This window comes from Pyxicephalus adspersus, chromosome 4 (assembly GCF_032062135.1).
Source record: "Pyxicephalus adspersus chromosome 4, UCB_Pads_2.0, whole genome shotgun sequence".
NCBI classification, from domain to species: domain Eukaryota; kingdom Metazoa; phylum Chordata; class Amphibia; order Anura; family Pyxicephalidae; genus Pyxicephalus; species Pyxicephalus adspersus.
The window spans coordinates 91,045,190-91,106,484 of record NC_092861.1 but is presented as its reverse complement, the minus strand read 5'-3'; the positions used below and the strand labels follow the sequence as shown (position 1 = coordinate 91,106,484).

The 61,295-nt window shown below is 37.5% G+C and overlaps 2 protein-coding genes across 8 annotated transcripts; one reads left to right on the top strand and one right to left on the bottom strand.

Moving 5' to 3' along the window:
- Positions 1 to 6,000: 6,000 nt before the first annotated feature.
- On the bottom strand, positions 6,001 to 17,286 carry ABRACL (ABRA C-terminal like). Its single transcript, XM_072408988.1, has 3 exons — positions 17,141 to 17,286; positions 8,044 to 8,114; positions 6,001 to 6,414 (listed from the first exon to the last, which is right to left on the bottom strand). The coding sequence occupies exons 1-3, from the start codon at positions 17,284 to 17,286 to the stop codon at positions 6,230 to 6,232; spliced, it is 402 nt and encodes a 133-aa protein (XP_072265089.1). The 3' UTR covers positions 6,001 to 6,229.
- Positions 17,287 to 19,921: 2,635 nt separating this feature from the next.
- Positions 19,922 to 56,037, top strand: REPS1 (RALBP1 associated Eps domain containing 1). Of its 7 annotated transcripts, none has more exons than XM_072408983.1 (20): positions 19,922 to 20,840; positions 29,849 to 29,972; positions 30,846 to 31,042; positions 31,802 to 31,955; positions 32,758 to 32,882; positions 40,341 to 40,503; positions 42,087 to 42,150; positions 42,275 to 42,429; positions 43,145 to 43,263; positions 46,032 to 46,109; positions 48,518 to 48,605; positions 49,840 to 49,929; positions 50,044 to 50,116; positions 51,416 to 51,534; positions 52,679 to 52,743; positions 52,841 to 53,017; positions 53,597 to 53,686; positions 54,109 to 54,257; positions 54,424 to 54,529; positions 54,967 to 56,037. In XM_072408983.1, exons 1-20 carry the CDS (start codon positions 20,688 to 20,690, stop codon positions 55,033 to 55,035), a joined length of 2,358 nt encoding a protein of 785 aa, XP_072265084.1. In that variant the 5' UTR covers positions 19,922 to 20,687; the 3' UTR covers positions 55,036 to 56,037. The 7 variants fall into 7 exon arrangements, with proteins under 7 accessions (XP_072265084.1, XP_072265085.1, XP_072265086.1 ...); XM_072408984.1 differs by having other exon boundaries at positions 19,923 to 20,840; positions 43,148 to 43,263; XM_072408985.1 differs by having other exon boundaries at positions 19,924 to 20,840; positions 32,758 to 32,819; positions 46,029 to 46,109.
- Positions 56,038 to 61,295: the final 5,258 nt, after the last annotated feature.

Genomic DNA, 61,295 nt, shown 5'->3' with positions numbered 1-61,295 from the left:
CTACTTCCACCAGTGATAAGGCAATATCTCCTAGTGACACCAGTGATGGGGCAATATCCCTTCTACTTCCACCAGTGATGGGGCAATATCCATCCTACTTCCACCAGTGATGGGGCAATATTTTCTAGTGACACCAGTGATGGGGCAATATCTCCTAGTGACACAAGTGATGGGGCAATATCCATCCTACTTCCACCAGTGATGGGGCAATATCTCCTACTGACACCAGTGATGGGGCAATATCTCCTACTGACACCAGTGATGGGGCAATATCTCCTAGTGAACGGGGCACTATCCCTCCCACCGACAACAAAGATCGGGTACTGTTTCTCCTATTGGCACCAATTATGGGACGCTAGTTCTCTTAATAACACCCCTGGTGTACATACTGACATACTGTTTCACCTATGGACACCAGTTTTGGTGCTACATTTCTTATAGTGACACCAATGTGGACTATTCCTCATATAAATATTTATGATATTTAACTCCTCCTAGTGACACCAATAATGTGGCAGAATACCTCTCACTAACACCAGCACTATTTCTCTAACACCAATGATGGGGCATTATTTGACCCCCCTCTAACCACAGGCAATGGATTATTTTAAATTCATACTGAAGGTCTTAAGCACAGTGATCTTGATCTTCCTGTTTGGAAAGTTTGAAAATCCCTGCACTGTAAGCACTCTAGATTTGCTGGATCACCTAGTTTCTCAAACTTTTTTTTTAATGAAGCCTAGTATATCACTATATAATAATTGTGCCACTCTGCTTGGTACATGTTTCAATCTGTAAAGTAAAGCAGGAATACATGATCTTGATATTGCACAGTCTGGCCACTCCCTTGGTTGAGCTGCAGAACTCCCTGGAAACCTTTACTCATACACTTTCACATTATAATGCCATTGTATTATGACGCCATTTGGCATACAAAGTCCATTGATTTTGCACTTTCAATTTAAAGGATGGCCCCAGCTTTTTGAGTGAATGCCAGTTTGTATACACCTAATAATTCCATTGCTGTTTATTTTTTGAAAAAATATTACATCAGACATTGCTTCAAATCCTATTTATACCCTTCAAGGCTTGGTTTGGGACAAAATCCAGTGCTGTGCCACACTAAGGGTCTTATTTATAATACTGGAAATCTGGGATCCCCTCAAACATTCCCTGGTGGGTATCAATTACTGGCATCAGTTTACCTCCCTGGCGGTAACCCCGAGTGTGGCTCGGGGTGAAATTTGATTACAAAAAGTGGTAACCCTGAGCCACACTCAGGGGTGAATAAAGGGCTTACCTGGTCCTCACAAGCCGACAGCATCCTCCAGCAATGCCGGCGCGGCATCTGTGTCCACTTGGTGATTCCCAGCCTGAATCTGCATCCCATTGCCGATGCCTGGTATCTGCGTCCCCTGACCTGGCATCCCGGCTTGTGAACGTTGGAGACGCGAGACTAGGGGATTCAGATGCCAGGCGGGTATGTGATGTGTGTGCGAGCGGTGTGCATGTATTGGGGGGGGGGGGGCAGGACCAGCGGGAAATTTAAAATTAGAAGTAGTTTTAAATGTCAAATGTACCAATTTGACATTTAAAAATACTAAATTAATCATACCACCAGGGAGGTTAAGAAGCTTTACTCAGAATAGATTGACAGGTGCAGTTGACCTCATTCTTTTCATTCAGGTTTTTTTTTATTTCCATAAAGACAAGCTTTTATGACTAATTTGTTTGGAATAATTAAGGTTTTTGTGCCATGTCTATTGGTAGAACTTAAAGAGGACCTTTCACTGAAAGAATATGTAAACTGGCTGGTGTTCTGATTCTTTTCCTTTTGCCTTTTTTAGTAAACCAGGATAAATTCAGATGTGAGACAGCCAGCCAAGTTTTTGCTGCTTACATATTTCTCTAATTACAGGTTTCCTTCAAGGAAAGGTTGACTGGTAACTATGACTTCCTCTTCAGAAAGTCCACTAATATTAAAAATAATCCCTATACTGAAGGCTACAGGTACTCCCTGAAAATGTTACAGTACTTTTAAATAGTATTCACTATTGTTTTAGGGCAACAAATCTCTGTGGCTACAAATATAAATTAGGTAGGAAAATATGCAATATTTTCACATCTAGAGATTGTTATTGTTAATCCTTTTTTTCAAAATGGATTTTGTGCTGACCTATTGTTCTATCCCAGAGATAATGCCTAGTCTTGTTCGCTCCTGCCAGAAAATTCTTGAGCCCTCACATAATTAAACCGCTGGCTGGAGTCACAATTTAAACACTGCCACACATCATGGACTCCACAAGAAATCAGATTTCATCTCTCACACCTATTGGTGGTCAAACATGAAAAAGAATATTGAAAAGTATAGCACAGCCCTTTCTATCTGCTCCCGTAATAAAGTCCGCTGGTGAGTATCATATACCCCCTTCTGTTACTACTTTGGAGAAACTACGACAATATATTTTCAATGATTTGGTTGCATCATGATCTGGGTTGCTGTGAGACTCTCACAAAATATGGCCTATGATATGAACACTAAAAAGCTTTGATATAGCATTGCCAGTGGTCAAAATTCTTCTCTAAAGAGTCTTTCATAGTATTGTTATTTTGAATTAATATCTATGATTTATATAGCACCATCATTTTCTGTGGGGCTGTATACAAACAGTCCCCGAGATAAGGACATCCTACCTATGGAAGCCTCCTAGATGCGAATGGGCTTTCCTGCTCACCAGTGTGCAGAACAGAGGCTTGAATGAGGGGAGGGGGGCTGTTTGCATAACTTGCAGAAGAAATCTTTTGCTAAACACAGCTGAGGTTGTGGGTGATCTTAAAGCCTACCTAAACTCAGATTTTTCACTTTACATGTAAGGGTAGACAACCAAGGTAAAAATTCTGTTTGTGTTTTTTTCAATTGCAACACCCTTTTTTAAAAAAAAAAAGAAAAAAAAAAGGTGCAGCACTGCCCCCTATATTCTCGATTGAGCGCAGAGCCTCCCGGGATACCTACGCCAAGCATCCCAGGAGGCACTTGGCTGCTCCTTCTGCACATGCCCGAGCATCTCTGGCATGGGCAGAAGGAGCCCTTTCGCTTAAAGAGGAAGAAATTGCTGATCTCACGCATGCGCAGTGAGATTGTCAAGTTTTTTTTCCATTTATGTCACCCAATCTCGCGCCTGCGTCGGGTGACAGAGGAAGAAGAACCTGAAAGTGAGAAGATGTCGGCGCCTAGCGTGCCGGCCCAAAGATGGATGCTGGGACAAAACGGGACCCGATTCGTTTTTTGGTCCTCTTTAAGGACTGAGCACTACTGTAAACGCTTGTAACTCTTTAATGTCCAAGACAAACTCTGCAGTTTCTTTTTGTATATCAAAGCACAGCTTGCTCCAATAGTTAATGAATGTCTAGGCTCCATAAAGTTTTTTTTTTTTTTTGCTTTGTTTGTGATTAACTCACAGTGAGGATTTTATACAGTAACTGACACCACACTGCCTAATATTATGTTGAGACAAACATCTGTCCTAATTGCATTTAATAAAATAATCTGTTCTGATTTACATAAAAGTTCAACTTAAGAACCAACCTACAGTCCCTATCTTGTATGTAACCTGGGGACTACCTGTAATCATTTTTTTCAGTTTACTGTGTCCCAGTTTTTCATCGAAGTAGACTTCTCTTTTTAGATATGGTCAACAGTCTAGCTGGCAGAACAACCATAATGTCATTCTAGACAATCTTCCTATTAGTTCTACTGCTAATATTCTAGCCAGTAATATAGTAAGGAACAATTTGGAACTTGGAAGGATACACAGTGTCTTTCAGATATTTTTACTTGCTAATAGATGTGGGTTTATGAAAAGTGAAGGCATCTATACATTTTACCCTGATATGTTCTGGCTGTTCTTAAATCACATGAAATTTCCTATGTTAAAAAACTGTGGAGCTAATTTGCTGCATTGGTAAAAACTCAAGATGACCGCTTTATCCCACTTTGTAATTGGTATACCATCCAAAAAAAACCCGGTTCTGAACTGATTCACCTTTAAATACCCTTGGATGTGTTCCAGGTAATCTTGATATGAAACATGTAGATGAATAAATTTCAGCTGGAGGGCAGGATATTATGGGTTTCAGGTGGAAGAACAACATGTCTCCAATTGGTAAGAAAATGTATAAATGGGTTCTTAAAGATGGGTGCATAAAAGGTATAATATACTAGAGAAACTTCATGTCCATGGCGCATCCCATCAGCTTCTAGTTTGAAGAGATAGCCGGATGGGGAAATCTGTAAAAATAAAGCTTAACATCTCTTACTGCACACAATATAATTAATTTAACACCAAAACTCAACTTGTACATGTACCGCATTTCCCCCTGAAGAAGCAGCATTACCATTGGCTGTGAAACGTGTTGAGAAACTAAAACACCATCCATTATTTGGAATACATAGTTACATAGTAAGTCAGGTTGAAAAAAGTCTATCAAGTTCAACCACTAGGGAAGTAAACATATCCCAGATATAAAACCCTATAAGACATAGTTGGTCTAGAGGAAGGCAAAAAAAACCCTGGTACAATTTGCTTCAACAGGGGAAAAAAAATCCTTCCTGATTCCATGAGGCAATCAGATGTTCCCTAGATCAATGGTCACTGCTATCTTTAAAGTCTTAATACCCAGTTATATTCTGTGCTTCTAGAAAAGCATCCAGCTTTTTCCTAATCTATAGAGTTGTTAAAACTATTTCCTGAGGGAGCCAATTCCACACTTTCACAGACCTTACAGTGAAGAATCCTTTCCTTATCCAGGGCTTAAACTTCCTCCAGGAGTGCCCTCTTGTTCTCTGTAATGATCTCAAAGTGAATAATTGGGAAGAGAGTTCTCTATATGGATCATTTATATATTTATACAGGGTGATCATATCCCCCCTTTTATGTCTCTTCTCAAGGGAGAATAGATTCAGTTCAGCTAATCTCTCCTCATAGCTGAGCTCCTCCATTCCTTTAGTTGTCCTTCTCTGCACTCTCTCCAATTCCACAATGTCCTTTTTGTGAACTGGTACCCAAAACTCGACTGCATATTCCAGATGTAGTCTGACCATAAGTTTTTTTTTTTTTTTTTAATTGTTCGGGACCAAAATATAGAGATATTGTCTGTGTATATGTCCTTTTTTATGACATTTTTAAATTACTTTGTAAATAAAGTGACAAGGTTTTAAAATATTTCTTGATGCATTAGTACTTTATTTGGATTCCTAAAATGATCCCATAGTTTCTTTCCTTTATTTTTCCCCTGTATGATTTCTTGATTATACTGCCGATGGATATTTAACAAATAAATGTTCATATGTATAGGTGACATACTGTTTGTTAGGAAGGTATAGTGTGACATTCTGATTTTACATTGGTGAACAAAAAACATAGCATGCAATGTACAACTGGTAAACAGTTAAAGGGAAGGACCCTAAGGACGTGATTTAATAAAGCTCTCCAAAGCTGGAGAGAATACACTTTCATCAGTGAGCCTGGGTGGTCCAGTCAATCCAGAATGCATATGGATCAGGATTGAAAACATTTGCTAGCAAATCACTTTCAGCAAATATATTCCATGTTTGCTAATTCACCCAGGCTCACTGATTAAAATGTATCCTCTCCAGCCTTGGAGAGCTTTATTAAATCTGGGTCTAAGATTTAAAATGGTGGTCCAATATTTGCTTAAAAATATATCTGTAGCAAATATCAGTGTTTTAAGATTTTCTCTTCATTTTAGGAGTATTGCAAATATTATTACATGTTGTAATATAATTGAAATAATTAAAAAAGGCTGCTATAAGTTTTGGATCATTATGGGGAATATGTATAATACAGAACACATATCCCTATTTGCTTTCAGTTACTGTGCTGTGCACACCAAAGCCTGCCAGATTAAAGGTTGGGCTACAGTGTGCATCCATGGGAAGCTCCATAGTATCCACTTTCCGGATATGATTTACTACAAACATTTGAGACAGAACTTGTGAGGTGGTTTTATTGCTGGTTTGCACATTCAAGGTTACAAAGAAAATGCTTTTCCAAGGAAAACAACAATGTAACAAAAAGTTATCATGAATGTCCAATATAAAAAATACCACATTTATTGTCTAGATTGTGCACAGGTTTGCTGAAAAAATAGTTTTTCACTAAAAAGGTGATCCTCTTCAGTGCAACCATGATGGCAACTGTACCCAAGGTTACTCCTGAAGCAGCACGATTTCTGTGTTGTCATGTACCCCTTGTAAAAGCAGCTCTCCATCATATGTTAAAATCTTCCTGCGTTTCGCAGCTTTTAGGGTTCCTACCATGGCTTCAAATAAATTGGCACATTGGTCATCGTTAAATAATACACCAAATTTTACTTTAATTTTTCCATCATTGTCTGCAAAAGAAAAGAATTATATCAGTTTGCATCCCTGTAAAAGTTGTAATTCATGTACAGTTATTAGGTTTATCCAGTTCACTCAATGGCAGCTGATGGCAGATGATTAATTATCAGGGACTATTGCACTTTGTACTGCTGCCATACAAAATGTAGCACCAATGGTCAACTTTTGCAAATATATTTAGCATATACTAAAGCTCAGATAACAGTTACAGTCATACACATACTGTCTTGCACAGAGTAATCTTACTATTGCTAAAAACCATGAATGAAACTACAATGCAATTAAGGGCTTGTTCATACTTCTAAGGAAAAGCAATCTGAGCCCTGACACACAGCTTCTTTCAATCAATATTAATCCTTAAGGGCCCATTCACACCATTGCAGCTTCATGTGTTACAAATCACACACATTATGTGCATTACAGGCCCATTCATTTGAGTAAGGCAATCATGCATGCAGGATTTACGATAGTGTACTGCAACACAAAATAGCACACTACAATGCCGTTGTGCTAGGGTGCCCATTAAAATGAAAGCCACAGAAGCACCCAAGTGTGCACGCACATTATCACAGCGCACACTGTGGATGTGTTCTAGCTTTAATATTGACTCATAAGCTGTGGAAAATTTGAGAAGCTTGCTGGTGTTTAACTTTCTTTCCAACTGTCAGAATTCACAGACAATTTTAACCTATTGATACAGAATGATCTAATCACTTGATAGCATTTGCCTTAGACTAGAACTATGTGGGAGTTTTTTCTTAGTAGCAAAACAGATGGAACAAATGGCTCCCAAGGATATAAACTACATAAGCAGGATGCATTATGATCATATAGTGACCAATAGAACATGGTTGGGGTGGGGTTTGTGCAATCATGGGAGATTCGTTGCAACCACATGCTACTTGTGTAGCCTTACTCTATAAGAAGCCATTTATTTTTTCTGCATATTATTTGTTTGCACTTGAGATGCCTAAAATTCTACAGACATTTAATTCCTCATTCGCTCCTAATATATGTCAGAAGTTCTGCTTTTTTCAAACAACAAAAAAGAACTGTATACATGCAGAGTTCCAGTCAGAGTTCAGTCAGTAGCACCACTGGTGTGGGGGGTATTGTTGTGTGTGTTGTGATTTGCAGGGATTTAAACAATACAGCAAGGCCTATTTTCTTGTCTATACTAAGCCTACTAAGAATGAATGGGCTGGGAACTGGATTAAATGGTTAGTAGGTCACTGTGCAGGTTGGAACCTTGGGAAACTATTTTCATGGAATTTGTATTTCCCGGAGTGTTTGCTTGGGTTTCCACTCCAGTTTGCCGACCCCTCCAAAACATGCAACATATGTTAACTGTCTTCTCAAGAACTTGGTACTTTGGAAATACCTTTGGTATGTGTGGAAAAAAGCAGCAAATTCAAAGTGCAGGCTGCCGAGTGCAATTTGAATCCATGATAATAAAAAAAATAAAAATTAAGAATTTCTATAAAAATGAATGGGCTGCCTAGGTCTCTAATTGATACATTTCTATACCTATTGGTCCAGTGTCCATCAAATATTACTCATATATTGTCTCCCATTTCTATATGATAATGTTAACAAACATTTTTATGTCATATAATGTTCACCTCTTGTGCCAAGACGATGAATCTGCTCCACCAAGAGACTAATTTCATGGTCTACGTTCATCTTTATTAACCTGAAAAAAAGGAAGGAGTAACATAACAAAGTTATTCACCATGAATACCTTAGAAATTTAAAGTAAACTCAAATACAAAAATTTTATATATTTCAGCTAAACCGCCAATGCGGTTGCAGCCTTAGATTTTTCAAGATTTTTCTTTACCTAAAGTTCTGTCAGTCAGTCCTGGAGTAACAACTTATATTTATCACATAGAATCTAAGAAGGTACAGAGTTGTAACTCTAGGCTGCTCTCCTAATTTAATTACAAGCACCTCCATAACAGGTGAAATGTTTTGTTTTTCTCTGGGGAGTTGTAACTGAAAGTGCAGCACAAGCAGAAAGCAAAGTAAGGTATAGTTATATATAGAACTTATTAAACAGATAAAACACTTTCAATTACATATTTACCAGACCCAAGGAGAAAAAAATTAGAAATTGGATTTTATCATTTGTATTTTGTAAAAAAAGGATAAGAGAAAATATATATTATACCTACAGTTATGAAAACTGATCCAATAATATCTATTCACAGGGTTGGTGAGCAATGGGCAAAACTGCAATAGTCTGCATCTTTGTGCAGCAAGTTTGCAACACTGTACAGTATATCACAATGCACTGTGGCACATAGAAATAAAGAGAACCTTTAATCCCACCAGTCCCCCCATGCCATTTAAAACTGAGGATTATGTAAACAAATAAACACCTAAATAGGATCCCAAAAGGCAAGGTTAATGCCAGGGCTGCAGCTAGGGTAAATACTGGTCTGATGCTAGGTAGCTAGTGGATTTGCCAATGACAACCACCAGCTAGCAAGCAATGCAGTTCATTGTGGATTGCAGCACTTCTATTGTCACATACAAAAGCATTGTGTTTATACAAACATCCTTATAATAAATAATTTCATAATTTTAGCAAAAATAAAAGCTATTCCTAAAAAAACTGTTTTTTAGTGAAGAATTAACCCTATAAAGATCAATATTTGACCCAACTCGGATTTAGTTCCAATTTTTGTATTTAAAGCAAAGTGTACAACACTACATTACATTTTTTCACAGGTCAGGACTCATTACCCTTCTATCTCCCAGGCTATGTTCTCTGTCTCTGACAGCCATCAGGATTTACAAAATACTGTCAAAATCAAATTTACTTGAACAAAATAACACATACTCAGGTTTTCAGGTCTGGTAAACATTAGATTTACACTTCCTACATTTGCGTTCCCTTCAATGATGCAATAAAAAAAATAGGGCGCTCATATAAAGTGCACCAGGTTACAACATATATCATGACAAAACTATGCAACGGCTTAATCCTTAACCTGTGAAGATTGTAAAATAGGAACAGTTATTTCTGACTTGATTTCATAAGCAGTTATATTGATAGTGGATCCTTCAAGACAGCCATGTAGGCTTTCCAGCCTCCACTGGTTACATGGTTATTCCAGATCTGGAACAAGTCACTGACCTGGTATTAACCCTATTCCTGCTCTTAGATTACATGATCTCAGTCATATGGGAAACATGAAGGATGCTACTGTGGAGTTAACCTGAGTCAGAACCTTATAGACAGATCAAGATCATTGTCCTTTAACTTTCCTAAACTGCTCATGTATGAATAAAAGTTAGGCTACATACACACGTCAGAGGATTCTCGTCTGATTCACACCTCCAGGATATCCGAAGACAAGAATCTGACGTGTGTACAGCGCTCATCTTGGTGTATCCACGAACGACGAACAACCGCAATGCAAGTGAAAGAGCACGGGTGCCACTCGCTCTCCCCCCCCCCCCCTCTCCGCTATAGAGCAGAGTGGCACTGTATGTACAGAGTTTGTTTATGCATCTTTAAGTCTTTTGTTGTTGGAACGTCTTAACGTCTAATGTGTGTACATGGCCTTACACAGAGTGGAATTTTTAGGAGTTCAGCATATTTAAACAGCTATCATTAACACAGCAGTCCTTGCTTTTTTTTCAGCTGTCCTGCATTAGTTTACACATTTGTATATTTTACTTCCATTCTCTCTGCAGCAAAGTGGCCAGTAAAAGAGGGTAACAAAAAGGATAGCTGGAGTTTGTATTGAAAGCCTCTCTGGCTTAGGCTTCATCTCGAACTTTCTTTGCACTACAAAAAAAAATTAAATGCTCTTTTTATTCACTTAAAGCCACAATTACAAGACACTCCAATCACTCCGCAGGTGTCATTGTCACTGCCTAAAGGATGTAGACCCTTCCTATGAGATTTCCAGCAGCAAAAGACCTGACCTTATTCATCTGTGCTCCACCAAATTATTGTCCACCCCTTTGCTAGCATGGACATCTTCTCAACAGCTTTTGGATCTTTGGCATCTTGGTTGGCCAAGCCAGGACAGCTCATTGGAGCTCATTTATCCAAGCACAGGGCAGATGCCAGGATTGTACAGAGAAAAGAATTTGCAAGAAGGAATGTTAGCAGAACCAACAAAAATGTCTTGCTCACATATATTTTGTTTTCATTTGTTCAATTACCAAGGGTGGCTATGCATCATGCTTCAAAAAAGGAAACAGCCTAAGGTAAGTTGCAACCTCTTTTAGTTCTTGGGTATACATATTCTTTAAGCTTGAAAAAGTATTTCTTTGGGTCAATTTTCTACAGGAATTTAGGTTGTGCACATGAGTCATGTGAATTTTGACATCTAAGTAAAGCTCCTGGTAAGCGTCATAAAATCCTCAAGTGTCACCATGCTCCCAATTCATACCACATAAAGCCTTGCAGGACAAAATGTATGGGCTGCAACAATTCATCATCACCTTCTCTATCGGGACAATTCAGAAGAAAACAAAGTTACAGAATGAAAATGTTAAAAGGATTCTCCCAGAAAAAGAACTACTTAACAGTCACTACAGAGAAACTACAAATGGTCCTCATACCTAAAGATGGTATTAGATCCAAACATTGCAGCATGTCATAGACTAAAAGGGAAAATGTGAACTTCTGATCCCCGACTTGGACTCCCCCCACCCCCTATATAGTATCCCTCAACCTAATATTCCAACTCACATCCTAATACTTTTATATCATCCCTTAAAAAAGTCATAGGACTTCCCTGGTCCAACCCAACAAAAAAAAAAAAAAAAACTTGCTTTGGGGAATGCTAAAACATATTTGGTCTTGCCAAAAAAGCTTATTTGAATTGAGAGAACTAAAAGAAAAAGAGGAGGAGAGAAAAGAGAGAACTAAAAGCATTTTATTGTGAGGGATTAGCATCAAATGCACTGTTTGCATAGATGTATTCTCAACTCCCACTTATAACTCCCACTTATATTCACTCCAAACGCGAACAACCAGTATTCCTCCCGCAGAAGATCAATGTCATTACAATCCATAAACCAAATGTGCAGCCTCCTCCCTTATGGCACCACGGACTTTTCCTGCAGTTATTCTGGCCTAAAGACACTGCTGCTTAGCCCCTAAATGGGCCTTTAGAAAATGTGGGACCCGGAATTGAGAATCCGTACCATCCTGCACTACTTTCACAAAAAAAAAAAAATTAAATAACCAGCAGAGAAACCTACAGGTTTCTCCCATGAACTATTCATCCAGCATTCTGAATTGGTTCCCAACCAGGGTCCCTCCAGAGGTTACTGGGGGGTTCAATGAGCAGTTTGTGACCATTGATCATGGGTTTCTAATAAACTGACCTATCTGTATAGGTGGCCGACAATGTAAGAGGCATTTTTCCTACTGACCACCACACTAATGTAGTGCGAGCTGAGGATATAGAAATGATAACGGGTTTCTTAAAGACCTGAAAGTTATTTTAAGGGTTTCCCCCAAAAAAAGTTGAGAAACACTGCTCTACCTTGTAAAACAGGTGACCTCTTTGTTACAGTTACTTTATATACCAGTTATTTGAAAACAGTAACTCAGCCCTCTCTCTGGCTGCTTTTTTCATGGCTTTAAACAAATGAGAAAGGTGGTAAGAAGAGAGAAAGGGTAAAACAAATTGTCAGACTAAAATAAAAAAGGAAAACCATTACAGTTTTGTATCAGTCATTTCCCCGACATCCAGTCACAATAAATAACATATAAAATTTGTTTTGTCATAGACTTAGAAAAAGCCGGAAGCTGCATTTGTGGAAGTTAGAAATGACATTTCCCCTCACCCACTCCTTCCTGTTAACCATTATCAGGGATGTTTTCAAACAGACAATTTATTAGCTAGATGGGGATATAGGTGCAGTTTCAATTACCAGAATACTTTATGGGTCATCGGTGATATTTGTGGGTTGCTATTGTTCTTCTACTGAAAATACCGGATACCTGGCTGTCAAACTAATGTTTAGACTTCAGTACATCCTGCGTCACTGAACTGAAACAAGGAAAGAGAAGCGATTCTGATATGTCCCCTTTCAGTTATTATTATTCTGGAAAGTAGCAGCAAATGGTTTAGAACTGTAATGAATACCGTATTTTTCCAGCGATAAGCCACCCCACATTATAGGCCGCCCCATTCTATAAGCAGGACAAAATGCTCATTTGTTTTATAAAACTCGAAAATAAGCCACCCCATCTTATTAGCCGCAGCGTTACTAAATTTACCAATCTGAAATAAATACCGTAGTAATAAGTAAATAGAAGTAAAAACATCTCTGTAATTTGCCACGCCCCTGGGAGGCCTTTGCAACAGTATAGTGACATCATACCGTAGTTGAGCGAGAACAATCAAATTGATAACATTTTGCACTTACCCATATCATGGCGCAAGGCAAGTTCTACGCTGCAGAATTTAGGCTCCAGGTCATTGCTTTTGCAAAAGAAACTGGCAATCGTGCAGCTAGACGCCACTTTGAAGTAGATGAAAAGCAAGTGAGAAATTGGCGCAAAGATGATAAATGCTTTACGCAAGATTCTGCCGTGTAGGCGTGCAAGGGAAGGAAAATGGCCAAGCTTGGAGAAGTGACTTTGAGAATGGATTCTCACGCTGTGTGAGAACAATCTGGTAGTTTCAATAGTGGCCATTTAAATGAAGGCACGAGGAATGGCTACTGAAATGGCAATTGATGACTTCAAAGAGGGTCAGAATGAGTTCATTTTTTTAGATGAGCCGCTCTATTTGAGAAAGCTGCACCTAATTGCAGGTTTGTAAAATTAATGTAAAAGCCGCGGCCTGTCATTGGGGAAATACCGTACAGATTTATGAGGACAGCCTTTATTATTTAAAATTGATCAAAATTAGGGTCTTGCTCAGTAGCAGAGATCAGGGCATAAAAGTGATACCTACAGTCCCTATCTCATATGTACCCCGGAGACTACCTGTATATGGCGACACAATATTGTGTTCTGTTTGTGTGTCAGTCCCTCACCTTGTATTATCTCTATGGTCACTACTGACCAGACTACTCGGTCTCTGACATCTGCCCACTTCTGAGCTTGGGATCTTAAGTCCTAGACCAACTAAACTTTGACCTTCGATGCCACTCATTGATGCACTTTTGTCCAGGACACTCCTGGGTTCCCAGCCCTGAGGCCTTTACCTAAAACATTCAGTAGTCACTTTGCAGAAGTGTTCCCCCTATTCTAGAAAATGATTGTTCTTATTGAATTCTGCCGGGCGTGCTCATCACACTTGTTCTAATATGCAAACCCTGGCTCATATCAGAGGAATCACGTGCAAGTCCCATCCTTATCCCAAATACATGCCAGTCCATGATCTAAAAGAGAAGAAAAATCATCCAGGACTTAACCCTCAAAATATAGAATGAATGTGAGCAATAACCCAAGATACTGCACTTTTTGTATCTTCTTGGTTATATTATTATGCATTGCTAGCATTGGAAAGGTTTTAAGTTCTGATCACCCACTAAAAACATACAGTCAGTGTTCAGTTAGAAATGTATTAATCCATAAAGGGTATCCAAATCCACCCTGAGCAACTATGAGCCTACAGAAAAGTTCCCTGCTATGTACATTAGCAACCATTGAACAGAGCTGCTAAAACAGGCTGACAGTTGTTAAGGTTGCAGGAATGTCTGCTGTGGGACGTTTACACTACAGACAAAACAGAAGAAGATTCTACCAGTACTCGATATGGTGCTGTGGGAGCAAAGAAAAGGTTAAAAAAAACTTCAGCAGAATTCAAGACTTTTTAATACAGCATGGAAGAGTTCCACTTGAAAATGACTTGTACTGAGATGCACACAATACCTTTGACTGACGACTTCAATGATACCAATGATGGCTCCATCATTGGTATATACCTTGTATATAAATCATATCAATAAACCATAATAATGAACATATCTTCTGCAGTCTGCTAAACATTCAAAGTGTTTTATCTAATTGATAAGTGCCAAAAATAGCTGTTAAAATCAGTCAGAAATCTGGACTCACTCCCATCATTATTAAGATAAGGACAGTACAAAGTATTTTGTAGTTCAGCAAAAGATGATTGTGCAAGGCTGACACCATTCTTTTCATTTCAGTAAAGGATTTGTGTTGTCCGCCCACTAAAGGAAATTAGGTGCTGAACGCATTTAAGCCAGGATCAATAAATATCTTTCTGTAATTGCAGAATCTTTATGTTTAAAACACCTTTGAAAATGTATTGCAATTAACAAAAGTCATCAGAATACTAACAAGGAAACAAATTGATCAGATGCAGATGAGTTTACAGCCTGCTCACAAATGAGCTGAATTTAAAAATTACATTGAACTTGTATTAAAAAATTTGGCTGTTTTGTTACTAAATTTTCTAATTTGCCCAAGAGGCACTGAAGTCATGCAGACACAAAGATCTGTTGGCAGTTCTTTGGAGTTTTGTAGGAGCCTTGTGATCAGAAGAGAAGTAATAATAACCCCTAAAGAATAATGTGTAGTCAGTAGGGTCTTTGTATATCTAGGGCAGCCTTTTTAAGCAGTCATCTTTACAGATAGCCAAAAAGATCATTGACATCTGTTAAATTGACCTGGAAGGCACAAACCACCCATTGCTTGAAGAACCCCTAACAACATCTGGAGGAACCCTGGTTGACAAATACTGATCTAGGATGTAGAGTGATTTCTATGTGGCACTGATCTACTAGGAGATGGTGTTATGCCAAACAAAAGAAAGGAGAACCATTGTTTCCTGCAGTTCCTTTTTTCCATTCAATATTTCTATATGGACCCATCAGTAGGTCTGATATAATAAAGATCTCCAACCCTGTAGATCAGTGGTCCCCAAGCTTTTGGAGCTCATGGACCACTAAATGCACAGACTCCAAACCGCACATGCGCAGGGAGCCGTGTGTCACTCAAAGGGGAAGGTCATGATGCCCCCTCTCCCATCGCAGAGACACAACCCGACCACTGCCCTGAGCCTGCAATCCATACGGGAGACATGGTTTGCGGCTCTGGCCAGTGCGTCCCCTCTACCCCCCCCAAAGCGGTGTCCTTCTCCTGACCCCCTGTCAGACAACTACTGGGCCACGGACTGGGGGTTGGAGACCCCTGCTGTAGATAATACACATTCAATGGTGAAGCTAGGTGATCAAGTCATTGTTTTCAGTCCTGGACCAGATCCATTCCAGGTTTGCTGTGTCACCCAGCTTCACTGATGAAAGTGTATCCTCTCCAGCCTTGAAGAGCTTTAATAAATCAGGCTGTGTCTCCCCAACCTCTGTAGAACTACAATTTCCAGCTTACTATACTAGCTCCAACAATGTGTCCTTTTCCAGTAGAAGTACCCAACACACTATACTTTTTCCCCATTTTCAGAGAACTACAAATTCCAGAACACTAGTTTCATTTTTCCTACCTTTATAGAACTGTTTGTCCCAGTACTTAGAATTGTAATTTCTCTGTTAATTTAAAAGTCCCAGCTGGGTCCACTGATCTGATTTACTTCAGGTTCTGCTCTGCAGTCCTAAGGTTATTAGGCAGCCATCACTCATAAGATAGATATGTATTTTTTTAATGGATAGATTGGATGTGTTGGTAAGAACTGTTCAAAGGACAGAAGCCGTATCATGTGTATGAAATATCAAGCACATTCAAGGATCCCCGACTGCTCCATCCAAGGCAAATGATCTGAAGGGCAGCGTCTCATACAAATGCAGCATTTTGGGACTTTCAACTGATCAATTACTGATCAGATCAGTCAAAAGCAGCATATATGCTGGTGTGTACTTGGCTATAGAGCTGCATATTCTAGGATGCTATATTTTCTCTCTGCAGATCCATCAGTCCCAGGTGTCCCTACTATGTTACCTACCACTATACGGCTACAGATTTAATTACAGGGCTCTTGTAGTTTTCTTTCCCCTGAGACACACTGTGCTTAATACATATGGCTCCAAACATTAAACTAGAGAGGAGAATTTCTTCCAAACAGTGTCTCTGTGGATCTCTATTTGAAAGCAGTATTTAACCATCCAAAAGCTCTGAATATCATTAAAAGGAATGAGAGTGGATTCAGTTTTTTTTTATTTTTGCAAGTAGTGCGGATTTTCAGAAGTGTCTCACAGTGATCTGACACTGAACAGCTTCCATAGACTTACAAGGAAACACATTCCAACCACATTAGCAAGTATTTCCTAAGTGGTAGAAAGTGGTGAAAAGGAGAGCCAATGGCCCATGATTCTTTGCAGCATGAACCAAGAGGACCATAATTGCACCAATACCACTTATCAGAGCAAATGATCATGAATGCATTTCAATACCTGCTACTTACTGCTTCTGAGCATAATAATAATATTCATTTTGAATGGTTTTCATTTTTCTACATTATTCCTGCATTTGAAATAGGTCTCTTTAAATTGACATTTTTTGACAATCCCTCCTTTGATTTTAGCATTAGATTTACCTAACAAGATCCCTATTGCCCCTAAATATATTTTTAATGAAACCTCAGCACTGGACATAGGTATGCAGTTGTGGCTAATTTTGGGGGGAATGATTTTCCCTGATCCCTCCATAGACATATCCCAAGCTATGCTGTACAGATGACATGGACAGCCCAGTAATCCTGAGTACAGGATACATCAGCACATCTATTGATTTTTGATTTGGTCTGCACAACTCACCTAGTAAGTCTGCTGATCTGACCGTATAATGTCTTCAGTAACAGGAAGCAAATCACACTGAACTGGCTGCAGATCGATTGAAAAAAAGGAGGAAGAGCAATGCTTTGTGTAGGATGGAGTTCATCTAGCAGAAAAGGGCCGCCCATATGAGAGAAGCCTATGAGAAGGAAGCCAGGCTGTAGGAGGGAGGAGGAAGTCATGACTGTATTGTGCTAGGAATACATGAAACATCAGACAAATATCTATGCAGCTTCCTATGGTCAGGGGGAAGGATTGTTACATCACTGCACATCTGCAAGATCTCTGCAGAGTCTCAAGTCCAAGTATATTACATTTCTCTTTTCTTGTTTCTGTAGAACAAGTCTCAGCATACCATACCTGAACTTCTGCAGGTTCCTTCTATTAAACCCCACAGTAAAATGATAGGCCCTCTTCTTACATCAGGGCCTCCTTACATGATAAAATCACCAGGGCCAAATATACTTATAGGGAAAATAATTTAGTTAAACACTTAGCTAGCCCTTGTCTTGCATTAATATTAAACAGGATCAAATTGTAAAATGTGTTGTCACTAAATTTCCATATTCACTATATAAGTCCCATGCATGCAGTACAGACACTAGGAGGACACACACAATCAGAACACATACATGCAGTCATAGCATGCACACAGTAAGAACACATGCATGCAGTGTTAGCGTGCACACAGTCAGAACACATACATGTAGTCAGTGCACACAGTAAGAACACATACATGCAGTCATAGCATGCACACAGTAAGAACACATACATGCAGAGCTGCACACAATCAGTAAGAAAACACCTACATCAGAACTTGCAGTCAAAGCAGACACATACAGTCACAGAACACACAAGCAGTGATAGTGGGCATGCACAGTCAGAGCTTTCAGAGTGGGTTATGTTCAGACTGGCAGTGAAGTTGCTGTACAGTTACCACTTCCTCGTGCCAGTGAATCACTGCCCCAAAGATAATGAATGGGAAGGCAGGGAGAGGTACAGTACCACTCACTGCTGCCACCTGTCAAATGTGCAGACTCTGGCTGGCAAGATGCCATCCAGCAGGAGCTAAGCAGGAATGCACATATGTAGTCATATGCAATCACAACACACACATGCTATCAGACACAGTGCAAATGTCTTGCATGTTTTAGCACTTTAAGAACATTTGCTATGTATCTCAGAGTAATAATTTTTATTATTAATAATCAGTAATACAAGGAAGCATTGCATGAAATGTATCACCAATGTAACGGGGCCCGTAAACCCAACAACCAATAAAGGTTACTTTCCTATTGGCTACTAATGTAAGAGGGTAGAACACAAACCATCAACAAAAAAGGGCAAAAATGTAGCAGGAAATGTAAAACAAAATGACTCCTTTGGGTACTCATTGACCTGGAACAAGTATGCAGATCAGAAAATTCAAGATCCCTTGCCTGCATTCTTGTCCTAGGTAAGAGCACCACTGCTCATGTCCATTGTACAGAACTGATGTTAGTACATGACTGAAGTAGAGGCATTGTAGTGTGAGTTAAAGCAAGTATTTATTAAAATAATAAATGGTTTAGGCTTTTGTCATGTTTTCATTTCTATGTGTGCCTCTATTGGGGAGATTCAACCCTTTTTTAACCTTTGTGACTATTGTGACTAAGAGAGAAAGTGAGAAGCAAAACTAACATTTTTAGTTTGTTATTAGAGCAACAGAGCTGAGAGAGAAAATCCTTCTAATGAGGACATCTGTTCCAGTGACTACTTTCTATGATGAAAGTTTTGTTCATTTTGCTGAGGTTTGATCATGTTATTTTTGTCCTGTAGGTGCAGCACATTGCTTTTTTCTGTCTTTCTACAGGTGTTCAGATCAAAATCCACTTCTGTATTATTCTGGTGAGCGCACACAGCAGAGCACATTGGGTAGACATGTACATGTGACATTTTGGTCACAAGTGCTAATTGGCTGAAACTCTGCTTTTATTTAAAGAGCTATAAGTACAAATGACTTCTGGCCATGTTGCATGCCTGTGTGCTGCGGTTCAAATACTGTAGGTATCAGTGTATGGCAGCCATATTGGTTGGTGGGTCAATTATCTTCCTTACCCCTGCAGATCATACTGGTAAATATTATATTTACCTCCTAGGTTCCTGTATAAAGCCTGGCTCCACAGTATGCCATTGTATTGATACTCCTGATATTTCTTTTATTGCAGCTCAGAAGTGGGGGGGCATTTTTCGGTAGGGTGAATCATATAGATGGCAAAAAGTCATCTACTGCCAAAGTTCTTGGAGAGAGCATTGAGGATCTGAGAGTAAGCATTTTTTTTTTATTTTTATTTTAAGCCTGGAGTGGGATCAAAGAGCAACAGCAAGGTATACTACTATGAAGGGAGGGTGGTGATCTCATGCTTGGAACTGATGGATTAGCAAAGGATCCAGTACCTATGGATGGCTTGCTATTTTGACTCCATGGTGAGTGACTGATCCTAGACTGAGCTATTACAGGGATTTTTTTTTTTTTAGATTTTATCAAGTATTAGATTTTTCTATTAAGTGTGTAATTTGTGCCCATCAGATATCCCTATGGTATTAAATGCCACTATATGAAAATCTGATATGCACCACACGGGGGCGCTAAAGCAAACTCATTGTAAGTTTCCCAAACTATGCTGCGTCAGGAGCCTGCGTGCGCGCTCCCGTCAGGTCTGTAGTACGAGCTGCGCTTCTCGCCATATCATCACGCCCTCCTCACCGCAAGGGGTCGCTACTATGACAGCACCGCTCCCTTGGAGCTTTAAACCCGGAGAGTGAAGGGTGTCCGTCTCTACATCCGGCTCCCCAGTTCACGTCTTTTTCGGACTTGTGTTAGTGACGACGTCACCCCGGGGGCGCGACATCAGGAGCCTGTGTGTGCCGACTGGAAGAAGCCTAGGCGGCTGGCCGAAGCGGACATCTCCGCTGGAGTCCCGCGGCTGCAGCCAGCATTGGAGCAGCTCCTTTGGCAGCAGAAGCATCCGGGGCACCGGCAGCGCAGCACAGCAAGCCCTCCCCGCGTTCCCGCCTCAGGCTCGTCACACCTGGGAAAAGTTTCCGGGAGCGCGCACGGAGGAGAGCGGGACATGTAGAGGGGCGGAAGCTGGCAGCAGACCCCCATGTGGTGAAGGAAGTTAATGTATGAGAAGAGAGGGGCGTTTCTGGCTATTCTTAACTTCAGCTCCCCACCTGCTGCTCCCACACCCAGTCAGCTGAGGAGTCTTCCTTGGAATTCCATGTGGATAGAACTGCCATAAGCATCTTCTCCTCTGCCTGTGGGCCTATGGCTGCATCAGCCTGAGCTCTCCTCCTTCATCACCTCAGGACACAAAGTGGAGTGACCCCCCCCTTCCCTGATGTTTTATGCCATCTGGTAACGCACATGTGCGATCACCTACCCCATCCAACACACTGGTGCAGCCCCCTGGGTATTTATATTGGGGGAACTTGTGGTCTGAGGGGTGTTGTGAACTCTTGTAAAAGATAAGGTCTACTGTGAAGCATGGAAGGACTGTCCCTGAGTGATGCCGAGCAAAAATACTACTCTGATCTGTTTGCCTACTGTGACACTGACAGCACCAAGAAAGTGGCTTCCAATGGGCGGGTGTTGGAGCTTTTCAGGGCAGCACAGCTCCCTAGTGAAGTGTCTTTGCAGGTAAACAATCATTTCCTAACGAGGAGTCCGTACAGAGGTTTCTTCATGGGTGGAGAACGGTCAGCATTTCTGTGTGCTTTCAATGGCTGCTTTTAGCCCCATAGAAAAGATGTGACAAGTGGATGGGGAGTAGGAGGGATGGCACCTGTCAGGACAAGAGGGCAATAAAAAGGTTTTATTCTTCATTCACTAAACAAAATGTGTATCCCCATTGGTGAGATTTCTTATCACATTCACCCTCTCTGCCTGGCGTCATCAGACCACTGACACTGAGATATTAGAATGAACATATCTACAGGATATGACAGGACTGACACAAATATCTACACACAGTTCATGTTCATAAACCCATCAGGCTTCCGGGGCAATATGTGACTATAGTCTAAGTAAATATGAGAATCATTTCCCACACGTATATCTGGAAACATTTGAGTAAGATTTTCGTAAACTTCTAAATGTTCCCTAATATGATCATTTGACAGGCCGCTGACATTTGAAATAGTCAAACGTCTGGCAAAACCCTAAGACCCTTTCTTTAAATATCTTTAAAATTCTCCAAAAGTTTCTTTTGTGATTAACAAAAAAAAAAAAATCAGCTTTCACATATGTTCTGACAGAAATTTTTTGACTACAGGAAAAAAACTGCAGTCAAATTTTTCACAACATTGAACAAAATAGCAGTGAAGTTCAAGAACTTAAAGCAGAACTCCAGTTTGTACTTATTGACTTATTCTATAGAAATGCCTTGTGCTACTTAACTGTATGTCCAACTCTATATTAATTTTATTATTATTATTATTAATAAACTGGATATATATAGCGCCAACATATTAGGCAGTGCTGTACAATAAATAAGGATTGCAAATGAGACAGATACAGACAATGACACAGGAGGAGGAGAGGACCCTGGCCCGAAGAGCTAACAATCTAGGAGGTGGAGGAAGTAACTCGGCAGATGTTTCCTTATCTAGTGGTTTTAAAGCCATTTGTGCCATATGATAGAGCTCCAGCACATCTCTTGACTGTCTTTATTTCTACAATTGTCAAGATACACACATTTGTGTTGGCCAACAATTCATTCAGAAAGTATACATGGCAGAGCAGGATGTGTAGACATGTACATGTGACACAGTAAATATTTGTGAACCTGGGGTGCAGAGATTATTGGAGTTACAGGCAAGCAGATGTACTTGCACTCAGTTGAAATGCACAGGTTTAAGGTTTTTGCATGTTGAAGGTTTTATACTTTTATTTGGTATCCATTTGATTTTCATTCTTCTGCTGCAGTGCCAGACAGGTGACTAACCTATTTCCAGGTCAGCAGTAAAGCTTCCTGTGCCAGATATCCTTCAGTCGTCATATTGGAGAACAATATTTTTTCTTGTGTTGCAGTGAATCACAAGAGTGGCAAAGCTGGCAAAAACCAAATTCTCACAGCAATGATGATTCATGTAAATTATTTGTATAATCTTTTGTGCCCTTTCCAATTGAATGTGTAGTGGTCCCTACTGGTAGGTTTGGAGAAGGGGGACCTCTCAAGCCTTATGATTTCCTCATATTATTTGTAGATATTTCAGTTGTTCACTACCTGCTTCTTGTGACTACAAGTTCTGCCTCCTCATGTGGACACATGCTGGCAAACAGGGTTTAGCATTTGTATTCTTTTTACTTTGGGTGTCATAGTCACACATGATTGAATGACTTATTTGAGAGATGAAATGTAGTCCAGCATAAAAGCACATTTGTGTTGGATATTCTGTCAATTACTTTGCTTCTATACACTGTTGATATTTCAGCCTGGTTTTAGTCATTACCTTGCTCAGTTTTGGGTTCAGTTTGTCTAAACAATTTGAGAATTCTTTCTTTGTTAGGTAAGTCTGTAATCGTGCTTAATTTCAACTGTGTATTCAGTTGTTTGCCAGGAATTCCCTTTAGCATCAATACACCATCACCCCTGACCAATGGATAGAGTTCCCTAAATAAAAATGGGTCATTGTTCCTCTAATAGTAATTACAGGGTAGAATTACCAGGACTGCTACTGGATGGTTTAATGTGACACTTGAGATGTTTCCTGGTACTGTTCTAGTCCTTGTATTAATGTGTATCATTATGGTTCATTCATGTGTTTTTACATATATACTATTCATTTGACATTCATTGGGTTCTATTTATAAAACATAGAATAGGACATTACAGGTCCATGTGTTTCAATGGTAGTAATTCATTCCCGCTTGGGAATTAATGAGGGAAAGTCAGATTTTGCCTGTTTTTTAAACAGAGCCCATTGCGTTATTTCATATGTGTAAATTCAGATTTGGAGAAAAGGGATATATAGCAAATGGCCCATTCTTTAGATCTATATATGTTTACGTTTGTACATTTGTGCATTTATTTTTTTGAATCTGCTGACTATTTACTGCAAACTCCTTTTTTTTTGTTTATTATGTAGATAGATTAGTAAAGTCTGAGCTGATGTTCAGGACTCCGAAACTAATCTAGCTATTTGGTCACCATGACAGCCAGAAAACCACCATTTACTGGAGGAAAGATTGGCAATGACAGCCTTTTTTTTTTCTCCCCCCTTGATACTTGCAGTGCTTTATTTACATCTTTCTGCCATAAGGATTGATGTACATGTAGGTAAAAAACACCTAAAACTATGCATTGCGACTTTAACACATGTAAAATGTGAGTGCGGCTTAAAGCCTAATGCCAGTGAAAGATTTTCTTTTTTCTCCTGCACAGAGTAGGAGAGAAACATCTGTCTGGTTTCTTTTGCCATCTGTGCCCCCATTGTGGAGATCCCCCTTAACATAATTTCTTTAAAAAAATCCTTTTCATGGGGACAGAGACATTCTAAAGTCCACCCTGTGCAAAACTAAAAGACCTTTGACTGGATTTATGTTTTTCAGCTTGATATTTGTGTCCTACACATTTTAGAAAGGTAGAGCTTTCATTTATGTCTTTATATCTCTAGAATGGTTTTGATTTGTTTTCAGATGTTTTTCTGTACCTTCTATATTTTAATATAACATACACAGGCTATTTGCATTAAATTGCTGTATGGTAATGGCCTTATATCTGGAATTTGGGCTACCAAACTAGGTTAGTGTTTTTTAGGTTTATTTAATAAAGCACAAATGTCTTTGTTGTATAGCTGTGTTTGCCAAAATGTAATCAGTCCTGACCTACATGACAATTTTTGCATTGTTTTTGTGTCCCCTGTATACACAACTAAGCCGTACAATGACTGTACTAGAATGACTCAAGTGTTATTGTATAGCTGAAATCTAAATGCAAAGGGTTGTGTTTTATGTTAATCCAGTAACAAACATCAGCACACAAAATATAAAACAAAGCACCACCCACTTTATTTACCTTTGTTAAAAAAACTTGGGGAAAATTGGACCAAAATAGAAAAGTAATCGTTGCTAGGCAAGTTTAGTCTTTTATTTTGTAGAAATCTTGATAGGAAATCCCAAACAAATTGCTTCTGTAAAATGGAGCATATAAAAAGGACATCAACAATGATCAGACAGTTCCTTGTCCCTACTTGTGCTAATAATTGTAAATGAACCCTTAATAGACTATTGGTGAAGCTGAAACACATGCTACGGGGTATCACTATCCTAAAGAAGAAAGAAATTGGTTCATAATTCATGATAAATCTTAGTCATGATTAAAGCCCATCTCCAGGCAAAATGTTTTATTCATTTGGTAAGAGTGAAGAAGAATTGGAATCTAACTGAATTCAACCAATACAAGCTTTTTTCTCTTCTACATTCTCCTAAAATAATCTGTGTGTGTTCATATTAAATAAGGAGAAATATCAGTCAGCAGTTGCCAAAATTACTTCAACCCTTCCTCTAACTATGTTTGGAAAACATAGCACTTCCCTTTATTAACTAAACCTCATGTCTTCAGGCATGGCTTTTGGTGACAAGTTAGCTTAAAGAGCATCTAAGGCAAACCCTATTTATGTATTTTTTTTTTTAATTTTTGCTGAATTGAAGAGGTTTAACTTTTGAGAACTTTGTTTTTAAGGGTTGTCAGTGGAACAAGTTTACGCTCACCACCAGTTCTGGTGAAAACCATATAGGTTTCCAGTCATTTACTACTTTAGGGAAAGTGGGAGAATGTAAGGACCCAGACTGAGGTCCTAACCTTTTCCTATGCTATACTTATGTTATCAGATAAGTTGTCTGTGCCTTTGTCAAGGTCTAGGTGTTGTAAATCGGAGAACCTTAAGCTGCATACACACATCAAATTTTTCTCGCCCAATAATCGGCATCGGCCAGATATCGGGCGAGAATCTGGCGTGTGTACAGCCCAGGTTGTTCATCGTCCGTGGATCCATCCGCCTAGACTAAGGGATCTGAGAGTAGTGCTGTGAATGGGGGATATGTTTTATAGGAAGCTATGTATGGTATTATAAATTAAGGTATTAGCATATTGATAGGGAAAAATGTGTGGTTTCAGGCAAATGTAACGTTTTTTTTTTTTTTTTGTGTGTGTGTAAGGGTTCATGTTATAGTTTTCCACCTTTATCAAAGGATTAGTCATGCTTCTTGTGCATTCATGTTATTTGCGTGAAAATATAATCTTTTCAGTAATTATTTTATACCTGCCTCCCCATACTCATGCTTTCAGTAGTATTTTCCTTTTGGAATTTGCTATTTGGTCTTTGTTGGGGTGTGTGCAAGCACGTTCAGACAGTATTAACAGTTTTGAATTGTATTTTAAAAAGATTCTATATTGTGGCGTTTAAAAAGAAGCCACAAACACAACCTATTTCTTTTATTTTAGTTTGATGCTTTGGCCACTTATAGTGATGCTTGAACAAGCCTCTGCTTGGTGTGAGAACATTAGAACATCAGAACACTAAACGTATTAACTGACCAACCCCTTGGTTGCCAAGGTAAACTACATTTCTGAGTCGGTAAATGTACACAGCGGCAGCAGTAAGTGATTGTATGCCTGCTGCCCCCAGCGTATATGCGTATAAGCTTGAACAGTTCTAATGTTGGGTTCAATCAACACCAAACAGAATGTGTTGGATGCCAAATCCATACATCAATCTAGTAAAATCTTTGTCTGCTTTGGGTTTACAAATAATATCCATACCCTGCATTTAAAGGCCAATTTTATACCATTTGGTTAGGAGCCCAGGGTTTATGGGAGTCATTTAACCCAGAAAAGAGGACGTTGGCTCAAAGTGGAGGACTACCACAAAGAGGAGGCAAACATTACCATGTTGCCACGAGAGCTGCTTTTATTTCTGTCCTATTTATTGAATTGTTTTATATTTTTGATGTGAATTTGAAAGTGATTTGGTATTTGAAGATCTATTCCACATGTATCTTCTATGTAAAGATATATTTTTCCTTTTCATGTGCAAAAATGTGTTTAGATTGTGTTACAGTAACTTTGTGAAAATCTACAAGTCAAATCTAAGGCTAAATGTGTTGACCTCTGCCCCCATTCATTGTTTGAGATGCTTCATATAGGATGCAGCTCTGTGAGGTAATAATTGCGCCGCATCCTCGCTGCCAGTCCGAACATAACCATAACCTTTTAGCTCATCCATGGCTTATTACAAAGGCCGAGTATTGCATGAGCATTCTGATTGTGTTTTCTTCATTGATGTCTGAGTAACACTGGCATGTTGACATCACACAGAATGAAAATATTCATGTCTAAAACAAATTGACATTAATAATAGTCAAGCATTATATGAGTTGCCTGAGTCAAGTATTTCTTGGGTGGAGGCTTGAAAGCAAAGGCGTTGTGGGCAAACTGGCCTAGTTGCTTTAAGGAGCATTGTTTATAGCAAGGTAGCTATCATGACTAACAGCATTAATTATTGGTTGTAAATCAGACAGTATATTTCTATGTATATCAATGTAAGAGAACAAACCTTCCTGTTTATTCTCAAAGGATGACACTGATTAGAGTCCTCAAGTTGCTGAAATTGGAGCCCTTTTCCTTAATACCCTATAACTGGGTATTAAGGCTTCAAAGTATAGATAACCGAGACTGTTGATCCAGGGAACATCCGATTGTCTCATGGAATCAGAAAGGAATTTTTTTTCCCCTTGTTGGAGCAAATTGTATCGGTTTTTTTTTGCCTTCCTCTGGATCATCTATGTCCATAGGTTTTTATATCTGGGATATGTTTATTTCCCTAGTGGTTGAACTTACTATGTAACTATGAAGAGTTGGGTCACAATACTGGGCTGCCGCCCACCTAGAATTCCTTCCCACCCAGCTTAAAAAAAAAAATCTGGGTTGAACATTACACAAGCATAATTATCCAGTGCATGTGTCATGGCCGACACCCTGCTGCCTCCTCATATTGAGTTGCTGAGTAGCGGCCAGTGAGTGCATGTGAAGACCAGCGCCTGTTGGCCACCAGCATATAAGTCCTGTTTATTTTCACAAGAACAGTGAAGTATGGGGGGGGGGTTACAGGGACCACAGTTATTTACACATTCAATTCCAGCAACTGTTGTTTGAGGACAAACTGTTCTTTTAATTGTAGCTAATTGTAAGGGGAAAAGGAGGGTATGTCTTCATTATTATTTTTTTCCCCTCCCTACTGTGTGGCAGGAGAATGAGCTCTACACTGTGTGTTTAATTCTGGCCTATTTACTGGTCTTCTTTCTCCTCGTATGAGTGCAGTTTTTAACCTCTTCAGTACTTTATGCATTACTTGGACCAGACACTATTTTCCAGATGGATAGAACTAAATATTTTAATCAATCAAAAACATTAAAACCACTGACTGGTTCCATGGCATCTCTGGGATCCTTACACTTTCCAAATAAATTATTATTTATTATTATTAAACAGGATTTATATAGCTCCAACATATTACGCAGCGCTGTACATCAAATAGGGATTGCAAATGACAGACTAATACAGACAATGATACAGGAGGAGAGGACCCTGCCCCGAAGAGCTTACAATCTAGTAGGTGGGGGAATTTCACACACAATAGGATGGGAGATATGTAGTGGTGGGAAGTAGTGGTGGTTTCAATTGACAGAAGAAGACGGGTAGGCAAGTTTGAAAAAATGGGTTTTGAACGCTCTTTTAAATGAGCTTAAATGAGTGAGGAAGTTATTAGTAGGTCATTGGAGGAGCGCAGGGAGCGGCTGGGGGAGTATTTTTTTAACCATGTCAGAAATGTAAGTGGGACAATAACTGTGTAGGGATTTTAAGGCAAAGCACAGGAGCTTAAATTTGATTCTAAGGTGAAAAGGAAGCCAATGGAGAGAACTACAAAGAGATGTAGCGGAAGAGGAGCGGAGGGAAGGATGGATGAGTCTGGCTGCAGCATTCATAAAAGATTGTAGAGGAGAGAGTCGGGTTAGTGGAATACCAGCGAGAAGGATGTTACAGTAGTCCAGACCGGAGATGATTAGAGCAAGTACAAGGAGTTTGGTGGTCTCAGGGGACAGGTAGGGGTGGATTTTGGAGATGTTGCGTAGGTGAAAGTGACAGGACCTGCAAATGTTCTGAATATGGGGGGTGAAAGGGAGGGCCGAGTCAAAGGTGACACCAAGACAACGTGCCTGAGGGGAGGGCCGAATAACAGTGTTGTTAACAGTTAGATATATGTCAGGGGGGGATTTGGAATTTGAGGGGGGGATGATGATGAGTTCTGTTTTATCCAGGTTGAGTTTCAGGAATCGGTCAGACATCCATGATGAGATGGCTGACAGGCAGCATGAGACCTTATCCAGGACTGAGGGAGACAGGTCAGGGGTGGACAGATAAATTTGAGTGTCATCAGCATACAGATGGTACTGTAAGCCAAAGGAGGATATGAGACTACCCAGAGAGGAGGTGTACAGAGAAAAGAGAACCGGTCCTATGGGCAGTGGGTTAGGTTAATTGCCTCCTCTTCCCAGCAGCACCCTCTTTCCTTTTTCTTTGCACCTCTAAACCTCCATCTGCTAGGTGCAGCGCTGTGTATTATGTTGGCGCTATATAAATCCTGTTTATTAATATTAATAAAATTAATGATTTTTTTTAATAATTTTGCTTCTGGCTAACCAAAAAGAAAAGCTATGTATGTAGGTCTGGACCAACTATGTCTTATAGGGTTTTATGTCTGGGATATGTTTATATCTGGGATATGTTGGTTGAACTTGATGGACTTATGTCTTTTTTCAACCTAACCCACTGTGTAACTATGTATGTGTTGCTGGGGGGTCTGATATTTAAGCAGCCTTTCCTTTAATAAGTAATTGTGTAGTATAAGCAAGACTGCTTTTGTATACACTTCTTAAAGAGTAAGTAAACCCAAAAACGACCCAAAACAAAAAAATACACTTACCTTCAATCCCACAGAGCAGTCGATCCGTCCAGAGGTTTCTTCCATCAGATCCCACGTTGTCCCGGTATCTGTCTTCAGGCCATCGCGCTGGGCGCCACCATCCTCTCTCTGTTCTTCAATGTTATTATTATTATTATTTATTATTATTAATAAACAGGATTTATATAGCGCCAACATATTACGCAGCGCTGTACAATAAATAGGGATTGCAAATGACAGACTAATACAGACAGTGAGCTTACAATCTAGTAGGGTTCTGGTCTACGTCACCCGATGCAGGCACAAGATTGGGTGATGTAGATGGCAAAAAAACTTTCTTTCCCTTTTGGTGAAATCTCCTTCTGGGATGCGTGATGTAGGTATCCCGGTCTAGGTGATCGAGAATTAAGGGGGCGGTGCTGCACCCTTTTTTTAAAATTGTGTTGCACTTAAAAAAAAAAAAAAAAAAAAAAACACAAACAGAATTTTTACCTTACATAAAAGGGTTGTCTATCCTTTTATTTAAAGTGAAAATCCGGACTTTAGGTACGCTGTAAGATTACTGCTTCTTCAAAGGCAAGGCGTGATGGCAGTGTAACCTCTGAGCTTTATTAAAGATTTCAAGAAAATCTTGTAAACTTGGCCAAGATCTGCTAATGAGAAAAATTTTCACATATTTTTCAGATAATGGAACTCTGTGGAGCTACAAGGCTTGGATATTTTGGAAGAAGTCAGTTTTACATTGCTTTGAAACTTGTGGCGGTAGCACAGTCTGGTTTACCTCTACGAGTTGAAAGTTTAAACACTGGTAAGTAGAGCAATGGATGCTTGGACATGTTACCTGTTAAAGGATAGTTTTTTTTTATTGGAATAGTTATTGAAATCTTAATATCTCTGTTATAAAATCTATGTACCCCAGACTAGAAGTAATGAAGTTAATGCTTTTTACACAGTGCAGTTAGAAGCCTAAATGCAACTCCTAGAACTAAACCTTTCATTGAAAAATTTGGGAAATATTAAACATTTTTGATTTTGCTGGACATTCATACCATGCAAAATACCAACATTTTGTGATTAATATGTTTGTATTATTGTTTAGAAAGTATCATGTTTCTGTTAATGAGTTTTAATGATTAATGATTTTTTCTGATGATTCTGTGGGATGACAACATTGGACAATACCACATTTTGTGAAAAGAATACTTCCTTTGACCAGATTATTGGTGTTACACTGGTGGCACTGTACAAAAGTTTTTCTTCCTCAAGGCATGTCATCTTATAAATGTAATCATATTTTCAATTATTCTTGGAGATATATCACCTTCTTGTTGTAAATCAAATGTATAGCAGCTTTTAGGAACAGGGTCAATCAGTACCTTTTGATATTCATATAAATATTTTCCTATTCCTGTTGTATACGGTTTGCTTTTACTGATTTACTAAGAACTGCTAGAATTTGGTGAAGAACATTGTTGGTAGTATTTAAATTTGAAAGAACAAATAATTAAGTGTTTGCTTTTAACAATTTGAGCCAAGCAGAAATCAGTTTAGGGAAGTATTTCCACATTCTTGTGCTAATAAGGTTGTTTTTTTACCTTTTTGTGTTTGTACGTAATTGTTAGACTTTACACTGTTTTGAAATGTGTCAGATTATGTATTTTTATTACCTATTCTTCTTTAGTAAAAGATCTACCCCTGCCAAGATTTCTGGTGTCTAAAAATGAACAAGATTCAAGACATCCAGTTGCCCACAGCTCAGATGGAGACAATTCCTCTTCTTACTCAGGGGTCATTCCACCTCCCCCTGGGAGAACGCAAGTGAAAAAAGGCTCCGTTAGTCATGATGTGATTCAGGCACGTGGACCAGCAGAGCAACAGGTAATGGAAAGTCCATTGGTGTATGCGACTTTAAGTGATTTGGGGGAAATAATAAAAATGTAAAATGTTGACCTGGAACTGCTTCCTTTATATCGAGTAATTTTACTTATGGTGACAAAATAATGATAGCATCCAAAAAAAAGCTGTTTTTGCTGGTGGGATCAAGATTCATGCAAAACATGCTAAAAAATTATTCTGTCTCTACACACACCTGACCCAAAGGTGGACAGGGTAAATTTTTTTGCTCAATTAACTTTAACAGAGTACTATGATGACATTAGGGGTTTAATTATTCCTTATGTTTCCTTAAAGAAAACTTGTTACCTTGTTTTATTACCGTGTTTCCCCGATGATAAGTGAACAATAACTGTGTACTGTAGTCTTCTTCATGGGTAAATAAGGCATCCCCCTGAAAATAAGCCCTAGAGCATATTTTGGCCTTCAAAAAAAAATAAGACAGTGTCTTATCATCGGGGAAACAGGGTACATAGGGGTCTTTTCACACCCCCTTCTGATGGCAGTAAAATAAATGGGGAAAATGAAATAATAGGTTAGAATTTAATGAAATCTAAATACTCAATGCCTGATGCAAGTAAATGTTTGTACAAAAATTTAACTTGTACAATCACTGCATAGGATTCCCATGTAAATTAGGCTTTAGGGTACCAAGAAATGTAAATTTCTGTTAGGAATGGCATGTTTGTTTTTCTAATTAGTTTGCAGGGACATAGTTTTAACTTGTTTTTGTTTTCCTACAAGGAATCAACATCACCTGTAGTATCTCCTCAGCAGTCACCACCTTCGTCTCCAAATTCGTGGAGAAAGCACATCCGACATGCCAGTGGAGGAAACAGTGAGCGACCTGTGACAGTAGCTGGTCCATTTTGGCCCTCTTATAATGAAGCACAAGCAGGTGTGATTTTTTTTTTTTTTTTTATTTACTAATTTATTACAGTTAGCCTTAGCCAATGTTTACCATATGTTATACCATACCACAAATTTAATTCAGTAATGAACAAAGTCCTGTAAAAGAAGGTAATACTTTTATCAATCACATTTCTGAATGAGTTGCTATTTCAATATATGTCATAGTTTAGTCAGTAAACCCACAGATTTTGCAAAGATTTAATCTGCCTATTGGACTACATTTATTGTCCACAGCCAGAAGCTCAATAAGTGTGTGGAAGCAAGCAAGAGAGAATACATTTTCAATACAATGTGAATGTGGCACTTGACCTGCTCTCCTTCAATCTTGAAGATCTCTCTGCTTGTTTCTTTCTGTGGAGCTTTGTTTAGATGCATACCATGGCCTGACCTTTATAAATGCGGCATGCTGTAGTGTGTGCAGAAAAGCACAATGTAACAGAGAGAAGATGGCAATATCTGTTCTCTGGTATAAATATTCCCTTTTAGTGCCAACTTTTTTGCATTTCCAGTAAACTCATTTTTAGTAAGGGTCTGCAATGTATGTTGAGGGACAATTGTGTCTTTTTGTAAAGCACTATATAGAGCACTTTTGAGTTTTTGCTCCTTCTGTCTTTTAGATTAATAAAAGTATATTCTTAGTAATTCTCGGAAGACTGCAAGGTGGTGGAGTTTTTAAGTGATAATGTGCAATTATAATGGATAATTATACTAAAATATTACTCTACAGTGGAATTTTATCAAATGGATGACCTATTCTGAATTTTTTTCTAATGTGTGATCTGTTGCAGTTGGTTCAACTGGAGAAGGAGCATGGCCAGCACATTCACCACTTCCACATCAGGAAAATTGGGTCAGTTTTGCAGATACTCCACCAAGCAGTACTCTTTTATCCATGCATCCCGCATCTGTCCAGGTGTGGCATTTTATTTAGTTGCATATCCATTTATTTAGTTGCGTTTTTTCATTTCTATTGATTTGCTTCATTGGAATGGCTTTTATTCTGATTTTTGTTTTTTCATACTGCTTATTTTACAGCTTGTTTGCACATTTTGAAATGAAAATATGCAGTTATTTTTGGTTTATCTTTTAACCAATTTTTGTTTTCCCCATGTTTTAAGGGAAAGTATAGTGTGTTTTCAGTGAACACATTGTGTTATTTTTTATAGTGTATACTTAAATTTAATTATGCCTAATTACATGCTCTGTTCCATATTTTTGTAAAATGTCAAGATTTGTAGATTGCTGGAAGAAGGGAAGATACCACATCACATGGGAATGGAATATTTTGTGGATTGTTGGTATGATGAATGGGATATTAACCTCCTGGGCGTTACACTGATGTCTAGATTTCTGTACCAAAAGCGTTACACTGTTTTTCATGAAATTTTTTTTAAATTGTAGACCTGTAACTTACAGAAATATGTCCGAACTGGGTTTTAGTAGATATGAATATAAAAGATGTTTGAAACACACAATCACGTAAAAAAAAAAAAAAATTACTTTTAATAAAATTAAATAAGACACAAAAATCAGCTTAAACAAGAATACATAAATAAATGAAAAATACTGAAAATGCAATAATTCTGTATACTGTATAGTAATATATTTTTCTAAAACACCTCCCTAGTGTGGTAAATTTTATAACAGAGTCCAACGTCACATACCTATAGACAAAACCACATAAATATATTTTGTATTATTTGTATTGGATTGGATACAGGACTTTGTATTGAATCCAATACAAAATATTTGAATTTCCCGCTATGACCCCCATCGCCGGGCGAATGCACGGACATCATCAGGAATCGCAGAGGGACGCATATGCGAACGCCGGGTATTCTAAATCTTTCCAAACTTCCATGCAAAAACTGTTAATTTTTTTGCATGGAAATTTATTTTAGATTGTAGGCTATAATTCACCGAATTACTCAATAATTATAATTCACCGAATTACCGCATAACTCACCGAAATATGTCCAAAATTTTATAAATTTAATAATAAAATTTTTTTTATAAAACATAAAAAAAAATAGTGTATAATGTAATGTTTTGTACAGTAGCTTATTTAATATATATATAATACAATTACATATATATATTATATAAGGATTTCTTTGTATTGGACTCAATACAGCTTTTTTGTATTGAGTTCAATGCAAAGCGATTTGAATTGCCCGCCCGCACCGACGCATGCAGCGACATCACTGGGAAACCCCGGAGATCGTCACTGTACTCGCCGGATGAAGACTGAAGACAGAAGACGTGTCCGGAGGAGCTGTGGGGAGAAGGTGAGTATTTTTTTTTTTTTTTTTTTTTTTTTTAGAGATCGACGCTGGAACAGAACGGATCATCACAGCGGGGACCAGGTAAGTGATGGGATTTAACCACCCGACAAAGTTCGGGTTTAACGATTTTTGCAAAATCTTTAAACCCGAACCAAGATCGGGTTTAACGGTCAGGTGGTTAAAGAAGAGACACAGGTGTGAGTGGTTGGTAAAAAATCAGTCTTACCTGAAAGGAAGAAATGATCAAAATAACAGTTTTAAGGCTTAGTCTACACAGACTGTTTCCCCAGCGTTTAACCTGAGGCTTTTAAAGCCCATGTTTGAAGTCCCAATGCATTCCAATGGGCTAATCTACACCAGCACGTTCTTGAGCGTTATCTTGAGCTTGCTTGCAACGTTTAAAAAAATTTAAACCTCTGGATAAACGCAGAAAAACTCATGAAAACGCTTCCATTGAACTCAATGGAGGCGTTTTTAAGCTTTTTATGAAAGCTTCCTTTGACAACAATGGGGGACATTTTTAGCAGGTCTTTGGAATCTTGAAGCCCCCTTTAATAAGGAGACTCCCAGATCTCCACCACACCACCCTGGGGAATGAGTACAGGGGTACATAAAAACCCTTACTCATTCCCTGAAAGGGTTAAAATATATGTAAAAAAATAGGACGAGACTTTAATGTTTTATCAAATGTGTGTGTGTGTGTGTGTTTGTGTAACTAAACTTCTTTTTTTTTTTCAGGTTATCCCAATGACAGGATGATTCCCAGGGTTGCAATCATGACATGAGCACAGCCATGGGACTCCTACTGACAGTGAGGGATCGCAGGGCACTAGGGGTTAAATGAGGACAAGGCTCTCCATTCATCTCTAGTGCTCTGTGATTGGCTGAGAAATAGGAAACCCTGATGACAGCTCAAGCATCATCAGGATTTCCCTTTCCTCAGCCAATCAGGGAGCAGAGCAGTCAGCGGAGCTTTGCTGACAACTCCGCTCCCGATTGTTCCCGCAGCCCTAGAGTAGCTGTGCCATGTGTTCTGTATCTGTAACATACTACAGCTACTCTAGGGCTGCCGGAGTAATCGGGAGCGGAGCTGTCAGCATAGCAAACACACACACATTTATTAAAATAATTTAACATTAAAGCCTCGTCCAATTTTTTTACACATATTTTAACCCTTTCAGGGAATGAGTAAGGGGTTTTATGTAAAAGTAAAACTTATAAACGCTTATGTAAAATCGCGGTAAAACGCGTCATAGGTGTTTATAAACGTTTTTTTAGCATTCATGTAGACCCAGCCTAAGACAAACTTTGTTGTCTACTTTGGTGTATTACAAAGTTTTTATCTTGGCCTCCTCCTCCCAGCATCAGCAGATTAATTGGTTATATTTAGCTTCAATTAATAAGCTATAGATTTTTTTTTTTTTTTGCAGAGTTGTTTGTCTGTTTATAGCTTGACGTAGTGTGTCACAGCTTTTGCCACTTCTTGAAAGTCTCCTTTCACTTTATTGATGGAGCATTATAGTGGTGACTGACTGACTGACAGCTTAAAAGTGGAGTGCAAAAACTTGCATTCCACTGTCTTAAAAGGAAGTGTTGAGTGATCCATACTGCTCCGATCCCTCCTAAGCAAAGATGGTTTTTGCATAAGGATGATTTATATATCGTCAGTTTAAAACTGAAGGTACTGTGCTTTGCCATGGTCATTTCATAATATGTATATATTAAATCATTAATCCATTCTGCTCGCTTTATTCATTTAACGCTTAGGCTGTGTTCAGAGTAGCATTTGAGGCATTTGTAAGCGGTTAACTATTCTTGGATGCTTCATGGTCTAAAAATTCACTCTGCAACAAGCAAACATATGAAAAACAAGTGAATGAATGAACCCATTTGTTCAATTTTCATTTTTTTTTTTTTTTTTTTTTTTTTAGAAGTTGCTAAATGCAGTAATGCACAGTGCTACGGTTTGATAAAACTCTTGTCTGATATATTTTATATCCGATCTGTATTTTATATAAAATCTGTAAAAGGCATTTTTATTATGAAATGATTACCATGTCTCCTGGAACATGTAACAGAAACTTCTAATGAAGTATATTGAGAATACATAATATTTTACCTGACAAGTTGTTTTCTTTTTATTCCATGGCTGTGCGATTACACTGCTCAACAAACATTTTCTTGCCAAACTGATTATAGTTATTTTGGGTTATGTTTGATGCACAGATTCCAAATATGGTATTGGTTTTGCTAGATTGGCTTTAGTTTTTAAAATAATGACCTCAATAATAATCTCCTAGAAAACTAATGAAACATAAAAATTAAACAAAATTAAACTAGATATGCCTACGTATACAAAATTAAATTTTTGAACTATGAAAAAAGTAGAAAAGAAACAGGGTTTTTAAAAGTGTATTTTTCAAATAAGTACAGAGTGGGTGACACACATTTCATTAAATCAGTTTAAGAAAAGCAAACATGGTAAAATCACAATTGGACTATAAAGGCATCCCTCTTGTTAATCTTGGTAGGGATATGCTTGCCTAAATAGAAAATCGTCTGACTAAGTGTTGCAACAGAAGTACACAAAGCTCAAAAATCTCTACCTGACACATTTCGCCAGAAAGCTTCATCAGGGGATGTGCAAGGAGAGTCAGAGCGTCTGTACAATAAAGTATAAACAGAAATGATCATGAAAATCATATATAGTTATATGTAACAATAACATAATAATGAAAGGTCAGGCCAAAACTATATAATTAATTGACAGTAAACATTTGGGTGTTCCTGCACAATGTATGAGTTATCAGCAATGTATGTGCATCATTAACTAATAATATGCAGTGTAATATATATATCCTCAATATATAGTAATTTACATGCAAACATAAAATGATATCATTTTATGTTTGCACAAATGATGTTTGTTATAAAAATAAGGGGGGATCTAATAATCTTTTGCTATTTGCTAGTTAACAAAAAGGTTTTCCTAATCACACACGATATCCAATGTATCCAATAATAAACTGTTTTCAACTCTATAATGTATGTTTTGGTTATTATGAAAAAAGAGGATCAACTTACTCAATTGTGAAGATGACACATATATACACAAAGATGGCGTTTTCTGCTGTTGCGCGGGGGGTTGGGTGTTACACAGTGTTGCTACAGCACCTGGATGCCAGACCAAGTGGTCCAAGTGAGTTGCATCAAGAGGTGGTCCCAGTAATATTCACTAGCAGGTATGATACCTATGGGTGTTGTCATAGTTAGTAATAGGTAAACACGAGTTCAATAAGGGTTTACAATAAGGGTTTGTTAAGGAACAACAATATTAACAGGAAGATAATAGGGGAGAGAGATAGTTATCAACTCTCCGGATTTATGCATCATAAACATGGTATATACCGTAGTAATGTAAAACTGCTGATGCTCTATTTATTTATGAATTATGTCAGAAATAAGTTGTATTGGCATTATTTCCAGAGATATTGATCGAAGGCTTTAAAGGAGATAAGGCTTACTTTAAAAATTGCAGCTGTGAAGGATGAAAAGGGACATGCAAAACGCATGTGCAGCCAGAAAATAGCTCGGGTCACAGCAGCAGCAACTGCTCTTTTATGCCCATGGATGGAATGGCGTCCTCGTGTGTCAATGGCGTGTACGTCACGTGTGACGGAAGTAAGGATGCAATCGAGTACTTCCGCTCTCACTGTGATGCCCATAACCCGCGGCAATACAGACAGCTGTATTAGCTTCCTGATAGTCCACACATAAGATGTGGGCTTATGGAACAGGGGAGGGTATTATCCCAGCGCTTTTCTGATTGCTGGGATAATGGTGTATTCAAACCTAAAATCCCCTGATCGTTGCGGGGGGCAGCACCGGAGGTGGAGAAAAGGCTTTGGAAATTGGATAATTGGTGGGAACTGTCTGTTGGATGAATAACGCATTTATGTATAAAAAATGTGTCAAAAGAGCATATATACTATAGATTCATTGCAAATAGAAACATCTCCATTGTTCATAATATACCAATTAGAGCAATCTATATGGGTGCACAAGGATGATTTGTGGATCATTGCTAATGTCATTACCACTGTCAAAATCATTGCATATATTAGATGTAGATAAAGGTCTGTCCATTATTTACAGAGCTAATCAAAAAGACGTCATTGAAAAACTCAGTTTGTATGATTTCCTTTTATGCTGATGATCAGGACAATCACGTTTAAGGCTCCAGCAGTAGTCTGCCATCATGTGTCTAGCCCATCTGCCCTGATACCTTTCTTCCATCACCTTGATGGAACCTCTCCCCTTGTTCCTCACTGAAATCGCCAAGGTTTTCTGGAAATTTTTGCAAATGGCTATGTAGATAGTGTACCTTTATGCTCATAGTAGCACCCAAATTTCTAAAGTTTAAGAGCAAGTTTTGTACCAATTCTTTATAATTTTGTGCTTTATGGTTACCCAAGAAGTTCTTGACAACCATGACATAGCTGTGCCAGGCAAAAGCTTCAGTATCAGTCATGTAACTTGTGACATTTTAATTATTTATCAGTTTCCGTAGCTGGGGTCCATCAAAGATTCTTGCTTTTAATTTTTCAGTACTCAATCCAGGGAAGAATCTACAAATATATTTGAAGCAATCACTGTCCTTGTTCAGAGCGCTAACAAATAGCTTCATTAATCCCAACTTTATGTGTAGTGGAGGGAGAATGATTTTTTTTCTTTGTCAACCATTGGCTCGTTAATGATGTTCACTGAACCTTTTTTCAAGTTTTCCCTTGGAGGCCATGTCACATTTTCCAGTGATCATTCTTTGCTCTACTATCCCACAAGCAGATGAAACATGGGTACTTTGTGTATCCACTTTGATGTCCAAGTAGGTAGTTCACTATTTTTAAATTAACACATTTAGACCATTGGTGTTCATGATAGCAAAGCTTTTGTAAGACCATTTTAATATTTTCATATTCTTCTTTAAGTTTTGTTGAGTGACCAGTTGGAATTGATGCATAGCAGTTGCCAATATGCAGTAAAACAGATTTCAAACTTTGAGTGGAATGTCTAATGAAAAAGTCTTCTGCTCGGTATTCTGGTACTCCCATATGAGCTAGTAGTCCAGGGATGTTACAGCAGTACACAAAGTCTCCATCTTCACTGAAATATGGTAGGATTGTCATCTCTCTTCCAGTCTGTATCTTTTCTTTTAGCCTGGATGCTAAAAGTTCAGATGCTTGTTTTGACAGACTTAGGTCACATATCAAATCATTAAGCTCTTCTTGGGAGAACTGCTGGTTTGATGAAACACTTCCTTCATATTCACTTTCACTGCTTACTCCTGGATTACACTCCAAACCCAGTATATCCTCCATGTCGGATACAGGAATATCGAGGTGTACTGAACACTGGTATGGGAGCGTCAGGACCATGCGACACAGGCCCTCTTGCTGATTCCAAATCAGGTGTGATGATTATGATCATAACAAATTCTGTAATGTTTCTTCTCTCTTTTTGCTGAGAATATTCACCACAAATGTAGCAAAATACATTAGGGTCATTTAAACAACTTCTTGAACTCATATTTCTGTAAAAAAAAACAAAAAAAAACTGTATGAATAAAAAGAAGGCAAATGAAAATTTCTTGAATTAGCGCTACATTTAATATAATGCAAAATGCAAAACATTGATGTAAATAAAGATTGATAATAATATGATGTGTTAACATTTGTTGTTGGTAAAATTGTCCATTCTGATTCCTGTATCACAAGACTAGAGCCAATTCAATGAAACTGATGTCATTTCTGGATTCAGCAGACCTGAAATACACTAAATATATTGAAAAATCCTTGGCAAGTGAAACTTTTTTGTTTGTTAAGCTTTATCTGTAGATGGGTGGATCTTAAGAACAGTGTTTGGTAAAAGTTCTCAATATTGTTGTTTAAAGCATTGTGAATTAATAGTAATAATATTCTTTGCCAGAGGTTCTCTTCCAGAGCATTTCATTTACAGGATATACTTACTTTATAATTGGACTGCATGGGGTGGCTTGGATTGAGGAAAACATTAATTTCTAATTCCAGGACCAGACAACTGTGCGCACCGTGGCATCTGCCACCACTGCAAATGAAATCCGTAGACAATCCAGTAGTTATGATGATCCATGGAAGATCACTGATGAACAGAGGCAGTACTATGTAAATCAATTCAAAAACATTCAGCCTGACCTCAATGGATTTATACCAGGTAGGAATTTATGTACCTCCTTACTGCTTCCTCTGTATTTTTCTGTGTCCTGTCTTATTATGGACCTTTTTACTTCAATTAAAAGGTCCATAGCGGGTTTTGCCTGTAATTTAAAAGCCATCCCTCCCACGCAATTTAGTACATAGTACCAAGAGAGGGAGAGGCGTCAGTGTCTGGCAACAGGCAGATTGTCGTCACTGTTCAGAACATTTTTCAGTGAACTGGGAAATATATATCTTTTTAGAATAGATAGCTTTGAAATTTTTGGAGATTGGAAATGAAAATTTAGCTACTGTACATAGCCTAGAGTAGTATTAAACTCTTGTTAAAAATGTATATTTATCACATCGTGCGTCAGACCACAATAAATTACCTTTATTCTAAACTTTATTTTAATATCCTGTGTTACTTTCCAGAGGGGTTCCTTCACTCTTTGTCCCCTGGCAGATTTTTCCTAAACCTCTGACCACATGTTTGTTGGGAACCTAACGCTCGCACCGATAAAAAAAGTGCAGCCAGCTGTGTGTTTTTTTTTGCTGTACTGCACATGAGCCAACATAGGATGACAATCCCCATTGCACTATCTACTGTTGAAATTCAACTTTCAACTACAGGTTAACATTCAAAAATCCAGCAACCTCCGGACCTGAGGAGTGTCGGATTTTTTAAAATTCTGGGGGGTTTTTTTTTTATACTTCCACACACAGGCCAGTGTTCCTCCCGCAGCACTGCGGAGATCTGGCACAGGTCCAGGGAGCAGGCAGCAGGGACGTCTCAATGTGTATTTAGTTTAGAAAGCAAGACCTAACAGCTGTTTCTGCAGAACAGCGCCATGAAAACATTAGTGGCCAAACAGTGTACTGCAGGTCCCTGTATTTTATTGTGATCCGAAATTCATGCTGGGAAACTGAAGGATCCAGATTTTCGATTGTCAACCTGTACACTGTGTCCTACATTTGTACAGAGAGAGACTGTACAAAAAAATGGTTATGACCGGCCACCTCTAAAAAGGAAGCTGAGGGGAGATTCAATTGAAGAATTGAATGGAAATCAATGACCAGATGGGGAAGGAAAGCACACAACAGAAATGGTTAGCAGCAGATTTAAGATTTAACACTTTAGTTCACAAGAAAGCTGATGAAGCTATTCATTGCATTTTATTTCATCCATTTAGTTTGGATGAAGTTACATGATGGGTATTAGATAAATTTGGAACATTTTTTACTAGGTGTTAACAGATTGTAAAGTTAATCTTGTACCTTTATCAACAATTATCCAACAATATAACATGACAGACTGTTGGCAAATTGTAGCATGTTTTTTCAACGTCAAACAACAATGCACTACTTATGTCACATCAATACCTACACCCCCGCCCTTAAAGTCATAATGTCAATACTCAGTCACATTCTGGGAAAGAATATCCATATAATATGACATAGAAATACAATTTTTTATGGCTATTGATCAGTGAAGTGCTTAATGCAATCTAGTTTTTTTTCCCTTAGATATATTTATATCTGTTTTTAGTAATGTTCTATATGTGGTACATAGCTAGAAACCCTGCATGTTTTCAATTCTAGGATCTGCTGCAAAAGAATTCTTTACAAAATCTAAACTGCCTATTCCAGAGCTTTCTCATATATGGTGAGTTTTTTTTGTTTGTTTTTTTCTGTTTAAACATTTTTAAAAGTTTTTTTTTTTTTTTTTTAATCATTTTGGAAAATATTTCTCTTTTTTTTTTTTTTTTTTTTTTTTTTTTTTTCTTCAGGGAATTGTCAGATTTTGACAAGGATGGGGCGTTGACTTTGGATGAATTTTGTGCTGCTTTCCATCTTGTAGTGGCTAGAAAAAATGGATATGACTTGCCAGAAAAACTGCCTGAAAGTTTAATGCCTAAACTTATAGATTTGGATGACTCTGCAGGTAAAATCATCTTTCTATGTCAGACATTAGTTTGAACTTTTTTAATTTTTAGTTTTTTTTATGTTGGCTTAGTGTTAAAGAAGTCTACTGAAATTAACTTTAATAGGCTGTTTAAGTTATTAAAAAATTATATCAAAATTATCTATAACAATGAATGATCTTTTCAGAATTGCATGAAGGTAAAGTTTTAATGGCTTCTTTTTTAATAACTTGTTAAAGTCTCTTTAATACATGCATATTTACATGTTTTTATCCCCCTTTGTTAACTGCTTTTCCTGCTGGACAGCAGAATTGCACCTATTACCCACCAACCAGGCAAGCAGTTTAATTAGCAGTGTGATAACTTAAGTATAACTTAAGTTGACAGCTAAGGTTTTTTGTATGTTGTAGAGGGTGGTATGAAGCTTTGTTTAAATGTCCAAATTGTGTAGTGTATGGAAATTCCAATAGGAGTTTTCCGTATGCACAGATGTTAAAGTGAAATGTGCTCAGGCTTTACTAAAGGATGTTAATGTTTTTACCAATATATAAATGGGTAGTGATATCCTTTTCATGTAATAAATACATTTTTTACAAGTTCTGCTGTAAGGAAATGAAGAAAGAATAGGAGTTGTAGTTGCAGTTTTTAATAAATCTAAAAGAGAACGCTCACAATGTATTTTAAAAACATTTCCAAAAAGAAATATTCAGATAAGTGATTTTATTTATTTTTTAGCAGGAGATCAGTCCAGTGATGTGGGATTTACAAGTTCTCCTGCAGAACCTCCTCCTAGTAAATCTCCTTCAATGCCATCCTTAAATCAGACATGGCCTGAGATGAACCAAAGTAGTGAGGTAAGAGGCTTTAATGTGACTCCACTCCCCTTCACAAATAATTTTTCTGCTTATTATTTGAAAGACAACCCTCAGTAACATTTTTGACTGCTGTAATAATTTTTTTTTACTACATTTTATTTTTATCTATTTTTATTTTATTTTATTTTATTTTTTATCCTCCCCAAGTGAACCCTATTTAGCCTAGTGAAGACTGGCTTAATAGGAAACTTTTCCGTGAGATTAATCCCATTAAAAAAGTTGCCTTAGAATACTAGTTCTTTTGCTGTTACTTTGGTACTTTGACTTCAGTACTTTTAAGTTGATAACCTAGGTCAAATGTAGAGATTGAGTCATCCAGAAAGGATGTGTGCAATGGCAGACACCATACCTCCTTTATGATAGCGTTGCTTCAATGTGACCCTTGCTGTTCTTTATGCTATCCCATCTAATAGTACCTGTGAATAGACAGTTGTAAACTCTTTATTTCTTCTTGTTTCATATTAACATTCTCTAGTGATTCCTGGATAGCAGCTGTGAAAATTTAGTGTAACAACAACTTATTACTGCACTGCCAAGGTTATGGGGAAATCTTTTTTTTTTTTTTTATATAAACAGATTTTTTTTGTGTGTCATGGTTTGTATGCTAATTTCTATAACCCTATCTTTCTGTAGACCAGTAATTTGAGGACCATATATTTCGACAGTGCTAAAAAAAATAAATAAATAAAAAAGTGTAGAATTTGAAACATGAAAAACAGCTCAAGGTCTGCATGAGGTACATTTAAGTTGTGTGCTTGTTTTCTTTTTTTGCAAGGTGTAATATTCAGTGTAAATTTTATATTACAGTGTACCTAATGTAGTTAATTTCCAGTTGTTCAGCACCAGCCTCATTGTGAGGAAGTTACAGGAAACAATACCTGGTAGTTTTTCTTATTTACATTTATTTCCTCCCTTTAGTGATATTTGTGGTGATTCCCTAATCTGAGCATCATGAAATAATTCTGGGCTTTCTTTGGATTGTGATCATGCAAGCTATGCAGTGCAGTTTTTCCCTTGGGTTTTTTTTTATTTATTACCAGCTCATTGTTGATCAGACCTGTAAGATGTAGGTTTACCATTTTAGTCCCTCCACATAATTGATGCAGCAAGGAAAAAAAAAAAACACATTTTAAAGTAATATCGCATATTTAACACACAGCTTGGAATACCCCCGATCATCCAAGAATGAGTTAAAATTTTTAATAATTACCTTTTTTCTTAACAATAAATCTTTATTGGGATATCTGATGATTTTTTTTCTGTTTTCTTATACATGTAGTGTAACCTACACAGCTGTATGAAATTCTCAGAAATATAATATAAAATAAATAAGTTTTATATATGTACAGTACATACAGTGGTTTCAGAAAGTATTCAGATCCCATTCAGGTTAGGTTGCAGCCTGATGCCACAATCGTTCAAATTCTTTTTTGCCTTTCGTTAAATCTACGCTCCAGTTTTGTAAATGTATTAAAAAGTAAAAACTGAAATATCCCATACCATGCATATATGCCTATAGAGAGGTGAGTGCCTCTCCAAATCATGTCCAATCAATTTTTTAACACAGGAGGACTCCAATCAAGGTGCAGAAACAGCTTATCAGCCATCGAGAATAATGGGAGGCACCTGAGCTAAATCTCAAGTGTTCTTCCAAAGGTCTGAATACTCATGTGAATGTGATATTTCAGTTTTTTTTTAATTTATAAAATTGTGTAAAATTCTGTATTAATTTTGTCAATATGTGGTACGTAGTGTAGATTAACGAGAAAAAAGAACAAAAAAGTTAAAGAAAGGGAAGAAAAAAAAAGCTAAGGGGGTCTGAATACTTTCTGAAGCCATTTGTATGCATACACAATACAACAGTATGATTGCTTGGAATATTCATTCCCCAGTACGAAGTTTTTCTGCTTTTAGTATGCCTGATCTGCAGTGTTTCCTAGCTTGTGAGTGCAGCATTATTTATACATAGCTAGTTTAGAGACTGTCTAATGTGTTTATCTGTAAATCATTACTATGTTAAGTCAAAAGCATGTGTTTTGGGTTAACTATGTACTTGTATATTTCATGTACAGCCATGTTAGAGGGCTTGCTTCCACCAGATGTGTTGTCATGCATTTTGCATAGTAAGCAAAATACATGAGCATCAGAAAGTTCCATTGACTCTTACCAACATTTGCAGTGCTATTGCTGCATTTGGGAGCATTGATCTGCAGTTTGTCATTAGGGTCTATTCTTTCAGCAACACAATGCATGGCGGCTCACGTTGACATAACGTGGATTAGGCCGTGTATGTTGTGGAAATGAGCCCTAGAGCATCTTTATTGCATGATTTAGAAATCCTGTTCTGACTTCTTGCCTGGGAAGGCTGAGTCTCTCAGATTTATTGGAAGAGCAATGTATTATGGAAAGTGCGCTTAATAAATGGTACTTTACATTTTAATTTATTTCTCAGTCTTTTTTATCTGTCTTGTTAAATAAAGTATCAGCCAATTTAATTTCTATTCTGCGGGTTGCAATGACAAGTGTTGGCCATTTTTTAAAGGGATGAAATTGGGTTAAAATCTCAAAGAACAGAAAATGACAAATTACAGTTTTCTCATTTGACATAATTGCTATTATGGACCTTTTACTCCCATAAAAACTGGTGGTGCTTTCATTGCAATTTTAGTGTGGGTTTACTTCTGCTTGGATCTTTTTCCTCTCTTTTTTTATCATGCTGACTTGTGTCTCCTCTGTCTGTTCAGCAGTGGGAGACATTTAGCGAACGCTCTTCAAGCTCACAAACTCTGACCCAATTTGATTCTAACATTGCACCAGCTGATCCTGTAAGTCAATCACGTAGCTTGCTTGTTTGAAATTAATCATTGTATTAACACTGTTTTCTGTAATTCTTTTCTGCATGGTTTAATGACTGCTTCCAAAGGCAGGAAACCCTTAGTTTTATAATCTTCCGTCTGATGAAGGTTAATTCAGTCTTTCCCATTTTACTATTTTGATCAATACAAAGCTGGCTATGTCATCAGTCTTTGGATCAGAATATGTTCAAGACAATGTTTTGCATCACTGTAAGAGCCCAAACACTGTGATTAATCTGTTCCTTGTATGAATGTAAAATTTGCCATAAAATGTTCTCAAATCAAAATACTAGAGTTGTGTGTAGAAAAACCTAGCTAGATATGATTCCAATTTTACTATTTTCAATCTCGTGGTGTTTATTGATCATACAGAATCCAAATCTTGCAAGGTTGGTTCTACCTTATGCAAACTTAATATAACACTTGCATATTAGGTAAAAATTATGTGTAGTGGTAATTAAAAAAAAGACAGATAAAGATAGAGTTTTGGGCACAAATATAGAAAATATATTATGTAGTACAAGTTTACATACAAAATTATAAAAGAATTATATCCTTTTTACCCATAAGTCATAATATTCCCTTATGATCTCTACAGTTTATTATCTATCTTTCTCAGTCTTTTATTTGTTTACCAGTATTTAAACCAGAGTTAGGCACAATCAAAATATGGAGATATCCACCACACACTATTCTACAATTATGTGTAGGCAACTGAGGTTACATGAAAATAAAATAATTGTTTTTGTGTACCAATTTATGGAGTTTTTAAAAATAATTGCTTAACAGCAGAAATCAATGGTCTGCTTGGATGAAGTTTAGTGAGTGTGTGTGTGTGTACACTTTTCTGTAATGCACCAATCTTCCCTAGTCCATTTTGTTCTTTTGTCCTGGGTGATCTGGCAGGACATCTGCAGGTTGTGATTCTGCAACACACAAAGCCAGTTCTAAGAGGTTTCCTACAGCTACCACATTTAAACCTACATGGGAAATATAAATGTGAATAGTATTGCAGAAAGTTAATAAAAGTAAAGATGCAAAGCACAATCTCCTTGTAGGTATGTATGTGTGTGTTTTTATTCTGCATGGGATTTAATAGAACCTTTAGGATAAATTTATGTATAAAAAGATCCTTTATCACACTGCCTTAATATGTATTTTCCCTTCTACACACTGCTCATGATTGAGCTCTTTTGTTAGTAGGAAAAAAGTTGGTAAAACAAGGTTGTTGACCCCACTAGTAATTTGTTAATATGTACTCTGATTAAATAAATAAAAAGGGCACTGATCACCTTAACCTTATCTCCCTAAATTGACAATCGGAAAACTTACAATTCACAATGTTTACTTGAATTGAGTACCAAGTACCATTTTTTCCAGCTATGTCGCCATTTTTAAAAGGATAATAAGCAGTTGTCAGAGATCTAATTTGCTACTGCTTGTTATGCAACAAATAAGGAGAATTTGTTTTTCTGACTGCAACTTATTAAGTTTGCCACTGTTAAAATAGGCCCCATAAAATACTGATTTTTTTTTTTGCAAAGGAGAACAAATATACAGGAAGAAAATATTACTAACCATACAATACAAGGATAACACAATATTTCACTTGCTTCTTAGTGAGTCTTATAATCATATATATTTATATGCTGAAAATATTTGACTGCGGAAAGATGGGCAGTCATTATTTGGGAACACATAACATCAACTTTGTTTTTCCTGGCAGGTTTTGCAAACAAGCAGGAAAATGTAAAATATTTTCCATAGGGAAAACACCTCTAAAATGTTTGCTGTAGAGTCACAAATGAAAACAGGGTGGCCTCCAGGTCACTTTAGAGTTCGTACTGCTGGCATAACAGATTCATACATGTAGATGGAACAGCACTCGGTGCAGCTATTATTTTTTGTTATTTTATAACTTGATTTTTGCTTAGCTTTAGTTGTAAAATAGTGGAAGGACCATTGTGAAGTATTAAGCTATGTTTGTGACAAATAAAATCCCAGGTAGGTTCTGGAGGTTGGCACCTTGCCAGCTACACGGCCACCCCAACCCTGTGCAGGTTTTAATGAACAAGCATTTTGACATGTTACAGAGGGCAGTACTGTACAGCTTACTACCACCTCCAATCATTCCTGATGGTCAGGTCGGGCATGAGAAAGTGGTACGCACACTGCTGCCTCAACGTATGTCTGAATTCTGAAAAGAGTAAAGAAATGATGCTCCTGATTATAATTTAAGAAGTTTACACAGATTATTGTTTGGTCTTGATTACATAAAGAGCATACATGTTTTACTTGCCCTCTAAACCAATTAAAATTACTTTTCATATTTATTTGATGTGATCTTTCAAATAATATAAATATTTTTTTTTTTTCAGGATACAGCTATAGTTCACCCGGTCCCAATTAGAATGACTCCAAGTAAAATTCACATGCAGGAAATGGAGCTAAAAAGAACTGGAAGCGGTTAGTGATTTATGCTTCAATGGTGTCTTCATATTTAAGTATAATGTGCTTTCCTTTAAGTGAACAATTGACCTATTGACCAATTGATGTCTAAATTTACTTTTTGAGTTGCTAAATTGCTTGGTTAATAAACTGTCAGATTTCAAGCTATAATTCAATACCAATAAGCAATTAATCTTTTTCAAGGCATTTTAATGTTATTCCAGTACATGTTTACATGAGTAGTTTTTTTTTCGGAATCATTGCAACTTTAGAACCATAGTCACTCTCTCTTGTGGTGTCCCTGATGAGGGAAAATTCAAGCCGCATGCATATGCTTTATTTCACTTCTCCAAGATGAACATTTGTGATTGTCTTGGGCAAAAATCTAACATTTGTCTCCAGACAATCTTTAATGATCCAGCAGGGGGAACAGTAATACAAACAGGAGTAGTAACCACTGTTTCTTAATGTGGGGGGCACAGTGGGATGTACTGCTTACCTTTACCCTTTCTTCTCTATATAACAGAAACAGAACACTGTATTATGTACAGTGTTGGCTTGTTCTACTGTCACTTGAATGATCGTTATCAACAATTACAGAGCTTCTGCTCTTTATTGTCCTCATAATGAATTTTGCCAGCTGGGACAGAGACGCCAATAACTTTCCACACTGTTCCATTCCCAAGAGTATGGCTTCAGTCCTACTCTGATACATTTGTGGCTTGCATGGCCAAATAAAATTTGGGAGCTTAAGGCTAATGAATACTATTATAAAAAAGAGACAAACTTTTGTCATAAGCAATTTGCAAACACATGTGGAGTGTTACTGTCAAATTAAGGCACCTCCGCAAACTGGTATCAATACTAAATTATCTAAGCATCCATCTTGGAACATCCAGCACATATATTTGGAAATGAATTCACTTACTTTCATACAATACACTTTACTTACATCTTGTCTTTTTATGTACTGCACAAAAAGTACAGTGAAAAAAATACGTTTCCTGAAATCTAGTTTAATGCCCAGCCTGATATGTCATGTGGTGATTGACTGTAGTGTGCACAGAGCATGTGAAGGTCAGTAGTAAGGTAGTTGACATATTCACTGTGCATTTGGGGAAAAAAATGTGTGCGTGCAATAGCCTTTGTTTTGTTCCTTCTCTTGTACTATAGGATAATACTATAATGGTTGCAGCTTATGTATACAAATTTAGAATGTAAATTTTATATATTCACATTTTCCCCCGCTTAGATTCAACTAATCCTACAAGTCCTTTGCACATAAAGCCACAAGAACTTCCAGAAGAGAGCTCTGTGAAATTTGTTTCTGGTAACCCTGCTTGTAAGTGAAAGCACATAAACATTTTATTATATATATATATACGTATTTCGTGACCCAATGCACAACATTACTAGGCATTAAATATTTTTTTGATTTTATCTCCACATTTTGCAGCTGATGGATATAGCAGTTCTGATTCCTTTAACTCTGACCCTGAAGAGATTGGGAATGTGGTCACTAGACAGAGGTAGGTACAAAAGGGTTAGCGCGTTTTACCTCCTACTGTAATTAAAGTTATTTACCTCCTGGGCAGTTAATTTCTCTCCGGAGTTATATGTCTAAAAGCGGTACATTGTTTTTCAAGAAAATTCTGTCCTGATAAACTCCTTTTTTGAATGTTTTTCTCTATATTTAACAATAAACACTCTAGTCCAGCCTTTCATGTTGTGTGTTTTTTTTATTTTATTTATTTTATTTTTTTTTTGTACAAACTATCAAGCAATTTATAATCCCTATAATCCCCACTACCAAGTCATTTAACTTGCTGCATGTTTGTAGATAATGAAAACAATTTTAAATCCATGACTTTTTGTGAAAAGCTAGAAAAAATCCTAAACAAGTAAAATATCTTTTCTGCTCACAACAGTACTTCTTGTTCATAGCTAGAATAAAGACAAGAGGACAAATGAACTCTGTGTTTTGGAAGAAGTAATGCCTTACATCTTAAAGACGAACCATTCATCTGTCTGTTTACACCTTGTATCTTCTAATATTTTACCTCCTGAAATGTTAATTAGAATTTTAATGTGAATGTAGCACTGTGCAGCAAAAGAGGTTATTAGGCCCAGCTAATCAGGGTTCAGATAAGCATTGTTCTGATCATACACACAACAGACGCTTCATTAGAAGCAGTAATTATTCCTAATGATTGCAGCACTGGATAATAAGCAAAATAAGTGGACATGTTTTAGAAATCATAATTTTTTTAGATTTCTGTTTAGTTAGTCTCAATCTTAAATACTGATGCATTAATAATGTTAAAAGCATAGGAATGAGTCATCTATTTTATGTCTTGGCTTTGGCTAGTATTCTTTCTTGGTCTTTTAACAATGTGTAATCAATGCATGTAATGGGTTTTTGTGAATTTACATGTAATTGGGTCCCCCCAACAGTTTATTTTCATTTAGGAAGAATAAAAAACAAAAATCTTTCATTTGTAGTCAGTAAACATAGGTGTTGCCACAGAATCAGATGTTGAAATGATTCCTGTACCTGTGTCCTACCTGATTTTCAACCAACGCCCTATCATACACTTGTTTCCCTGACAACTTGGCTCTTCTAAAGGCTGCTTCACCTGCTTTGTAGTTAACTAGATGATTATGAGATACAGAATTGGATGCAGTTTATAAATGTGTCGGCCCACCTTCAGTTCTACAGATTTTAATGCACTGGTAAAAACTGAAGAAATTATTTGAATGGTGAGTTATTTATTTTCAAATAAGCTTTTTATCCTAATAAATAGTATTGTTTTGTTTATATTTTACAGGTCCCATTCAAGTACATCTCCAGACAATGCAGCACCACCACCTCCGCCACCAAGACCTCATGCTTCACATTCACGCTCCTCATCCTTAGATATGAACAGAACATTTGCAAGCACAGCAGGTGAGAAGAGTGTTCTTTAAAATCAACTAACATACATTTCTAAAATGTATACGAAGAGTCCTTTTTTTTTTTTTTTTTTTTTTTAAAGGCAGCTTGGGTACTTTTATATCACAAGTTTTTCATTGATCCCCTTCTGCTTTAAAGTACCACTGCAGCAATATAACCTGTCCTGGCCATTATCATCAGTTTTCATATTTAATGGTAAATCGTTTGGAAACTTTTACAAAATTGTCTATTGGGATTGTAGGTACCAGAGCCACAAATGCAGGCAGAGAGCCCTATTAGATATTAGTATGCATCAATATAATTTTGATCCTTTATTTACAGGTACATTTTAAGAACAAACTTTAACAAAAACATGTCCTAAAAAAAAATGTAACGCTGTTGTTGCAAGTGCTCTAATGACTGAGAAATTTCTGTTATGTAGCTATATGGTGTTAACTATACTACGGTGTTCATGACTTGACATTCTGAATACTTATATATGTCGAAGTTAGTGTATGTTGAGTTAAAAACTTTTTTTTCAAGTTTAGATCAGAGATTAGAACTTATTACAAAATGTTAATCCTCTCTGGGGCTCAATTACATTTCCCCTCACTTTGTCTTGCTGATAACTGTTTTATCAGATAGGAGAAAAAAAATCAGACAAGGGTTCTAGCCAACATCCGCCAAAAGTCACAATAAAATCCTTATACTTATGTTACAGTACACAAATCAAACTGTATTGAATGTTTTTGCTTTAGCGTTTATATCATTTTGAATGAGATGCTCTGGAATTCTGCAATAGGAATGCATTTCAGTGGTCTGAATATATAGTTCACTGTTTTTAATATTTGCATTGAATGTCTCTATTACAAATTTACAGGTAACATATGGAAACAGTAAACACTTTTACCCATAGCATGTTGACATAAACAAGGGCTTTTGTTTGTATTTTGACAGGTCAGAGATCTTAATAATTACTGTAGTTACTTTAGTTCGTTTAGTATTTTTTCAATAATGGTATGGTTGTATTCTCTATTTAATACCAGCAGTTTGACAGTAAAAAATAAAAAGCTTTTGTTATATATAACTTACCATAAATTATTGGCTTCCTGGTATAAGTAAATACTATGTTAGTTAATAATGCCTTTTGTAATAATAGGACAGTCGCAAGCAGCAGCAGTCACCCACCCTCCTGCTGTTCCTCCTCGCCCGCTGCCCACACAGGTACAGTGATACTGCATTGCTTACTAGTGATCATGTTTGTGTGTGGCAACATCAACAATCATTTACTACTAAAGTGTCTCATGTTTTTTGTTTCTAGACTTCAGGGACGCATGTGCACCGCTCTATTGAAGCAGAGGGTCTTGTATCTCTCCCTAGTACTTCCCCCCAGCAAATTCCAGAACAGCCAAATTTTGCAGACTTTAGCCAGTTTAATGCATTTGCATCCTGTGAGCAACAAGCAGAGGACTCTGAGAAACATGCTGAAGCTGTCCAGGTTGGTTTTTGACTGTTATACAAATAAAATTGAGAATAGTTTGTTTTTTGCCTCCTTTTCTTGATGTAAGCTGCTTTTTCTGACCTGATTGTAAAATATACAGCTTGCCTGGTCGGTGTTTTAAACCTTTGCATGCAATTCCTTTTGAATCAAGGACCCAGAAAGAGTATACAGCTTGTGTGTTCAGCTAATTGTCATACAGCTTGTTACAGTGACCTGCATTCTTGTTTCAGGTGTGTAACTTGAAACTATTAAACCAGAGAACAGTTTTATATCAAGACAATTTGCATTCTTTGGAATGTTCAGCAGTTTTTGCTTTCGTAATCTCTGATCCATTTTATGGGCCTGTTAACTCCAGTACTGCTGCAACACATGTTGCGTGTGCTGCTGCAATGCCATTTATTGTGACTGGCATTCAAGCATACCTCAAAAACACACGTGCGCTGTCAATAAAATATTTAAACAATTCGTTTTACCTTTATAGCCATTTTTACAATAGTCATCCAGAGAGATTTATTATACGTTTGATTGTATTTAGTCCCAAAGTCTGTCATATAATATTGTACTTAACCTCTGTAGGTTGAAAAGCCGCCTCCTGATGGTATTCGCGCTGCCAAACTCAATGGACGGGTTGAAGATAAGCAAGTTGCTGCAGCTGCTGCAAATCCTGTATGTGATATTGATTACAGATAGTATGAAATGGTGACTGTGATATCATTTTAAATTATGTATCTAAAACCAGGCCCTTTTTCTCCCATTTTGGATATCACCCCCTTCCTATTTGAGAAACTTTCCTTTATTCCTCCAATGTGTACCCTCCTAGGTAGTTGTCAAAACCACTAGTGGTAACCATTGGAATAAAAACTAACCATTGCTGGTAGCAATAAAAAAATTAATTCTTGGCGATAGCAGACAATAAACATGACTTATATGAGGGGTTAGTCTAATGGCTTAAAAATGTGACAGGAATACCAACCTTTGCCTACTCTATTGAAAACAAAAAAGGTTTTTCCTTTCAGGGTGGGAGGTAGAAGTTTGTGTTTTTTTTTTTTTTTTTTTTAATACTATGCTTTTACCAAATGATCCCTTAGGGAAAGGTTGGAGCACCACTTGCCCCACCTCCCAAGCCTGTCCGCAGACGGTTAAAATCAGAAGATGAGCTTCGACCTGAAGCTGAAGACTCCAATCAGAAGCAAAACACAATTGCTGCTGTCTTGGCATCCCAACCTTCTATACCCAGGTATTGCCAAATATTAGTTTCTCCTAAACACACAATTCAGCCTGTTTAGGTGGGATAGTCGATATTATAACTGTTTTCTTGAACAAGTTTCCATTAAGTAGAGCCAATTATTTTATTACCATGTCAACTAATATATATGTAAAATATTATTTCTTTTTTTTTTCAGGTCTGCTGGGAAAGACAAGAAAGCCATTCAGGCTTCTATTCGACGCAATAAAGAAACAAATACAGTTCTTGCACGGCTAAACAGTGAATTACAACAACAGTTAAAGGTGAACGTGAACATTGGTTTTACAAATCTTTGTAAGAACAGCAGATGATCAAATTATAATTACAGGAAACACCTTACACTTATTTACAATATTGTTTACCTGGCAGGCTCCTGGTTTTTCATGGTGATTTCTCAAAAGACAGCAGTTAGGCCAATAAGTCTGTGGGAACATTGCTTGTCTTTTTTTTTTTTTTTTTTTTTTTGACTAATTGTAATTAGTCAATTACGATAAGTCCGACGTCCAAGAAATTACAGTAGTTTGGTTATTTCAAAAACATTGAGATGTGGCAGAGATTGTGTGGATTTGAATGGTGATTTAAAGCAACATTTTGAATAATAAAAAAGTGTAATTTGTACAGCAGTCTTCACCCAAACAGTTTAGTGCAGGAAAACTTCTCAGTAGCTGTGATCTCAAAATTCTTTTTATTCATTTTTTAGGATGTTCTTGAAGAAAGGATATCTTTAGAAGTTCAACTGGAACAGCTACGACCATTTTCTCACCTTTAAAGCAACTACTGTTATCTGTGAAGAAAGGCCTTCCCTAAACTAAACCCGGATTTCCAGCTCAGCGTGTTCCAACGTTACAATGATGTGCCTCTGTTTTCCTTCCATATTCATATAACCTTGCACTAGCCATTCTCTATAAATTCCCTCCTTTTTCCCTAAAAACTTGCTATTTTGTAAGCATGGACATGCCTACTTTTCATGAATGGATACTCCAAGGCTTGTTTAATGAAAGTGCAAAGAGTAATGTGATGTAACCCACAGCAACCAATCATATGTTTAGCTTTAAGAAGTCTACTTTCAAGTTGGACTAACCAAAATAGATGAAACCTCTGTGGGCTACAGAACATTTTTTGCACTACTTGGCCTAATTTCACAATCATGATATACATCTTTTGTACATGACCATGCTTTTTGTTTTCTTAGTATATGAAAGCCGCAATTCAGGAAAGTACCCAACGGCACTGTAGCCATTCAATAAAAAATATGTATAATGGTGATTGACAATCACTGCCATAAGCTTATCGATAAATTACTAAACTATATTCTTGAGTATTTGCACGTTTGAGCCGTTTATTAACTTCAGAAAGTTTTTCATCCACTGGCTATAGAGAAGTGTTTTTACCCTTCACTGTCAATAATAATCAGGGCAGTAATTCTTTCCAAAGCGATGTGTTAAAATGTCTGGGTTTATTTTCCACCTTGCCTGAAGGCCTTACTCCTCTGACCTATAGAAAGGCTTTACTAATAACAGAAATCTCCCTGAGTGTATACTACTCTTCAGGTTGATGTACTGTAATAGTTTTGTTCTATATTGTATGATAAACACCTTTTGATCTCATATGTAAATTTGCATTGGAAGCTGACTAACAGCAGTTATTGTATTTAATAGCTTATTCTGGCTGTGGGATCCTAGATGTTAAACTGCACGGATGTATCTCAGCAGAATCAGAACTAGCAATGTGTGATTTTTACACCAATAAAACAGCACAATATTTTACTCTGTGTTTTTCTCTCTGGGTCAGTATGTAAGGAATTTAGGGTATGGGTACCTTTAGTATAAAAGCAAATAGGAAAGAAGTTTAACTAGGCCTTAATAGAGCTATTCTTTTCACTTTGAACTGTTTTTCTGTTTTTTTAAAAGTGAAGTACCATGTTTAGTGAGGGAAATACATGTGATGCATTTGCTTTTCCTAAACTTAGAAGATGACCTCTGTCCGTCTCTGGCTGCAATACTTTGGTGTCCATTTGAAAAAAAGCAGTAAATGTATCATTTGCTATTCTCTGGTGGAGATTCATCCCTTATATTGAAAACACATGGATCTGGAAGATTGTCAACCAGAAAATGTTTCAGTGTCATATTCAAAGTTATCCATACTATATGAACAGAATCCAATCCTGCATAACGTCAGCCCTCTCGCTGTGTGAAAACTAGTCTATTCTTGGGCCAACCTTACTGGAAAATGATTTAATCTCCTTCAGTGAAAGCCAAATCTGCTGTCCAGCAAATTCAGCTCCATTGTTTTTTTTAATTTTTAATTAAAAACAAAGATTTTTAAATACAGAAAATTGTTTATATGTATCTCTAGCATTAAGGTTTTTTTTACCCTGGTATAGCCAAAGAGTGTTGAACAAATAATTAAAATTTTCAAAGAACTTTTACTACTATGAACACCGAAATATTGAGGACGGGAGGTCATTAGGGCTTCAAAATTTCACTATACTTCTCTGTAAAGGCCACTTCCCCTCTCTGCAATACCCACCAATCCTGATCTCTGCTATCTTCATCTGTTTCTGCTTTGGTAACTTTTCAGTTATTTATGTGACATTTTTGTGTCTGTCAATCCTTATTAATCCTTGGGTAGTGATGCTGAGTGTATACATTTTTCATAAAATACCCCTAACACCATGAAACAAAATAGGTAAGAAGATAGTGGAATAAAAAAATTAGAGATTGATTTGATGCCTTTTTTTCTTAAATAAAATTGACACCTGTTTTTTTCACAGAATGAATGAATGACCTCACTAAACCCCACACTGCAATTATTTTGAAAAAAAACAATATTCTCTTTTCTGTAGAAAAAAATACAAATTTGATACAATTTTCTTCATGCTTTGTTTTAGAATAGAATGTGCAATAAATTTGTGTGTATGGGGAAACAAAAGCTAATATAGGGATTTTGAGCTTTATTCACTTACAAAAATTTAAGGGATAGAGGTTTAGGAAATAGATATACAGAAAGCTAAAGAAGTAAAAGTAAAGAAGTAAAGTAAAAAGAAAGAGAACAATGAGATAGATACAGATAAGGTTAGAGATAATAGAGATATTTCAGAGATAAATAGACTCTGGATTGGTAATCAAACATGATTTGTCTAGACACAAAAAAATCAATGAAATAAAGTATACTCTTGTTAGGGCTGTACTTTTGTATTTTTAAAAATTTGCCCATCAAGTTGTTAGTATTTCCACTCTCAACCATTCAAACCCCTATGTGTTGCTTGTTTCAATATATATTAAAACAATTATTTGTTTTGGCCAATTATCAGAAGATCACAGCAGTCATAATAGTAAATGATAGGTCTTCCAACAGAAAAAAAAAATCTTTGAATATGCTTTCTAAAAGTTACCATTCCAAATAAATTTGCTATTTCCTATCCAACTACTGGACCTGACCGCTAAGGAATAATGAGGTCCTTGTACTGGATGGGAATTGGCCTTCTCATATATGAGCGAGCTATTTTCTATCCTTATACTGGACCTGACCACTAGGGGGCATAAAAAAGGTCCTTGTACTAGATGGGAAATTGCCTGCTTATATTTAATGGGTTATTTCCAATCTAAATACTGAACATGACTACTAAGGAATAATGAGGTCCTTGTACTGGATGGGAATTGGCCTGCCCTATATGAGTGAGCTATTTCCTATCCAGTGCAAGGACCTTTAATGCTCCCCAGTGGTCAGGTCCAGTATTTAAATAGGAAATAGCCCACTCATATATGAGCAGGCTATTTCCCATGCAGTACAAGGACCTTTGGATGCCCCCCTAGTGGTCATGTCCTGTATAGGGATAGGGAATAGCCCACTTCCCATCCAGTACAAATACCCTATTATTCCTTGGTTGTCATATCCAGTATTTGGATGAAAATAACCCACCATAAATAAGCAAGCTAATTCCCATCCAATACAAGGACCTTTTCATGCCCCCTAGTGTTAAGGTCTAGTATAGGGATAGGAAATAGCCCACTCATATATATCCATGGTAATTCCCATCCAGTACTTGTGCTTGTACTGGATGTGAATTAGCCTGACCATATAGGAGTGGGATATTTCCTATCCTTATACTGGACCTGACTACCAGTGTATCATACGTTCCTTGTACTGAATGGCAATTACCCTGGATATATGAGTGGGCTATTTCCTATCCATCTACTGGACCTGACCACTAGGAGGCATGAAAAGATCCTTGTACTTGATGTTAAATAGCCCACTTATGAATGAGCAGGTTAATTCCCATCCAGTACAAGGACCTCATCATTTCTTAGTGATCAGGTGCAATATTTGGATTGGAAATAGCCCACTTATATATGAGCAGGCTATTTCCCATCCAGTACAAGGACCTTATGATGCTTGTCAGTGGTTAGCTCCAGTATAAGGATAGTAAACAGCCTGCTCATATATAACCAAAAGGTTCTGTGATAAAAAAAAAAAATCAAACTTGCTCTGCTAAGTATCTGTATCCAGAGTCCACAGGCTGGGACAGAAGGTCGGGTTGCCAAGTATAGGAAAGAATGGGGATAGTGAGGTTAAGATATTGGTCAGCATTACTAGTTTGGATGAGAGGGGAGGTACACTATCATTACACCATGGCAGTGTGATTAACACTGAGGGAACAGTAATAGGTAGGCTCTGGAGTACATTTAGGCTGTTCCACCATTCTCTAAAGTTTACAATGGATGAACCACAAAAAGAAGACTGTATTCCATTTAGAGTCCTCTTCCATAGGATATTCCAAGGGATTTTATACACACCTCATGCTCTTTTTTGCAACGTGTTCCATGGCTAATCAGGATCTCCCGCATGAAAGGTTTGCGTGCCGCCCAGACTGCTGGGTGCACATCTGGAGTAGAATTCTGCTCAAATAGGAGTTTTCATTGTGCAGGTAAATCTATTATTATCACATGGTCCTAAAGCTCTCATAAGTGTCATAATTTGTCTCCTCTAGGGGATATATATAGCTGAACTGTAAAGTGAATGGGTGCGTGGTCAGAAACGGTGATGTTTCCAGTGCCAGATTGTTAAAAAGAATAAATCTGTATGTCTCATCAGAAAAAGTCAATCTTCAAAAAAGACTTGTGAACAAGAGAATAGATTGTAAAATCCTTTGAAGGTTTCCAACCTTGTGAGATAGAGGCATGGCATACTGGTGGCTTGAAGTCATTAGGCGGGCCTAGAAATACATTGAAGTCTCCTAGGACACAAACTTCCTCTAGGAATAATAGGCGTCGAAGTGCTGTCTCTAAAAATTGAAGTTGGGGATGATTAGGGGCATAAACTGTTGCATATGTAACTAAAATAAAACCAATGCAATAGAAAAAGCATTCTACCATCACATCCTAATTGGTATGACCATTGGTCTTTAACGTGCCAGCTGTGTTTAGAGAGTACAACATCTACTCCCCTGGGTCTGGCGTCAGACGTAGATCCATGATATGCCCAGGTATTATTATTATTATTAATGAACAGGATTTATATAGTGCCAACATATTACTCAGCGCTGTACATTAAATAGGGATTGCAAATGACAGACTAATACAGACAGTGATACAGGAGGAGAGGACCCTGCCCCGAAGCGCTTACGATCTAGTAGGTGGGGGAATTTCACACACAATAGGATGAGAGATATGTAATGGTGGAAGTAGTGATGGTTTCAAAAGACAGAAGAAGATGGGTAGGCAAGTTTGAAAAAAATGGGTTTTGAGCGCTCTTTAAAATGAGCAGAAAGTAGGAGCAAGCCCAATAGGACGAGGAAGACCATTCCAGAGAATTGGAGCAGCTTTAGAGAAGTCTTGTATCCGTGCATGTGATGAGGTTATGAGTGAGGAAGTCATTAGTAGGTCATTGGAGGAGCGGAGAGAGCGGCAGGGGAAGTATTTTTTTTACCAAGTCAGAAATGTAAGTGGGACAATCACTGTGTAGGGATCTGAAGGCAAAGCACAGGAGCTTGAATTTGTTTCTAAGGTATAGTATCAGTCTCTGAGTTTGAATAACTTACTTCTCTTAAAGTTTGTTTCTTGTAGAAAGGCAATATGTACCTTTTGTTAGCATATATCACACAGAAGTGCAGTCCACTTTTCAGGAATATTTAACCCCTTGAATGTATTTAAATGGGCCATGAGGGAAGAATAAATCTATATATCAATAAAATAAGGGTAGGGGGGAGGTGGTGCAGAAGCAAAAACAGGATTCCTTAAAAATTGGTGGAGGGACCAAGCAAAAAGAAAAAAAAGTCAGAAAACTAAGAATATAAAATGTGTAAGAGTAAATATCTAAATGTAGGGTCTAAATGAATCCCCTCTATTCCCACCAAGCAATGGGACCTACCTACTTTGGGGAAGGAGTTAGCAATGGCTAGGGTAAGGAGGCATGCCCACCCTGTGGGGCAGAAACCCTACATTAGACAATGAAAAATAAAGAACACACCCGCCCCTAAAGTTCAAGCTTGATACAGTAGTAGGATTGGGAAACACCAGAGAACCACATCAAAAATATATATTAAGCAACTATAAACAAAAAAACAATATAAGCACTAGTGTTAGTGCAACTGTTCAGTCCTGGACAGGAGACGTCTAAAAGATCTCCCCGCCATAACAGTACCCATATCATACTGGAAGACAGAAATAATCAGTAAATGAGAGTAAGCAAGTAGTAGCAAACTGTATGGCATTCAGTGTTATCCAGGAAATGGAAAAAAGAAGTGGAGCATTAGTTTGTCACACTAAGTAGGGATTGTTACACCCACTGCAGACTGTTCTTAGGCTTCCTCAGAGTGATGAGGATGACCCCATTTGTATGTAGCATGACAGTACTTAATTAGATCAAGTACCAAGCGCATCTTCAATGTGCCTGGACATATCTAGCAGTAGGTGGATTTTAGCACCATCAAAACCAAATGGGCCTTCGAGCCATGCTTTTCTCATACCCGTTACAGCAAAAACAGTGAACTCTACAGATCACATCACTGGGCATGGACGACTGTGACAT

Excerpts from the sequence above, each read along its gene's own strand:
- REPS1 (XM_072408981.1), top strand. The coding sequence starts at position 20,688 with ATGGAAGGACTGTCCCTGAGTGATGCCGAGCAAAAATACTACTCTGAT. Across the intron at positions 31,043-31,801 it reads GTGGACCAGCAGAGCAACAG|GAATCAACATCACCTGTAGT; the intron begins GTAATGGAAAGT and ends TTTTCCTACAAG. Across the intron at positions 48,606-49,839 it reads GCTAAAAAGAACTGGAAGCG|ATTCAACTAATCCTACAAGT; the intron begins GTTAGTGATTTA and ends TCCCCCGCTTAG.
- ABRACL (XM_072408988.1), bottom strand. The coding sequence starts at position 17,286 with ATGGGCGGCCCTTTTCTGCTAGATGAACTCCATCCTACACAAAGCATT. Across the intron at positions 8,115-17,140 it reads CAGATCAGCAGACTTACTAG|GTTAATAAAGATGAACGTAG; the intron begins GTGAGTTGTGCA and ends CCTTTTTTTCAG. Across the intron at positions 6,415-8,043 it reads TCATCGTCTTGGCACAAGAG|ACAATGATGGAAAAATTAAA; the intron begins GTGAACATTATA and ends TTTCTTTTGCAG.